The 71,301-nt window shown below is 44.9% G+C and overlaps 2 protein-coding genes and 1 pseudogene across 2 annotated transcripts in view; all 3 read right to left on the bottom strand.

Annotated features, from left to right (window-relative positions):
• Window positions 1-22,584: 22,584 nt before the first annotated feature.
• LOC130121453 (myosin heavy chain, fast skeletal muscle-like) lies at window positions 22,585-35,619 on the bottom strand. Its single transcript, XM_056290241.1, has 39 exons — window positions 35,413-35,619; window positions 35,178-35,321; window positions 34,931-35,087; window positions 34,808-34,835; window positions 34,601-34,712; window positions 34,412-34,504; window positions 34,256-34,319; window positions 33,227-33,325; window positions 33,027-33,130; window positions 32,764-32,902; window positions 32,344-32,462; window positions 32,072-32,221; window positions 31,788-31,958; window positions 31,378-31,678; window positions 31,107-31,177; window positions 28,771-28,858; window positions 28,547-28,664; window positions 28,331-28,454; window positions 28,095-28,231; window positions 27,745-28,000; window positions 27,390-27,632; window positions 27,087-27,263; window positions 26,847-26,992; window positions 26,647-26,737; window positions 26,159-26,548; window positions 25,929-26,055; window positions 25,661-25,779; window positions 25,371-25,567; window positions 25,085-25,268; window positions 24,833-24,998; window positions 24,585-24,709; window positions 24,121-24,429; window positions 23,825-24,028; window positions 23,606-23,731; window positions 23,333-23,503; window positions 23,125-23,229; window positions 22,932-23,027; window positions 22,708-22,839; window positions 22,585-22,605 (listed from the first exon to the last, which is right to left on the bottom strand). Exons 1-39 carry the CDS (start codon window positions 35,617-35,619, stop codon window positions 22,585-22,587), a joined length of 5,811 nt encoding a protein of 1,936 aa, XP_056146216.1.
• Window positions 35,620-38,995: 3,376 nt separating this feature from the next.
• Window positions 38,996-51,365, bottom strand: LOC130121592 (myosin heavy chain, fast skeletal muscle-like; annotated as a pseudogene).
• Window positions 51,366-66,238: 14,873 nt separating this feature from the next.
• The window catches only part of LOC130121448 (myosin heavy chain, fast skeletal muscle-like), a 12,559-nt gene continuing 7,496 nt past the window's right edge, over window positions 66,239-71,301 (bottom strand). The window contains exons 21-39 of the mRNA XM_056290232.1: window positions 71,103-71,301; window positions 70,800-70,976; window positions 70,563-70,708; window positions 70,361-70,451; window positions 69,877-70,266; window positions 69,647-69,773; window positions 69,379-69,497; window positions 69,085-69,281; window positions 68,788-68,971; window positions 68,536-68,701; window positions 68,287-68,411; window positions 67,823-68,131; window positions 67,528-67,731; window positions 67,265-67,390; window positions 66,992-67,162; window positions 66,786-66,890; window positions 66,593-66,688; window positions 66,362-66,493; window positions 66,239-66,259 (exon numbers count right to left, since the gene is read on the bottom strand). The exon at window positions 71,103-71,301 is cut by the window's right edge and continues 44 nt beyond it. Of these exons, the coding sequence (XP_056146207.1) occupies window positions 66,239-66,259; window positions 66,362-66,493; window positions 66,593-66,688; window positions 66,786-66,890; window positions 66,992-67,162; window positions 67,265-67,390; window positions 67,528-67,731; window positions 67,823-68,131; window positions 68,287-68,411; window positions 68,536-68,701; window positions 68,788-68,971; window positions 69,085-69,281; window positions 69,379-69,497; window positions 69,647-69,773; window positions 69,877-70,266; window positions 70,361-70,451; window positions 70,563-70,708; window positions 70,800-70,976; window positions 71,103-71,301 (3,085 nt within the window). The remainder of the gene's footprint in view (window positions 66,260-66,361; window positions 66,494-66,592; window positions 66,689-66,785; window positions 66,891-66,991; window positions 67,163-67,264; window positions 67,391-67,527; window positions 67,732-67,822; window positions 68,132-68,286; window positions 68,412-68,535; window positions 68,702-68,787; window positions 68,972-69,084; window positions 69,282-69,378; window positions 69,498-69,646; window positions 69,774-69,876; window positions 70,267-70,360; window positions 70,452-70,562; window positions 70,709-70,799; window positions 70,977-71,102) is intronic.

The following is a 71,301-nucleotide window of genomic DNA, read 5'->3' as shown; positions in this document are numbered from 1 at the left end:
TGCTGCCTTGTAGGTTGATGCCTGTTTAGGCAAAGGCTAGGAGAAGGTAACTCTGAATTCAAATCCACGGGCACAGTCCACCCAGCTGCCAGTACCCAAAAAGGGTAAACCAAGGGTAAACCATTCCCCGGGTGCTGCATGGCGGCTGCCCACTGCTCCTAGCTACACAGCTAGGATGGGTTAAACACAGAGAGTGAATTTCATTGTGTGTATGTACAAATGACAAATAAAGTGTATTCTATTATATTCTATTATAGAGGGTCAACAAATGTGAAATGTACGTGAGCAACACAGACTGGTTCTCCCTGTCTGTTGAAGGAAAAGGACAGAAATATGTTTTACACTGATGTAACAGAAATTCATTGTAATGTCAATTACTATAATTTTATGACCAGGATGTACCAGTAAGCATGTTCTGATAGGCATTGTCAGAGACAGAGAAGATATGGGGTGGAGCCTCCATATGTTTTTTGCCTCTGTAGGCAGAAACAACCTCAGATCATACACTTGGAGCCACTTGTAGGGGTTCACTGTGGCACAGAAGAGCCCAGAGTAGGTCTAAGAGAGATGAGGCAGATGAACATTTACCATATGCGGTCCATGGGTCCTATGAATATTGTTCTTTAGCCAGTACGCTTTCTCACATAAATCATCCATGTGGCATAACGCTCTTTGAGGTTATACATCACAGTGGCTTCATTGAGATGGGTCATCATGGCCATGTCCTCAATTTTGTCGAACTTGAGAGAGTTCATTGGGGTCACATCCTCCTCCTTAACTGTTCTCTCCTAAAGAATGCTTAGAGGTTGTCTTGAAAAAAGTCCTGCAAGTACTAATCTAATTATTTAATTAATTCATTCAAATGAACGTTCACCTACCTCCTGAGTGTCAAGCACTTTTAAAGCTGACTCTGCCACCTTCTTTCTTCAGGATACAGATACAGCTCCTTAGCATCAGCCAAATATGCAGCACTTTTGGCATCAAAAGGTTTGTTTTGAGCCTTAATCCTCCCTTTCTCAGGCTTGCGGAGATAAATGGCAGCCTTGCCATAAATGGCCATCCCCGCATCCATACTCATGGTGGTAGTTTTCTGTAGGCAGACCATTAAAAATAAATTCCTCTCCTGTTTCACAAATACGTATTTTTGCTTTTTATTCTAAACATGGCAAAGGGATTCAGTGAATTATGACATTGTTGTAACTCACATGTTTCTTCTACCCAATCACTGAGAAATGTTTCACAAGTTTTGACCCTAAATGTGAACAATCATTTGCGATCATTTAGATTTTAAATGATATAGTAAATTGCCCTACTTTTACTACATAAAAGTAAATTCATTTCAAAGAAAAAATTATTTATTAATTAAATTATTTCACAATTATTTATTTGAATTTGCTCTTTTTAACACTAGAATGACCGGGATATCACTCCTACGTAAAACGACCATGGGCGGTCAAAATAACCGTCAGTTTTTAAACTCTATATTCTATCAATACCCAGTTGAGTTATCAATACATTGCATATGTTAATGTGTATGTTAGGAAACGACTGAAACTAAAATTAACATTTAAACAACTACAATACTATTTTTAAACTATTTAAACTTCAGAGATGTGGTTGAATCTGAATAGCAAAATTGAAAAAGTGAAAAGATTACCTGAAAAACAAAACGGAAAACACATATTGCTAATCTAACAAACGTAACAAGGCCTATAAAACGTGGAATGTAAAAAAAAGAAAGAAAAAAATCGAAAATAACCATTGAAACACTCCCAATGGCCGGAACTGAAACGACCATGGCGTTCAAAATGACCGCCTACGGTTTTTAAACTCTATATTCTGTGTCAAGGTAAATTACCCAATTGAGACATTAATGCCTTGCATATGTTAGCATGTCTGTTAAGAAACGTCTGACACCAAAATCAATATTTTAAAAACTTAATAGTATTTTTCAATTTCAAATCGCAGCTGTCCAACCAGTAAATACTGCAATGCCTCGGTGGTAGTCATGGTGCGTCTGAAATGGCGTCTGTAATCACACATCACGTTTAGACTATTACTCTGCACTGGAGAACTCTCACTTTTTTCTAGGACAGAGCAGTGAACTTCGCGAAGGAAAGGACGAGACCAACATACGTCATAGTGACATTGGAGTGACCTATTTGCAGGTTCGATATTCACCATGCGAGCGAGACGGTCCCTTTAAGACAGTGGGCGGGGGTTAGCAAGGGGTATTGTGGGTAGACACGAGGCTGAGGTTTTAAGATGCTGAATTGTTCACTGAGTTGGTTGGAGGAAAAAAAAGGACCTCACGGCTGTGTGGTCAAAAGGAGAAGTGGTCTCATCTCCTTTCTTTCATCCTGCACAATGTGATGTTTTTTAAACATATATTTATTTATCTATTTTTTTGTATTTTTTTGGGGGGGGGGGTTCCCCTTTTCTCCCCAATTGTATCCGGCCAATTACCCCACTCTTCCGAGTCGTCCCTAGGGCTGTGTACCGAACTTCGGTACTTTTATGGCACCGGTCTTTTTTTAAATTTTTATTTTTTTAATTACCTCAGCCTGGGTAGACACGAAGCTGGAACTGTTCATTTTGAGTTGGTTGGAGGAAATAAACGACCCCACGGCTGTGTGGTCAAAAGGAGAAGCGGTCTCGTCTCCTTTCTTTCAACCTCCACAACATGACGCGCACGATCACGCGCAAATCACGTGTGGTCATTTTGACCGGTCATGGTCGTTTTTGCTAATCTTATAACTTTTTTTGTGTGCAATTGGTCTAAAACAGACCATTCAGGTCTGTATCTTTTCCCCCCCACAAACTTATTAAACTTTGAAAATCCAAAACAGTTAAAAGGACCGACTTGGTCGTTCTTAAATGATGTAATATCAAAGCATTAATTTGCAAATTGTATTATTTTGATCTTTTTTAAACACCCGTCACTGGATTATCTAAACCATGTATTTTATTAATGACTTCTTAATTCAAGCAATCAAACACCTCACATCAGACTTTGGTTATATCACTTTATAAACAGTCTGAATCAAAGTTCTTCTCTAATGCAACTGAAGCCATCAGTCTGACTTACCACAGGTTGGAAGAGTCTGAAATCCCCTGAAGCCTCTTCATCTCATGATGAGCCCTCTTATACTGAAGTCAATCTGCCAGGCAAGCAGAAACTAAATATGGACACGTATTTAAAAGGCTTTTGTGTATATCATTTTCTTTAAACTTTTCTCTGGTACATTCACATACATCCAGTGTGTGCTACAGTGAAATTATTTAACAATCATATATTTTAGACAAATACTTTATTATACTAGTTTTAGCCATGGTAAGCAATGAAAATGCTATCAGGACTTAAGATTTTATACACTATTATATGAATGTAAATATTGAGATTTAATAGTAAAATATGAAATGTATTATATTTTTAAAGTTTAAATTAATGCTTTTACATCAGATAATTTAATCTGACATGTCTAACAAATCAAAATGTATAAATAGATCAGCTCAATGTTAAATAGTAGTGCCTGCCACATTGCAACCATAATTGGCAGCCCTTTTTTGGCACGCTTAATGCTAATATAGCCTTTATGACTTCAGTCAGGGAAACATATCCATTCAGTAATATGTTTATAGTTGGGGTTGTGTTTCACATATTTATAAAAATTTTGGATTGCATTTCTGTCACTATTTGTTTCATGTTCATCAACCTGTTTTATTCTGTAATGAAAATGATTAATATTCCATCTTTATTAATTAGGAAGAGATAGCTTTACTTGATTCTGCTATGTGAATTATCATTCCGTGAACAAAATAAATTATATATATATATATATAGTGTTTTTTCTCCCGCAACCGTCAATGCTGTTATAAGTGCTCAACTAATGAGGAGCGGAATATCAACACAGATACGGGGGGGGGGGGGTTTAATACATTGTAGTACAGGCCTGTTTCGTGCGACGCGCACTCATCCTGTATCTGTGTTGATATATATATGTATATATATATATTGTGGTGACCCACATCTATATATCGAGATACATTCACCTAAGAGGACGGTGTACCTTTAAGGGAAGAGGCGAGGGGTCAGATAATGCACTTCCGCTTCCGGTTCACAGTCAGTTCAGTGTCGTTGTCGAACGTATGACATGCAAAGTTGGAGCTAGTAAACTACCTCGACTACGTCTACTCTCACGTCTCCTGTCTCGTTGTTTTCTAACTCCACATTGGTGACCCCGACGTGATCGAACTACTAATACGAGTATGTCTGACAACGAAGACACCGGTGCTAACAACATGGCTATTGCTAACGCTAGCATTTACACCGCTACTGTGAAGCTACCCGACTTTTGGCAGCATAATCCACGGCCGTGGTTTCAACATGTGGAAGCCCAGTTCCAGCTGAGAGGGATAACGCAGGATGCAACGCAGTACTTCCACGTAGTGGCGGCGTTAGACGCATCGACAACTGCGCGAGCAATGACGCTGTTGGAAGCTCCGCCAGCTGCTGGCAAGTACGATGCTATAAAGACATTCCTCCTGAAACTATTTGAACTGTCGGAGCTGGAGAAGGCAGACCGTTTACTGTCCCCGAATGGCCTCGGCGACGGCAAACCGTCTGAGTTAATGGAAAAAATGCTGTCTGTGCTGGGATCGGCTGATCCGGCCTTTCTTTTCACACACATTTTTCTGAGGCAGCTCCCCGCACCTGTACGCACAGCACTGGCCAGTTCTCCTCTCGCCACCTCCAAGGACTACCGTTCTCTGGCTGCTGAAGCAGACAGGGTTTTCCTGGCCAACCGGCAACAGTTTGTGCATGCCCTGCTACCCCACCAGACCGCCCCACCACCACCTGTGTACGACTGTATGGACACCGCGGCTGCGGTGACAGCCCGCCGCCAACCTGACGACGGGCTCTGTTATTACCATGCCAGGTTAGGGGCAAAAGCAAAACGGTGTCGCAAACCCTGCAATTACAGGGTTCAGGGAAACGCCAAGGCCGGCGCTCGTTAACGGCTATGGGCACCGGCCGTGACTGCAAGCTGTTGTTCATCAGAGACTCCTTGTCGGGCCGACGGCTGCTGGTTGACTCTGGCGCTCAACGCAGCATACTACCAGCACAAGCTGTGGACACGATGACCGACAGTCACGGCCCCCAGATGGACGCCGCCAACGGCACGTCCATTCGGACGTACGGTATCAGACATGTGGACGTGTGTTTTGGCGGCCGACGTTTCGGCTGGGACTTTGTGATGGCTGCTGTATCCACCCCGCTCCTAGGTGCGGATTTCCTCTGTGCTTTCAACCTGCTGGTGGATGTTAAAAACTGTCGCGTGATTGATGCCGTCTCTTTTGCGTCATACCCCTGCACGCTTGGGGGCGCTGGAGCGCTGTGCCTCGCTAACACACTCTCCACCGGGGATCCATACCAACGCCTGCTCGCCAATTTCCCCGAGCTCACCACACCCACCTTCTCCTCGGCGGTGGCCAAGCACGGCGTGGAACATCATATCACCACAGTGGGCCCCCCAGTTTACGCCCGGGCCCGACGCCTCGACTCGGCCAAGCTCGCAATAGCCAGGGAGGAGTTTTCGACTATGGAGCGCCTCGGCATTGTCCGCCGTTCTGACAGCCCGTGGGCTTCCCCTCTTCACATGGTTACTAAGGCCGACGGGGGTTGGCGCCCGTGCGGGGACTACCGTCGCCTAAACAATGCCACGACCCCCGACCGGTACCCCATACCGCACATACAAGATTTCTCTACCCACCTGGCGGGCGCTGCCATCTATTCCAAAATCGACTTAGTGCGGGGGTATCACCAAGTGCCGGTCCACCCACTGGATGTCCCAAAAACGGCTGTCATCACACCCTTTGGGCTCTTTGAGTTTTTACGTATGCCTTTCGGCCTTAAAGGGGCGGCGCAGACGTTTCAGCGCCTTATGGATTCTGTGCTCCGCGACATGCCATTTTTGTTTGTGTACTCAGACGACATCCTCGTGGCCAGCGCGTCGGCGGAGGAACACATGACGCACCTCACACAGCTGTTCGACAGGCTCAGCGAACACGGCCTCATCATCAACCCAGCTAAGTGTCAGTTCGGGGAGTCGTCCATCACCTTCCTCGGGCACCACATCACTCCACAGGGGGCCGTTCCCCTCCCTGCCAGGGTTGAGGCTGTCACCATGTTCCCCCGCCCCCGCACTGTACAGTCGCTGCAGGAATTCCTGGGCATGGTGAACTTTTATAACCGTTTCCTGCCCCGTGCCGCCCACATCATGCGTCCCCTGTATGAGGCCCTGCGGGGTAAGAAGTCTAAGGACGAGCTGGACTGGTCTTCGGGGATGGACGAGGCTTTTTTTTGGCCGCCAAGACCGCGCTGGCCAACGCTGCGCTGCTAGCTCACCCGTCGCCTGCTGCCCCCATAGCCCTTACAACGGATGCCTCCGACTACGCCGTGGGGGCCGTGTGTGAGCAGTGGGTGGAGGGGGGCTGGCAGCCGTTGGCGTTCTTCAGTAAACAACTCCGTGAGAGCGAGCGCAAATACAGCACCTTTGATAGGGAACTACTGGGTCTCTTCCTCGCAACCAGACACTTTAGGTTCCTATTGGAGGGCCGACAGTTCACCGCTTTCGTGGACCACAAACCGCTGACGTTCTGTATGGCCAAAACCTCAGAACCGTGGTCTCGGCGTCAGCAGCGCCATCTCGCGGCGGTTTCCGAGTTTACCACGGACATACAACACGTGTCGGGCAAGGATAACTTCGTCGCCGACTGCCTTTCACGGGCAGTTGTTAACGCCGTTCACTTGGGACTCGACTACGCCGCTATGGCAGCGGACCAAGCCAAGGACGCGACCGTTCAAGACTACCGGTCGACCCCTACGGCGCTACGGCTGGAGGAAGTGACGTTCGACGCGGCCAACACCACCCTCCTCTGTGACATCTCCACCGGTCAACCGCGCCCCCTGGTGCCTACTTCCTGGCGGCGCCGAGTTTTCGACACCGTCCATGGCCTTTCCCACCCGGGAGTGAAGGCCTCGACCAAGCTGGTGAGCGTCAAGTTCGTTTGGCCTGGGCTCCGTAAGGATGTTAGAGCCTGGGCCGGCTCGTGTGTGGCGTGCCAACGCGCCAAGGTGCACCGCCATACCAAGGCCCCTTTGGCGCCGTTTGTGGTTCCAGAGAGGCGGTTTGACCACGTCAATGTTGACCTGGTGGGTCCCCTGCCCTCCTCCCATGGTTATACGTTCCTCCTCACTATTGTGGACAGGGCCACCAGGTGGCCAGAGGCTATTCCCTTGTCCTCCACGACGGCAGCAGAGGTAGCGCGGGCGTTCATCGGCTGCTGGGTGGCCCGTTTCGGCACGCCTGGTGACATCACGAGCGACCGGGGCTCCCAGTTTACCTCGGAGCTCTGGACGGCGGTCGCTGAGCACCTGGGGATGAAGATTCACCGCACTACGGCGTACAACCCGCAGAGCAACGGACTTTGTGAGCGGTTCCATCGGGACATGAAAGCCGCTCTGCGGGCAAGCCTCACTGGCTGCGACTGGATGGACCGGCTCCCGTGGGTCATGCTCGGCCTGCGTTCGGCCCCGAAGGAAGACCTCCAGACCTCCTCCGCTGAGCTGGTGTATGGCCAGCCCCTGCGGGTTCCGGGGGAGTTTCTTCCGGATGCTACGACTCCCTGGTCGGCCGCCTCTCACCTCAGTGCGTCCCGGAGCGCTGCCGGTGCCTTCGCTCCCGTTCCGATGTCTCAACACTGCCTCCCCCGGTCCTACGTCCCCAAGGATCTGCCATCGGCGAGGTACGTCTTCATTAGGCACGACAGCCATCGGTCCCCGCTGCAGCCCCCATACGACGGGCCCTTCCGCGTCCTGGAGGCGGGGGATAAGAACTTTGTGGTGGACATGGGGGGCAGGCCGGAGCGGGTCGCTATAGACCGTCTCAAGCCCGCTCACTTGGACATTGGGGAGCCAATGCAATTGGCCCTACCCCCGCGGCGGGGGCGCCCTCCTAGGTCGGCCCCGGCACCTGCCTCTGTTCCTGCTTCGGCCCCGCCTATGGCCCGGGTTTCGGCCCCATCTGTTTCCCCTCCTGTGAAGCGCAGCCGTTATGGCCGCAGGGTCCGCCCTCCGACTCGTCACCTGTTTTCCCCGTGACTTTGCACTATGTCATTGACTGTTCTGTTGTAGAGTCTATTTTTATGTTCATGACTTGCACTTTTGCTGTTTTGCATTGTTTTGTTTAGGTGAATTCTGGGGGGGCCTGTGTGGTGACCCACATCTATATATCGAGAGACATTCACCTAAGAGGACGGTGTACCTTTAAGGGAAGAGGCGAGGGGTCAGATAATGCACTTCCGCTTCCGGTTCACAGTCAGTTCAGTGTCGTTGTCGAACGTATGACATGCAAAGTTGGAGCTAGTAAACTACCTCGACTACGTCTACTCTCACGTCTCCTGTCTCGTTGTTTTCTAACTCCACAATATATACATATATATATATATATACATAAAGTTTAAGATGCTGTTGATATCACAAAGGAGCATTTTGATTTTAATGTAAGACATTTTTAAAAGTGAAGCAACACAGTGGTATTGCCTTATTTGCGGCTCTTATTTGCCTTATCTTTCTGCTTGCTTACCAAAATATGTTTTGTGTCAGCCATATTTTCCAGAGATCAATATATTTGGAAGTTTCGTTATTTAAACACAAATGGCTTAAAACTGTTCCAGTGGTCACAGGAAGAGGGTCTTGGGTTTGATTAAATCCCATAAGTGTAACGTTTTAACGTTCTCCCCAGCTTGTCTCTGGTTTAGTCTCGCGATACCAGACAATCGGAGATCTCCGCCTACCATCGTCTGGGGATTTCTGAATGCAAGAGTTGCTAGAACGGCGGCGAGAACGGCCGCTAACAAGCCTACGCCTACTGCCACGCCCCTTATATTTTGTGAAGGACACGCCTTACCGGAAACTATGCTCCCCCCATCCTCCTCCGTAGTGAAACAAACTGGAGATATAGCGAATCAGGTTGTAACGCGGAGAGAGCTTTTTAAAACAATGAAAACGGATGTCCCGAGTAACGTTGGATCATTTGATTCAGTTTTATCGAACGTGTGCTCTGTCCACGAGACTGCAATTAAGCAATTAAGGATTTACAGCGGCTTTATTTAAAACTTTTAACCCAGTACAAAAAAGACGTGTTTGCTTGTTTACTAACTGGTTACGGGAAAAGCTTGGTCTGTCAAGCCTGGCCAACTGTCTGCGACTTGTCCGCACAGGGACAGAAATCTGTGGTGCTGGTCATGTGCCCTTTGCTGTCGATAATGGAGGAGCAGGTGCAGTTTTTCAAAGCAAAGGGCAGTTTTTCAAAGCCAGGACATCGATGACCAGATCGCCGCCGGTGATTTACCCTTGTTTGGCACACCAGAAACTCCTGTTGGCCAAGCAAAGTGGAGACGGCTTCTACAGACACCGTTATTTTGGGAGCGGCTGGTTGGAGTGGCTGTTGACGAAGTACACGCTGTAGTGCAATGGTGAGTTTGAAACCATAATTAATGTTAGCTCGCTGACTGTGTATTGTCTAGTTGATGTGTTGGGTAATGCTTGCTAGTCAGCTAGCGTTAGCCTACGTTAGCTTTGAAGGAGTTTTCTTCGGTTACTGCGCCTGAGCCATCCTATAACGCAAGTGTTGCTGATACGACAGTGTTTACAAGCACAAGACTTCTGCCTGTCACCGCCCCAATGTGAGGGCCCCGCCCTAAAGACTTTGGATTGGTTCTGCAATGAACGGTTTTTTAAACTCTTAATTGTTTTCACCCAGTTTTAGCAATGAAAGCTGGGAGAAAGTCCTCAGTCTCTAGTTGAGCGAAGCGTTTAGAGACTGACTTGTGAGTCTAGTGTCAGGTTAAACCCACAAGTCCAAAGACACAAATGTCAGGTATTTGGAGTCCCTAACAGGTTTACAGATAATATGTGTGTGTGTGTGTGTGTGTGTGTGTGTGTGTGTGTGTGTGTGTGTGTGTGTGTGTGTGTGTGTGTGTGTGTGTGTCATTTGTATCTTCTTAGTCTCTGTTACAACACTGTTATGAAGGAGGTTGGAGAAGCAGGCTGGAGTTATTATTGACTTCAGGCTTGATGGAAACCTATTCAACATCAGGAGGTTTCAGGCAACCACCAAGCTGACCTCTGAGAACATTATTGAGCTACAGTATGCCGACGATTGTGCCCTGGTAGTGTAATATCCCTGGAACAGGGGAAGAAATTAATACAGGACAGCTGCTGGCTCTTCATCAACTGTATTAATGACCCAAAATACAAATTCCAACCTAAAACAATACTATTTAGTTACCGCGCCTGCAAATATAACACATAAATTCAGACATGCACACAAGCATACATTCACACGCGTGCGCACAAGTGGCGAGAGCGAAGGCGCACACTGCGCATGTCTCGATCACGCGCCAACCTCATGCACACACCATGTATTCTGCACGACCAGCAGCCACGGTCACGCGCTCATATCATGCACACATCATGCACTCGGCGCCAGTAATATACACTTCCCAATACTGTGCTCAACAAAACACACCTGGACATAGTAATAACTACACACCGTCTTCTGAGAATATACGAAAGCGAACAAACAATCACCGCCGCTTCACATTGGTCACACACTCAACTCGCCTTGGCTCGCGGCCATGCCAGCTAGCTAACCCCTATGCTAGCGAGCCAGCACTGCACGCACTCGACTCCGTCCCAAACTAAACATCCTTATTTGCGGTAAGCTGATGAATCCATAGTGGTCCATAACGATTTATACATTGATAATGAACTGTAATCATATATATTTTTCATCCTAACCTGGAACAGGGGAAGAAATGAATACAGGACAGCTGCTGGCTCTTCATCAACTATATTAATGACGAGAGTCCCCAGCGTGCACCATAGTCACATCTCCTCAGACATGAGCAATTGAAAACTGATTCAGTCCTAACTAATCGATTTCACTGTGAACATTATTGTATTTTTAAATCACGTCAGGACACAGCGCTGTCGCTCGACACAACCTCTCCGTGGCATTCTTTATTTAGACTGACACAGCATCAAAGGCAGACCCGATCAAACAACCCAGAGCCCGCAGGCTTCACCAATCGATCCCAGCACAATAGAACAGCACCAAATCAAATGCAGCACTGTCGATGTGTGCATACATAACATTCCCCCCCCCCCCGGCAGGATTTCAAACATGAAAGGTTGACACAAAGTCCTCTAGGTGGCCAGGGCGTAAACGTGTGCGAACAGGTCGCGGGGTGGCCTGAGGCTGGGTAGGCCGAGGTGGGGAGGGAGATGGCAGGGGAAGCTGAGGCCCAGAAATGTCTGGGGCCCGTGTAGGAGCTGCATGAAGCCCCGGGGCGTCTCGCCATGCTGAGGGAATGGCTATGGTTGTGTCACCAGCTGTGTGTGGCGGAGCTGACACCTTCCGTAGACGACTGGAGTGCCACCGAGTGCCATCGCTGAGGAGGTAAGTGGCTGGGCCCAGCTGACGGGTGACTTGGAGAGGAGAGGACCAGTATGAAGCCATTTTCTTGTCCCTGTGGGGCCTGCGGACCCTGACCCAGTCTGACACATTGATGTCTGGCACCCTGGTTCGTTTTGACTGGTCAAACCGTTGCTTCATCCGCGTCTGCTGACGAGTGACTGAGGCTCTGACCCCAGAGGGAGGTGCCTGAGGTGTGGAGGGGCGGAGCCTGTCAAGGGGCATGCACAGTTCCCGGCCTAGCATGAGAGAGGCTGGGGAGACGCCTGTGGTCGAGTGCTGTGTGGCCCGATAGTGCAGCAGAGTGTGACGGATGGCCTGCGTGAAAGAGCACCCTTGGGCCATGTGTGCTCTGAGGCCGTTCTTCAGTGACTGGTGAAAACGTTCAACGCCGCCATTGGCCTGGGGGTGGTAGTACGCAGTGCGTATATGACGGATGCCCTTGCTTTCGAGATAAGCAGTGAACTCAGCAGAGACCAGCTGAGGGCCGTTGTCAGTGGTGATGGCCTTTGGGAGGCCCCAGCGAGAGAAAAGAGAGTCCAGGAAGTCGATGATGATCTGTGAGGTCACAGTGCCGGAAGTGGTGAGTTCAGGCCATTTTGAGTGTAGATCGTAGGCGACCACCATGAAGCGTTGGTGGTGGGGAACTCCATGGATCTCACCACAAATGTCCAACTGCAGGTGTTCCCAGGGCTGAGAGGGCCAGGCGAGAGGTTGCAGGGGTGGGGGAGCCTGGTGGCCAGTCTTGCCACTCACAAGGCAGGCAGAACAGTCCTTCACCAGAGCCTCAATATCTCTGTCTATCCCCGGCCACCACACCAGGTCTCGGCAGCGCTGTTTCAGTTTCACAATGCCCAGGTGGCCTTCATGCGCCGTATTCAAAACACGTGCACGGAGAACAGCTGGGACCACTGTGCAAAACCCACGTGCCACGCAGGTGTCGTTCCAGCAGGAGAGCTCCTGTCTGACTCGGGCGAACGCAGCCAGCTCCTCTGGGACCTTGTGAGGCCAGCCGTTCTGGATGTAGGTGCGGAGCTGGGAGAGGACAGGGTCCTGTTCGGAGGCTGCCCTCAGCTCCTGCAGAGAGACAGTGGCCTGGAGGGGTGTGTGTAGCATTTGGACAATGTCCTTTTCCACACAGTCAGTGTCCGTCTGTGGAGCTGGGGTGGAGACAGAGCGAGAGAGCAGGTCGGCGACAACATTGTGTCTGCCTGGGGTGAACTGCAGGCTGAAGTTGTACTGGCGGAGGCGGTCAGACCAGCGGTGCAGCCTCAGGGGTTTGTGGCTTGTCCCAGATGTGGACAGCAGCGCTGTCAGGGCCTGGTGATCTGTCCTGAGGGTGAAGGAGCGGCCATAGAGGTAGAGGTGCCACCTTTCACAAGCCCAGATACAGGCTAACGCCTCACGCTCACCCACGGAGTACCGCTGCTCGGTCAGGTTGAGGGCACGGGAGGCGAAGGCAATGGGCTTCTCCACACCGTTCTGGGTTTGAGACAGCACGGCCCCTATCGCTGTGGCTGATGCGTCACAGGTCACAAAGGTGGAGCTGGAGATGTCGAAGTGAGCCAACACTGGTGGTGAAGTCAGTTGAGTCTTGAGATCACGCACAGCGTCACTGCATGCCTTTGACCACACCCATGGCTCGTCCTTACGCAGCAGCTGGCGCAGGGGGGCTGTGGTCGCAGAGTACTGGGGAAGAAACCTCAGGTAGTAACTTGTCATACCCAGGAAGGAGGCGACCTGGGCGGCCGAGCTGGGCTCAGGGATGGTCTGAATGGCGTCCACGTTGGATTGTAGTGGAGTTACACCGCTCGCTGACAGCCGGAACCCCACGAAGTCGATGGCTGGCACAGAGAGGACACATTTCTCAGCATTGAGAGTTAGCTTGTGCTTGGACAGGGCTGCGAAGACCATGTCAAGGCGCTTGTCGTGGATTTCACTGGTGGGCCCGTGTACCACTATATCGTCCAGATAAATGGCCACGCCCAGTATGCCAGCCAGCACGGAGACCATGATTTTCTGGAAGCAGCTAGGGGCGGAGCTGAGACCGAAAGGCATCCTGGTGTAGCGAAACACTCCTGCATGTGTCACAAAGGCTGTGAGGTTTCGGCTGCTGGGGTGGAGGGGCACCTGTAAGTACCCCTGTCTGAGGTCGAGCTTGGAGAACACCTCAGAGCCATAGAACTGAGCAGTGAGTTCTTCTGAGGTGGGCAGTGGATACTTATCAGGGACCACTGCCTTATTTACTGCACGTAGATCGACACAGACACGCAGGCCCCCTGACTTCTTCTTAGCCACCACGAGGTTTGAGACCCAAGGTGACGCGTCCACCGGTTCAATGATGCCAGCTTCCAGCAGTTGTTGCAGCTCGGCGGAGACCCCATCACGGAGAGCCAACGGGATGCGGCGCAGTGGTTGGATGACAGATTTCACAGCAGGGTTGAGGAGAGGTTGATGGGTGAAGGCGGAGAGGCAGCCCAGCCCCATAAACAGCGATGGCCACTTCTGCTGCCAAGGTGTGGCGACAGTCAGGATTGCTGCCCCCCTTGTGTCTAAGAGGGAGAACCCCAGAGCGGAGAACAGGTCCAGGCCCATCAGGTTGGCCCCACGGCGTGCCACATGAAAAACTGCATTGGGCACCAGCTTGGTTCCATAGCGGACAGTCACTTGGAGAGAGCCAACCAGATCGATTTTGGAGTCACCATACCCACAGAGGACAGCTGAGGGTGCGGACAGTGGCAGTGAACCGAAAAATTGACTGTAGGTATCAACATTCAGGAGAGACACACTTGCACCGGTGTCCAACAGCAGGGGGATGCACACATCATTAATGTTGACTGTGCATGATTTGAATGACACTGGCGCAGAGCTCACCTTGTGAATGACGGCGGTTGAAGACTGGGGGGTGTGGCCCTCTGACCCAGCCGGGGAAGATCGACAGACGTTGGCAAAGTGATTGTGCTTACCGCAGCTACGGCATGTCTGGCCACGGGCAGGGCAGTTCTGAGCCCTTGAAACATGAGACCGAGACCCACAGTTACCACAGGACTGTTGAGGGCGGGGCCGAGAACGCCGTCGTTGCAGTTGCAAGACGTCCCCAGTGGAGTCGGCGCCCGCCTCGCTCTGGTTGGGTTGCGTCCCGAGGGGCAGCCGTGAGTAGAGGGAGGAGTCGTTGGCAGCTTGACTGGAGGTGGCCACTTGCTGTGTATTTAGCATAGCAGCACACTCAGCTGCTCCCTCAACCTGTAGTGCGATGGTAATTCTCTGGACAGCAGCAGATCGTCTTTTTCCAGCAGGAGAGTCTCACGCACCTTTGCGTTGTTGGTGTGTTCGATTAGCTGGTCGCGAACCATCCCATCCTCGTCGCCAATATTGTATTTTTAAATCACGTCAGGACACAGCGCTGTCGCTCGACACAACCTCTCCGTGGCATTCTTTATTTAGACTGACACAGCATCAAAGGCAGACCCGATCAATAGTCTGGTCAGTTAAGGGCAAATATGGGGTCAAGGCTGCAAAAAGTCATTCACATTTGAGCCAATGTTTTTCTGTTAATTTAGGGTCCAATAAAGAAAAAAATGCAAGGAGCCCAAAATTTTAGGTGGGGGAAGTCTCTGAAATGGCCACGCCCACTTTTTAGGCCTGGAAATCAGTATCTCGGCTCCTGAATGTCGCAGAGAGCTGATCATGGGCTCAAAAGAAGCAGAAGCACCACATTTATATAAGCATTATGAACAAACATATACCCCAAAACCTTTACTTTTTCAGGTATTTACAAAAAACTAATTTTCACTGGTCACATACATGGCCACGCCCACTTTTTAGCCCTGGGACTATATCTCAGGCTCAGCTCTCGGAGGTTGCCCCGAGTTGATATTGGGCTCAAAAGATGTGGAAATAACTATTTATATTAGTGCTCTGAACAAATATACTGTATGCCCTAAAACCTTCACGTTTTGAGCTATTCATGAACATGTTCTTTTTTCCATTGATTTGATCAGCAGCATGCAATCAACTTTAGCCAAATCTGTGCAAGAAGGCTATACAGTTTGTTTGAGTAAAAGTGTTACATCTACTCATGGAGTGCTAGTATTCAAGTTGACTCTTTGTTATAAGAGGAGGAACCCAGTAACCACCAAAGAAACAAAGCAAACCATGTGAGGTCCAAAAAAATCTTTATTTTAACCTCACACATCCCATCAGACTGGATTCAAACACTTGCTGAGGCACTTGCAATAAATGAGACATTTCATCCCTCTGCCAGCACAAGAACATGAGGTACACTTATTAGATCTGCAACTACACACCCCTGTTACTTGAGACAATGTATCTCTTGTGGAAACTGTGCTCCACTTGACGAAGAGTTCCTCTCCTTCGGTAGTCCAACCCCATTCAATGACAGGGGGACAAGGGAGTTGTAGCAGGCTGTTTCCCCACAGCCATCCTGCCTGGAATGTAGCTCTCAACAGATGCTGTAGAAGCGCATCCTGACTTGGGGGTAGGTCTCTCAGCTCATCATTAACTGAGTGCTTGAACAGCTGGAATCTGAGCTCATCTATACTGACACAGTTGTACAGTCCAGTCTTGTTGTACCAGCTCATTACCCAGGGCTCAATAACTTCCATGCTTTCCTTAACTGTCTCGATACTAGGGCAGCAACTTAGTCCTCTCAAAGCAGCAGTGAGTTCTGTGGACTTACTGTGGTTTATCCAGGCTTTGTATTGAGCAGTCTTTGAGTGGCCAAAGAAGGCGCTCACAGAATCACAGCCACTAAAAGAATGGAACACAGGCATGGCCTCGGCCACATCTCCACCAAGCTTCTTGTGTGCTTCTGTGATTGAGTAGAATTGGCGTTTGCCAGGAACTGCAAAGTCAACTATAAGTTGCAAGTCATTACATACTGATAGGAACTGTGTAGTGAACCCTAGTAGGATGACTACCACATCGGAGTCGACTGTTCTAACTGTAACTGACTTGATCCCCTTGTTTAGCATGTGCATCACATGGCAAACGATGCGGTTGTCAGCCTCCTCAAGCATATCTATGCTGTCATAAAGCTGGATCTCGAAGCTTTCGCCGAAGTTTGCAAGCACCTTTCTGCCGTAGGTGATGCTGAACTCCTTGTCCCAGTTCCACGCTTGTGCCTTAGCAATCCTGGCGAACATTAGATTCAGGGCTACTTTGTTGTCTACATTAGACAGAAAAGCTTCAAAGAATTGCTTAGATTCTGGCATGGTGTCATTCTCACTGAAAGCCATCTGTGAACTACCTGCTGATCCCCGGTTCTTCCTAGTCGCAGTCTTGATACTCATATTCTGGTAGAGGTCAGCCACAATGTCAATACGATTGGCTTTCTTCTCATGACCGATCCTGGCAATGCTGTTCAACACTTTGATTACAAAGTCTTGGAATGTCATGCCTTTGGTGAGAGACTTTGCCATGATTCGTACTTGCACAGACAAATCTATCACAAGTCCTTCTGAGGATGTAGATTGAACTTGTACACCGATGTCCTTAAGAATTTGAGACTTTTGGCTATGATAAATATCTCCATCCTTTGTTGACAAGGCGTCGGGTAAACCTGAAATTGAAATGAATAGTTAAGCTAAGTGTAACTCTTGGGCTTACTGTCAAATCAATTAACTTGAATGTGAAATTGAATCAATGAATATCACTGTATTAAAAATCTGGTAAGACTTAAGTAACATCTAAAATATTTGAATAACTGACTTTATATCAATTAGTTTCACCTGTGAATTCACCACCAAATAACTTCCTTGTCTCTTCTTCTCTTGATCTGCAGGCCTCCTTCAGCTTTGCAAAGGTTCCTTTGAGTGGCTTGATTGCAGGGCTAGCGAGTTGGACTTTTGCACATGAACTTGGGAGTTTCAGGGCATTTCGTGAGATGGTTGCATTGACATCCTTCTTACTTAATACAATTCGCTCCTGCACAAACTGGTCATGCTGAGTTTTGCCGACTGTAAAGACAAAACTGGAGTCTTTACTTATGACATCTGGGAAGGGAATGGATGAGTTCAACCTCATGAACTGAGCTTCATCGAACGGGTTGGTAAGGATACCCTGGTACACCTTGAGTGTGTGGCTTGAAAATGTTTCCTTGAAGGAATCCAGCATTTCTTTGTGCCCGTGTGATGGATCTTGACCTTCGACCTCATCTAGGTAGCGCTGGATTTCGGGTAGCGCAAGTTCGAGTTTCCTGAAGAACTCTTGATCTTCCCGATTGATGATATCGACATATCCAGTGTCAGACTTGATGACCTTTATGTTATGTTCCTGCTTTTGATCACATGCAATCTTTGAGAATGGGTTGTCTCTGGTGTTTACTGTGAAAGAGCCTGAAAGAAATTCCTTGAACAAGTATGGGTGTCTCCATTTGAGCTCTTTGAGATCCTGAAGAAACACTGATGCCCATCTGGCATAGTGTGTATGATCAAGTGCAAAGAAAAGAGGAATGAGCTGCTCAAGTGCACTGATCATCATGATGAAGTTTGCCTCTCGAAAGGATCTTATGAAGATAAGAACCTTCTTGATTGTGTCAACAACATTGTTCCAGTAGTGAAACATGGGGCTGTTTTCATTGGCCACCCAGTTACTCCAAGTCAAACTGTTGTCCTCTAGACGTTTTGCCTGAAATGCTTCATCTCTCTTCTTGGCCAGCACCACAGCCAGGAGTTGAATACAGTATCTAGCCTTCTTTATGGAATTCACATCGCAGACAGCAGTTGTCAGACCTGTGATATTCAGATTAGCTGAGGTTAAGATGGTATCAAGGCCAGTTCCTTTTATCAACTGCCCAACACAGACAAGAGAAACCTTCTCAAGGTGCAGCCCACCCATGAACGCGAAGTATGAATGAGAAAACTCTTCCCCCATGGCCCACTGTATCATCTTCTTGATGGCATAAAGGGGCTGATCGGATCCACCCACTGCAACCTGGCCTGGGTTAAGATATCTTGTGTATGATACTGCTATTCTCATGACATGGAGCTGAAGACAACTAAGATATTTTCTAAACTCATGATTCGTGTGTGTATTGTGCTTCATGCTTTATAACATAGGCAGCGAATGAGATTCATGTCAAATATAGCTTTTTACAACCTTCAGGAGCTGATACGTGAAACGTGACCAGTAAAAATTAGTTTTCTTAAAATATCTGAAAAAGTAAAGGTTTTGGGGTATATGTTTGTTCATAATGCTTAAATAAATGTGGTGCTTCTGCTTCTTTTGAGCCCATGATCAGCTCTCTGCGACATTCAGGAGCCGAGATACTGATTTCCAGGCCTAAAAAGTGGGCGTGGCCATTTCAGAGACTTCCCCCACCTAAAATTTTGGGCTCCTTGCATTTTTTTCTTTATTGGACTCTAAATTAACAGAAAAACATAGGCTCAAATGTGAATGACTTTTTGCAGCCATTTTGCCTTAACTGACTAGACTACAAACAACCCAGAGCCCGCAGGCATCACCAATCGATCCCAGCACAATAGAACAGCACCAAATCAAATGCAGCACTGTCGATGTGTGCATACATAACAAACATATTTCACCCGATTACACAGGCACATGAGTATTTCATTGTATTTGCTGCATTTTGTGGCTGTAAAAGGTTTGTTTACATTGTAACTGGAGTAAAACAATTTCTAACCTGACATTTCGATTTACAATGGGTTAATACATCTAAAAGTAGCATATTTTCTATCCAGCAAATATGAATATAGTTACCCCACAAGGATGAGGTCAAAAGAAAAATCCCGGATCTTACCTTTAAGGAGTTTTGTTGACTTTGGAGAACAAAGTCAAATGGAAATGGTCATGTTAGGTACAGGAAAATAACTAGTTTCTGGTGACCATCCCACTTGTGTCGAAAATCCATTATCTGCATACCGACTAAGCTCTGTCACTGGTCTGCTAAATGTCAGTAGTCTCAAACGGCCCATGTCAAATCTTTTCGTAATACACGTGTGAATAAATTAATCGTTGTAAATCACATTTCGGTGGCCTTATGCATACGAAATAGGTAGCGATTGTACAGAAAACGGCTTGTGTTCTATTGTAACAGGTGTCTGAAATTCAGATTTGACCAGAAATGTAAAGCGCTTTGAGTGGCTGTTGCAGCTAGAAAAGCGCTATATAAAATTCAACTTGATTGATTGATTGATTGACTGAGGAGTATTTCCGAGCTATTGCTGAGTCAGGAAACATGTCGGCAACACTTTTGCCGAACTCGTCACAAAATGCAAAAGGAATATTGTTTTTGGCGACTAGCATGGCCATTTTCACCTCTGCCTTAGTGACTTGATCAGCCTCCGACATACCTCTCACGATGAACGTGCCATTACTGGCGATTCCCCTCTGTGCCTCCACGGCTTGTTTGTGTTTTGCGCCGTTGGCATGTTTGCTAACGTCTTATTTCCCACCATGCTCTATGCTATGCCCGACATAGGTTACAAGACGTATGGTGCTTGTTGATACGGCTCGCTGTTAGAAAGGGGAAGGTCTCTGTCCAAGTGGACTGAAATTTAGAAGCATATTTCTTCCTAGCTTTAGACATTCTCAGCGGCAAACTGAGGACTTAAACGTCAGGCAGGCTCATTTGCGCATGCTCACCTCTGCCCCTGTGTTGGGTTGCCAGGTACCACGACACGCATCCCCCACAGAAACTGAGAAACACCCATTTGATTTGTATCACAATGAAATCGGGAGATTAGCAGGAGATATTGCCAATTGGGAGCACAGCGGGAGAAAGGGTTAAAAATCGGGAGACTCCCGCTAGAATTGGGAGTGTTGGCAGGTTTGCTTCATAGACCATATGAGGGCCTGCAAAAGAAACCTGAGTCCTTTGAACTCATCAGTCCTGAACTTGATGTCGACGTGCAGCCTGAGGTGTCCTGCTTCCGCACACAAGTTCAAAGGAAAAACTTCGCCACAGACCGGTTCAAGCTCTTCTCTACGTGGGACTCACTATTGAGAGCTGTTACCTTCCTAATCCATATAGCTCGATCCTACAAGTCTACAGACAATGCCAAAGGATGTAGAGGGTGGCATTGGTGCAAACAGCCCCGCACTCCTGACGAGCTTTCTCAAGCTATGGACATCATCATAAATGCAGTCCAAAAAGAAGCTTTCCCAGTGGAATTTTCTACCCTTGCTGATGGCAAAACCCTGCCCAAGAGCAGCCCACTCTTCAAACTCAGTCCTGTGCTCCAAGGAGGCCTCATGAGAATTGGAGGCAGACTCAAACACGAACCACTGGAACATGTTGAGAAGAACCCCCTAGTTCTACCTAAACACAGCCACTTTTCTACCCTACTAGTATGCCACCATCACATGCAGGTGAATCATCAAGGTCGCCATTTCACTGAAGGGGCCATCAGATCTGGTCTATGGATCATCGGATGCAAAAGGCTTATCAGCTCAGTTGTGCACAAGTGCATCACCTGGCGGAAGCTCCGTGGCAAGATGGAGGTGCAACCCATGGCAGACGTAAACGCACATCTCCTCCATTCATCTACATGGGATTGGATGTCTTTGGGCCTTGGAAAGTCACCGCAAGGTGCACAAGAGGTGGGCACGCAGAAAACAAGCGTTGGGCGACACTGTTTACCTGCGTGAGCACTAGAGCAGTGCATATTGAGAAAATCGAGTCCATGGACACCTCCAGTTGCATCAACGCTCTGAGGCGTTTTTTTTTAAATCCGTGGACCTGCAAAGCAACTGAGGTCAGATCATGGGACGAACTGTGTTGGCGCTAGCAACGAGCTTTGACTGACCAAGCAGCAACAAGGATCCAGTATCCAGAGATACCTGAGTGAGCAGGGCTGCTCCGGGGAGTACAACCCCCCCCCCATTCTTCAAACATGGGAGGCTCCTGGAAGCGAATGATTGGAGCTCGTTGAATACATGACTAATTTCTGCTATAATCAATGCCAGACCCCTCGTTCCAGTCTCTTCTGATCCAGACGCCCCCTTCATCCTAACACCTGCAATGTTGCTTATGCAAAAGATCTGTGCTCCCCCTCCACCTGGAGATTTCTTAGACAGGGAGCTCCACTGAAGCCAATCGAGGCAGGTGCAAGCTCTTGCCAGCACATTTTGGACCCAATGGAGACACGAGTATCTCCCGACACTGCAGAGTCACTGCAAGTAGGTCGAGGATCGTCGTAATCTACAGGAAGGTGATGTGGTGCTGCTGAAGGACAGCCAAGCTGAAAAGAACAAGTAGCCTATGGCACTGGTAACATCCACCTTTCCAAGCCAGGATGGAGAGGTGCGCAAGGTCGAAGTAAAGACCACAACTCAAGGAAGTCAGAAGAAATTCCTGAGACCTGTCTCAGAAGTCCTTCTTTTTTTGCCTAAAGGTGAAGTTTTACATTTACGATTTCTGTATAAGTAACTCGATGTATATTTCTGTTGTTTCAGTTTTACTCCTTTGCTATATCAACATGCTCAACAAGAGTCTGCATTAAATCTGAGTTAGAAAGCTAAGTCCTGACTCCCGTGTTGCGTATTGAGGGACTTTGGCTGGCTGTCTAATTTTGGTTAGAAAACACCATTAGGAGGCCAGTACAATGTCTATGATCACACACGCCATTGTTTTCTCAGTTTTGTTTCTTAATAGCATGGTCTAAAGTATGGTGGTTTTTGGTCAGGTTTAGACTTACAGTGGATTTTCACTTTATATTGATTGTCCTTCACATAAGATAAACATTTCAACTAACTCCAAAGGAGTTGAATCAAGTGCAACTGGACTTGGTATATATCAGTGAAGACGTTTCGCCTGATATATACCAAGTCCAACTGCACTTGATTCAACTCCTTTGGATAACCATGACCTGGATGAATGAGAACATTCACAGACATTTTAACTAACTGGAGACTCTAATACAGCAAATAGCATAAAACCTGCTTCGTCACTCAAATTAAATAATGGGTCAACAAGAGAATTATTTTTAGCAAGATTTATTGATAACAGAGAATCATATTTTATGACTTCTTAATAAGAAAATGGAAACATTGAGCAAATCTATTCAGCAGCTTCCTTTCCCTGTAAAGAATAAAGAAATAAAATGTATTACAAATTTATATTAATAAAATGGACGTCATATCACACCGACTGATTATCAATTATGCTCTTACACACATTTACCTTGCCAGAGTCCCGGCTTTTAGCTCTCAGTTTGTTGACTTGAGACTCAGCGATGTCAGCACGTTCCTCAGCCTCCTCCAGTTCATGCTGAATCTTCCTGCACTTGGACAGGTGAGCATTGGCCTGTTCCTCCTGTAAAACCATCACAGATGATATCGGTTATGAATTACATGGCTGATTTGAATTAAAACACCGCTAGAACAATTACTGAAATTATAACTTACCGCTTCCTCAGCCTGCCTCTTGTAGGCTTTCACCTTCAGCTGAAGTTTGTCTACTAGATCCTGCAGCCTAGTGACATTCTTTTTGTCCTCTTCAGTCTAAAGTAAATAGGGAATTTGAGTTTTGAGCAAGAGTTCATTTGATTGTGGCAATGCAGTTAATTGATAGGTTGAATCTGAGATGAAGATAATATACCTGGTAAGTAAGTTCCTTCACCCTCCTCTCATATTTGCGAACACCCTTAACAGCATCTCCTCCACGTCTCTGTTCAGCCTCAACTTCTGTTTCCAGCTCACGCACCTTGAGAACAATTACACATTAACAACACAGTTTATTCTTTATTGACTGTTCATCAGTTCAACTATGTATATCTTACCATGTGGTATTTCTTGTTTTATCTTACCCTAGATTCCAGTTTCTGGAGTTGCTTCTTGCCACCCTTCATGGCCAAGTTCTCAGCTTCATCCAGACGATGCTGCAGGTCCTTAACAGTGACCTCCAGGTTCTTCTTCATCCTCTCTAGGTGAGAACTTGTATCCTGCTCTTTCTTCAGCTCCTCAGCCATCATAGCAGCCTAAAAATGAATCATGTTATTCAATTGCAATTTTATAAGTGAAGTGTGCGCCTCAAGATTTGTGGATTAACAAAAACTTTGTCAAATAGAATTTAAACCTACATCAGTGATGGCCTTCTTGGCCTTCTCTTCTGCATTTCTGGCTTCCTGAACAGTGTCATCCACTTCACTTTGGACTTGAACGAGGTCAGCCTCAAGCTTCTTCTTTGTGTTCAGAAGGCTTGTATTCTGAAAGAATAGTTTCATTTTACTGATGAATGTAAAATCACATGCACACACACACCCACACTTATTCTCAATGAGATGCAGGTAATCACATACCTGAGAGTGCAACAGTCCAACACGTTCACTAGCATCCACCAGCTCTTGTTCAGCCACTTTGCGGCCTCTCTCTGTCTGTTCCAGAGCAGCCCTCAGCTCCTCAATTTCAGCCACCATGAGACCATTTCTACGGTCCACCATGGCAGCCTGCTCCTTCAGATCCTCCTGTGCTCTGAGAGCATCATCAAGGTGCAATTGGGCATCCTTGTGTGAAGATTTTCATATAGAAATATTAAAAAAAATTGTCACATTGAATGATATACAGTGGTTGTTTGTACAATGGTTATGTCATTTACCTTAAGTTGTCCCTGAACATTCCTCAGCTGCTTCTGGGCCTCAGCAGCCTGGCGGTTAGCATGGCTCAGCTGAATCTCCATCTCATTCAGGTCTCCCTCCATCTTCTTCTTAATTCTCAGGGCATCATTCCTGCTCCTGACCTCAGAGTCCAGAGTGCTCTGCATGGAGTCAGCCACCCTCTGGCTGTTCCTCTTGATTTGCTCCATCTCCTCATCTTTCTCTGCCAGCTTCCTGTCAACCTCACCCTTAATTTGGTTGAGTTCCAGCTGGACACGCAGAATCTTGGACTCTTCATGTTCCAGTGTTCCCTAAAAATCAGAATTGTTAATGTAGGGCCCTTCGTAACTTTTGAATGTTTTGTAGTATTTGCCTCCTTGCTCTATTGCATTTGTAGATTTCGCTCACAAAAAAGCACACAGTCTGTTGCAAATGTTGAACACTTTCCATTCAATTATTATTTTACCTCAGCCTCCTCAAGAGCTGTCTGGATCTCAGCCTTCTCTGTCTCCACCTGCTTCTTGGATTTCTCCAGCTCATGGATGCTCTTTCCAGTCTCACCAATCTGCTCAGTCAGATCTGAGATCTCCTCTGTAGTGGGTTACATACGTTTAGTAATTTAAGCATTTAAGTGTAGGTTATGTTATTCACCCAGGCTAATGTACAATAATGTTATATCAAATATGATGGATGTTTATAATAGTGAATACTCACGTTGCAGGTTCTTGTTCTCGCGCTTCATGGTCTCCAGCTGGTCCAGAGCCTCCTCATAGGAGTTCTTCATCTTGAACAGCTCAGTGCTGAGTGAACGAGCCTCTTTCTGAGCTCCTTCAAGTTCTGCCTGACCCTCCTCATATTTCTGTTTCCATTCTGCCAAGACCTGTTTGATAATTGTGAGAAAATTAGTAAGGTAAAAAGTTCCCATTTCAGTGGCTATAGCATGTATAGGGATACACATGATCACACCTTATCAAAGTTTCTCTGCTTTTTGTCAAGGTTTGCAGCAAGACCATTTGCTCTCTCCACATCAATCATGAGGTCCTCCACTTCACCCTGGAGTCTTTGTTTGGTCTTCTCCAGAGAGGCACACTTGGAATTCACAGCCTCAATCTGCTCCTCAGCCTCCTGGAGACGCTGGGCAAGCTTTTTCCTGTTAAATATTTGTCAAAATAATCACATATATAATGGAAAAAGTCAAAAGAAAAACAAAATGAAATAGAGATGAATAAAAGAAAATGAACAACTGACTCACTTGGACTCCTCAAGCTCCTCAGTGCGCTGGATAGCATCAGTTTCATACTTGGTTCGCCACTGGGCCACTTCACTGTTGGCCTTAGACATTCCACGCTGCAGCTCAGCCTTGGCCTCCTGCTCCTCTTCAAACTGCTCCCTCAGAAGATCACAGTCATGGCGAGCGGATTGCACGCCATGGGCAAGAGCATTCTTGGCCTAGGTAAGGTTTTTTTTTTTAGTAAACAATTTAATGAACATAATATTCCCGTTGAAATTCATATGAGATATAAGGCGTAAATCATTACTCACCTTAACCTCCTCCTCTATCTGTCTCTTCAGCTCTTCAATCTGCTGTGTGAAGGCCTGTTTGCCTCTGGTCAGCTGGGAGACCAGAGCCTCCTTCTCTTCAAGCTGACGACCAAACTCACCTGGTTAGAAATTAAATTCATGTTTTTCTCCAGATTGTATTTGTTACGGCCCAGTATAGTTGTTTTTCAAACAAATACCATCCCTCTAAGTATGTATAGTAATTCACATTTTTAGGAATACAACAATATATTTTGAAGGCAGTATGTACCATTCTCTGTCATCAGCCTTGCCCTCTGACCGCTTATATCATTTATCTGGCGAACATTCTCATCATTCTTAGATTTGAGTTCGCTAAGCTGGTCTTCAAAGGTGCGGCACATCTTTTCAAGATTTCCCTGTTAATTAAAATCGCAATAGTCAAGGAAAGGTATTCCAGTTTTTCAGACTTTTTTCAACAATTTGCATTTACAGAATTTGCATATAAGAACAGCATTATACCTTGGCCTTTGCAACAGCCTCCATGTTGCTGGAGAGGTCATCAATCTCCATCTTGAATTCACTCTTCTCCTTCTCAAGCTTCTGCTTGACACGCTGCAGGTTGTCGATCTGCTCTCCCAGCTCTGCAACACTGTCAGCCTGCTTCTTGCGGAGTGCAGCAGCAGTTGCTTCGTGTTGCAAAGTAGACTCCTCAAGGTCACGACGCAGCTTCTGGAACTCAGCTTCACGCTTCTTGTTCATCTCAATCTGAGCGGCAGTGGCTCCTCCAGCCTCCTCAAGTCTCTCACTGATCTCTTCAAGTTCCCTGGAGAGGTCAGCTCTCTGCTTCTCAACCTTGGCACGAGCAGCACGCTCAGCCTCAGTTTCTTCCTCCAGTTCCTCAATACGAGCCTTTAAAAGAATAGTTTATTAAAATATATTCTTTTACAGATAAATAACAGTGTATGCTTCAAGAAGAGAAACAAGATTTTTTTTTTAAATGAAAAAACCTGGAGCTCCTTGATCTTCTTTTGTAGCTGAGCACCCAAAGATTGTTCATCCTCAATCTTACTCAGAAGCTGGGTTGTCTCAAACTCCTTCCTGATGAATAAATTCTAGTTAGCTCATTTGTAAGATAATCCCAAAATGTATGCTTTGAATGTACTATAAAATCTTAGCCAGAATTGACAATTGTTATTGAAACAATTACTTCTTCAGTTTTTCGTCAGATTGCTGTTTGTCATTCTCAAGGTCCATGATGGATTCCTGAGCAAGTTTCAGATCACCCTCGAGCTTCCTCTTGGCTCTCTCAAGGTCCATGCGGAGTTTCTTTTCTTGCTCCAGAGAACCTTCAAGCTGCAAATTATCATGTTTGTTATTAACGTTCAAGAGTAGACATAGTATCTCTTATAAAAATCTTAGTACGTAATTAAACTTTCAAAAGCCTCACGTCATCCACTTGCTGCTCAAGCTTGGTTTTGGATTTGGTCAAAGTATTGACTTTATCTTCTTCTGCCTGCAGATCATCAAGAGTCTGTTGATGTGCTTCTTGAAGGGCTTTTTTCTCCTTTGTCAGCTTAGCAATGCTTTCATCCTGAGAGGCCATCTCCTCAGTCAGGTTCTTCACCTACATATGCAAATAAAATGAAATAAAAGATATGTACAGATCAAGATATATAACATAAATAGCATATAATTCTATTCATATTCATGCTGGCCGATATATTAGCAGAATAAATAAACATTCATGAACCTTGTTCTCGGTGGCATGTTTCTCCTTCTCCACTTTGGCCAAGGTAAGCTCCAGGTCATCAATATCTTTCTTAAGCTCAGAGCATTCATCCTCCAACTTCCTCTTCTTGGCAGTCAGCTCAGCATTAATTTCCTCCTCATCCTCCAGTCTCTCAGTTGTCTCTTTGAGTTTAGCCTCCAGTTGGATCTTACTCTTGATAAGTCCTTCACATCTCTCTTCAGCATCTGACAGATTCTCTGATTCCTAGATAACAAATTAATGATGAAAAACAGCAACAACAACATAAGATGGAGGATATGTCAATATCATCTATGTTTAAAGTCAGACTTAAAACTGTGTTTTGTAGTCTACTAACAGATGCCACTTGCAGCTGCAGGTCATTCTTCTCTTGCATAAGAGAAACCATCTTCTCCTCCAGTTCCTTCTTCTTGGCCAGAGCAGCAGCCAGGTCTGATGTCATTTTCTCATAGTTCTCCTTCATATTGGCAAGCTCCTTCTCAGTTTCAGCACTCTTCAAAAGAGGCTTGATCTTGTAGTACACCTTCATCCATGGCCAGTGTTTGACATTCATGAAAGAGCGGACGTTGTACTGGATGGTGTAAATGGCTTCCCTAAGGCATGAATATATTAGTGTTATCGAAAAAACAATTCTGAGACTGCATATTTCATGAATTTGTATTTTCGAATTTATTTCTTGGAGCATACCTGCGTTCCATCATTTTAACAAACTCCTTTCTCATTAGGTAAGCACGACAGAGGGCCTGAGTCATGGTGACCAGTTTAGCAAGCTTCTCATCTCGCATCTCCTCAAGAGTACCCAGCAGACCAGCTTTGAAGAACACCTGTGGAGGGTAAAACAAATAGCAGAATCAGCTGTCATTCAGCTATGAAATAGAATTCAATTTTATTGTTTCATCATGATATAAGACCGAAATGTTTACCTTGGTGTGTCCAAACTTGTACTGTTCGTGATCAACATCAATTGACCCAAGAAGCTTCTCAGAAGCCTTTTTGTTGTCAATGAACTGGCCCTCAGGGATAACACTGGCATTCAGCACTTTGTACCTTTTGTAAGAGAGTTAATGACAATGTCTTGGTCATGCTTTGTACTGTTTTTGCTTAACAAACCTCTTTACCACTGAAACTTCAATGATTACCTCTGCTTGAAGTCACCATAGAGGATTCTGCTGGGGAAACCTTTTCTGCAAATTCTGATACCCTCCAGTACACCGTTACACCTCAGCTGGTGGATAACCAAGAAGTTCTCCATCAGACCTGTGAAAAAATATAAAAACATAATTACATCCTTCCCTTAAGTTTCATTGAAACATTAAGCTAATGTACTCTACAGTGAACAGATCATTTTTCATAGTCAAGGTACCTGGAGTTTTTGACTCATTGGGAATCAGGCAACGCACAAAGTGAGGATGGGTGCTTCTCAAGTTAGTCATCAGCTTTCCCAAGTTTTCCTGTATATAGAAAATAAAAAAATTATCAATTTTCTATGTGTATGACTATACATACATACATACATACATACATACATACATACATACATACATACATACATACATACATACATACATACATACATACATACATACATATATAAATATATAAACGTATGTATATATGTATATGTGTGTATGTGTGTGTATGTATATGATGTATGTATGTATGTATGTATGTGTATACATAAAGCGTTTTTTTCCAAAACCGTCAATGGTGTTATAAGTGCTCAACTAATGAGGAGCGGAATATCAATACTGATACAGTAAAAAACGTTTAATACATTGCAGTACAGGCCTGTTTCATGCGTCGCGCACTCATGAGCTGCCATTATTGATATATATATATAAATTTATATATATATATATATATATATATATATATATATATATATATATATATATATATATATATATATATGAAACCGTCAATGGTGTTGTGAGTGCTCGAATAATGAGGAGCGGAATATCAACACAGATACAGGAAAAAAGATTATAAAAAAGATTATATTTACAGTGCATCCGGAAAGTATTCACACCCCTTCACTTTCCCCACATTTTGTTATGTTACAGCCTTATTCTAAAATGGATTACATTCCTTTTTTTTCTCATCAATCTACACACAATATCTCATAATGGCAAAGTGAAAAAGGTTTTGTTGAAATTTTTGCAAATTTATTAAAAATAATAAACTGAAATATTGCATGTACATAAGTATTCACACCCTTTCCTATGACACTCAAAATTGAGCTCAGGTTCATCCTGTTTCAACTGATCATCCTTGAGATGTTTCTACATCTTGATTGGAGTCCACCTGTAGTAAATTCAATGGATTGGACATGATTTGGACAGGCACACACCTGTCTATATAAGGTCCCACTGTTGACAGTGCATGTCAGAGCAGAAACCAAGCCATGAAGTCAAAGGAATTGTCTGTGGACTTCTGAGACAGGATTGTATCGAGGCACAGATCTGGGGAAGGGTACAAAACATTTCTACAGCTTTCAAGGTCCCGAAGAGCACAGTGGTCTCCATCATTCGTAAAAGGAAGAAGTTTGGATCCACCAGGACTCTTCCTAGAGCTGGCTGCCCAGCCAAACTGAGCAATCGGGGGAGAAGGGCCTTCGTCAGGGAGGTGACCAAGAACCCGATGGTCACTCTGACAGAGCTCCAGCATTCCTCTGTGGAGATGGGAGAACCTTCCAGAAGGACAACCATCTCTGCAGCACTCTACCAATCAGGCCTTTATGGTAGAGTGGCCAGACGGAAGCCTCTGCTCAGTAAAAGGCACATGACAGCCCGCTTGGAGTTCGCCAGAAAGCACCTAAAGGACGCTCAGACCATGAGAAACAAGATTCTCTGGTCTGATGAAACCAAGATTGAACTCTTTGGCCTGAATGCCAAACGTCACGTCTGGAGGAAACCAGGCACCTCTCATCACCTTGCTAATACCATCCATACAGTGAAGCGTGGTGGTGGCAGCATCATGCTGTGGGGATGTTCTTCAGCGGCAGGAACTGGGAGACTAGTCAGGATCGAGGCAAAGATGAATGGAGCAAAGTACAGAGAGATCCTTGATGAAAACCTGCTCCAGAGCGCTCAGGACCTTAGACTGGGGCGAAGGTTTACCTTTCAACACGACAACGACCCTAAGCACACAGCCAAGACAACGAAGGAGTGGCTTCGGGACAAGTCTGTGAATGTCCTTGAGTGGCCCAGCCAGAGCCCAGACTTGAACCCCATTGCACATCTCTGGAAAGACCTGAAAATAGCTGTGCAGCTACACTCCCCATCTAACTTTACAGAGCTCGAGAGGATCTGCAGAGAAGAATGGGAATAATACCCCAAATATAGGTGTGCCAAGCTTGTAGCTTCATACCCAAGAAGACTTGAGGCTGTAATCGCTGCCAAGGGTGCCTCAACCAAGTACTGAGTAAAGGGTGTGAATACTTATGTACATGCAATATGTCAGTTTTTTATTTTTAATAAATTTGCAAAAATTTCTACAAAACCTTTTTCGCTTTGTCATTATGGGGTATTGTGTGTAGATTGATGAGAAAAAAATGAATTTAATCCATTTTGGAAAAAGGCTGTAACATAACAAAATGTGGGGGAAGTGAAGGGGTGTGAATACTTTCCAGATGCACTGTATATATAATAGCATAGTAAATTATTAACCATATAGTGTTTATCTTATCTTAAACCTTACCCTGAACTGTGAAGACACAGTCTGCATAGAACCACCCTTCTTCTTGCCTCCCTTCTTGCCACCTCCAGCCTCTGTTATTTAATATGACAAGATTCAATGATGAAATTTTTTTTTTTAATTTCAGATTTGGTAAAAACATATTAAGCACATATATAAAAACGGAGTATTACTAACAAAATATATTACTATGAGGAGTCTTAGTAATCAAAACATAAAAAGGAAAACATCTGTTGAAAATTTAAAATTTAAAATCCGTTTGCTATTATTGTACCTTCAACAACAGGGGGATACAGAACAGGCAGCAATTTAACTCCAGACTTCTGATACAGCTGCACAACGGAATCGTTCAGAGGATCCTTGTTCTTGTCCAGCCACCCAGCGATATTGTAGTCCACAGTTCCAGCATAGTGCACCAGAGAGAAGTGGGCCTCAGCTTTGCCCTTAGCAGGTTTTGGCTTCTCAAAAGCTTTGGTCTTTCCAAGATGCTGGTCATACAGCTTGTTTTTGAAGGTCGTGTCTGAAGCCTTGGGGAACATGCACTCCTCTTCAAGGATGGAGAAGATACCCATGGGCTATGGTAAATGAAAGAAGAAAAGTACATGATTCTTGACACTATGCATACTATGATTAATTACAATATTGAAATATCCATTACATGATATTCAAGCTTGATTTTTTTACCTTCTCAATAAGCTCAATACAGGCAGCCAAGTCCATGCCAAAGTCAATAAACTCCCAGATGATACCCTCCTTCTTGTACTCTTCTTGCTCCAGAACAAACATGTGGTGATTGAAGAACTGCTGCAGCTTCTCATTGGTGAAGTTGATGCACAGCTGCTCCATGCTGTTGAACTGAAAATGAGAAATGGTTATTTGTTATAAGTTAATAGTTAAAGAGTGAAAAAATTATATCATGAAATTAATCAACCTCTTAAAGATGAGTTTAAAGATGAATGTAAACTTACATCAAAGATCTCAAAACCAGCAATGTCCAGGACACCAATGAAGAACTGCCTTGGCTGCTTGGTGTCCAGCATCTGGTTGATACGGATGACCATCCACAAGAACATCCTCTCATAGATAGACTTAGCCAAGGCACTCACTGAGTTATGAACCTACAGAAACCAGTGATATGATTAAACATAATTGAAATCTTTAAATAAGTAGAGAGAGAATTATTGAAATCAGTTTAACAACACGAGAGTGTTCTGGGCAAATATAAAGGCCCAGTGCTCACCTGAGGCACAGTCTGTCCTTTTGTGACGAACTCATTTCCGACCTTCACTCTGGGGTAGCACAGAGCCTTCAGCATGTCAGCAGAGTTCAGGCCCAATAGATAGGCTACCTTGTCGGCATCTGAAGAGTCATATAAAATACATTTACAAAATCAAGATATATGAAGGTAACTTTATTAATCCCCGTGCAGAAATGAGTCCTCTGCATTTGACCCATCCTAACTACATAGGAACAGTAAATACGCACAGTGCAGCACACGGGGACAGATTCTCTTTCTATGGCCAATGCCTTGGTCAAAGGCACTGGCAGGAGTATTAACCCAACAATAATTGTTGTGACAATAATTGTTACGTTTCATCAAAGAAAATAAAACCTTCAACATGAATGAAACAGCACCATTTTAAATAAATGTAATACTCACCCTCTGTGCCATCTGGCTCAGCCTGCTCCTCACGCTGCTTCTGCTTGAACTTCATGTTACCATGGTGAAGCACAGCACCTGTCAGCTTATAGATGTACATCTTCTCTTCATTGGTGAAGCCCAGGATATCAATGGCTGTCTGCATTTACAACAGGTAAGTGACATTTTGTACAGAAATCATTTTAGAGATAATAATTTACAGTGAACTGTGGTCACAAAAGATGAGAAAGTTTATTTTGGATATTAAAGGGAAGATCGCTAACATCAGTAGCAACCAACTCTTCAACGTCATTAATGCTAGCCACAGTGATCTGACCCTGGCTGCACATGGGGAAATCATATGGGTTGGTGGTGATGAGCGTCATTTCTGTGAATTTAAAAAGGTTGAAGGGGTTAAGTGACACATGAAAACATTTAACAACTTAGTTTTTATTTATTTTCCACGTGCTATTTTTCAGCTCACCAATCAGCTCAGGTTTGTGGTTGGTCATCATCTGGTAGAAGATGTGGTAGCCTCTCTCATCTGGAAGCTGGAATGTCACTCTGGACTTCTCCAGCAGATCTGTAAGTGTTATCCATGGTTAAATATATAGGCAATCTAGCCAACCAGTATTGTAATAATTTATGCAACAGTAGTTTGTGATTATGCAATCTGATTGGCTGAGAGATCTGCATTATTTATGATAACGTCACGGGTGCTGTATCACTTCACTTCTATTCTGCTTGTAACAGCTGATTTCATCAACAGCTGATTTCAGCGGTTGTCATCAAGTGACCTTGTCAACAATGGACACGTATCAAATTATACAATTTGGTTTAGTGTTTATTTATCCATATATTTTGGTAGATTAACTGGAGCTGGAGGAGAACAATGAAGGAAACTATAATGTAATATTAATCGTAAAGCACACACCTTCTGTAACTGCACAATGAACGGCAGTGTAAAGATCAACATTTACCTGCAAAAATAATTGTTTTTCCCTAAAAAGCAGCAAGCTAGCTTACTGTTATTCATTTTAATAATGTTCTCGTTTGCTGTGTTACAAAGTGTTTATTTACAAATATGCTAGTGACATATGTTTCCTCTTTATTCTGTAGTCTAAGTTTCATATCAGCGAACCACTTGTGGTGGAACCACATTCTTTGGTGGAAAAAACTGCTCACAATAAGAACAATACTAAATAGTATTTCTGGGTTTATTTTCTTTAGTTTATTAAAATGTTGTCAAATCTTATAAATTGTTTAAGCACACTGAGTGACTGTTGCAGCTAGAAAAGCGCTATATAAAATGCAACTTGATTGATTTATTGTGTAAAAAGCATAGAACACATGCGGTTGTGTGCTATTGCAATAAGAGCATGGCTGTCTTAATGTGTGCCACTTTCCTTTCGTTTCTGCCTGCAAAAAAATCACAGCCCATGATGTTATTCACGATAACAAACTCCTTCTTTTATTCTATTGTTTAACTTTAGCACATATGATTGATACTTACAAGTCTCAATATCGGCACTAGACAGTTTACCAGAAGTGCCAAAATGGATTCTGATGAATTTACCCTGTCAGGGAAAGGATAATTTTTAGCATCCCACTACAGAAGCATTATACAATCCAGAACATTCAATACACATCTATAGCTATCCACACTTACAAAGCGAGAGGAGTTGTCATTCCTCACAGTCTTGGCATTACCGTAGGCTTCCAGCAAGGGATTGGCTGCAATAATCTGATCCTCCAGTGAGCCCTACAAGTGGAGTTTTTCATATAATGTTGATGTCAGCACATTTTTTGACGCCAAGAACATTTCCAATTTGTTTGAAAACTACTTGAATAAATATACCTGCATCTTCCCAGGAGTTTGGTCCTTCTTCTTGTCTCCACCCACAGAGATTGTGGCAAAGTACTGAATGACACGCTTAGTGTTCACAGTCTTTCCAGCACCAGATTCTCCACTGGGGAAAGATTTATAAATACGCAGTTAAATAGAATTTACTCAATGTCTTTGATCATGTTGGTATTATAGAGGGTCAACAAATGTGAAACATACGTGATCAAGACAGACTGATTCTCCCTGTCTGTTAAAGGAAAAGGAAAGAAATGTCTTTTGTACATTGATGCAACAGAAATTCATTGCAATGTCAATTAATATAACTTCATAACTAGGACGTACCAGTAAGCATGTTCTGATAGGCATTGTCAGAGACAGAGAAGATATGGGGTGGAGCCTCCATACGCTTTTTGCCTCTGTAGGCAGTAACAACCTCAGAATCGTACACTGGGAGCCACTTGTAGGGGTTTACGGTGGCACAGAAGAGCCCAGAGTAGGTCTAAGAGAGATGAGAGACAGATGACCATTTACCATATGCTGTCCATGGGTCCTAGATGAATATTGTTCTTTAGCCAGTACGCTTTCTCACGTAAATCATCCATGCGGCATAACGCTCTTTGAGGTTATACAGCACAGAGGCTTCATTGAGATGGGTCATCATGGCCATGTCCTCAATTTTGTCATATTTGGGAGGGTTCATTGGGGTCACATCATCTTCCTTAACTGTTCTCTCCTAATAAATGAAAAGACAATTTCTGTTTGTCTCAAATTATTTTTCTGCAAATTTGACTTTACTGAATTGCATTGAATAAACGTTCACCTACGTCCTGGGTGTCAAGCACTTTAACGGTGACTTTGCCACCTTCTTTCTTCAGGATTGTACATTTGAGGTACAGCTCCTTAGCATCAGCCACATATGCAGCACTTTTGGCATCAAAAGGTTTGCTTTGAGCCTCAATCCTCTCTTTCTCAGGCTTACGGAGATAAATGGCAGCCTTGCCATAAATGGCCATCTCCGCGTCCGTACTCATGGTGGTAGTTTTCTGTAGACAGACCATTAAAAATGCATTCCTCTCCTGTTTCACAAATATAAGCTTTACTTTTGAATCTGAACATGGCAGAGAGGTTCTATGAATTATGACATTTAAATAATTCTCACCTTTTTCTTCTACCCAGTCACAGAGAAATTTTCCACAGGTGTCGACCCTTAATGAAAACATATTTGTGATGACTGGAGTAGGTTGTGAATTCCACTTTGATTTTAAGTAATATAGTAAATGTCCACATTACATAAAATTAGTCATATTCAAATGTCATAATTAGTTGTTGATTAGATTATTTCACGACTGAAGTGAATTTGCTCTAATTCATTGTATCTCAAAGCATTCATTTGCAAAATTGTGTTATTGTGAGTTATTCTTTTTCCCCAACTCTGTCATTGGATTATCTAAATTTTGTCTTTTTTAATAACTTTAATTCATGCAATCAAACACCTCACATCAGACTTTGGTTACATCACTTTAAGAAACAGTCTGAATCAAAGTTCTTCTCTAATGCATGAAGCCATCAGTCTGACTTACCACAGGTTGGAAGAGTCTGAAATCCCCTGCAGCCTCTTCATCTCATGATGAGCCCCCTTATATTGATGTCAAACTGCCAGGCAAGCAGAAACTAAATATGGGCATGTCTTTAAAAGGCTCTTGTGTATTTGATTTTCATTTAACTTCCCACTGCTACACATCTTCAAGAGTTGAAAAATGTACCATCTGCATACATCCAGTTTGTGCTGCAGTGATATATTATTTATCAGACATATATTTTAGCTAATACATACTAACAATTTAACCACATTAATTAATGAATTTGCTGTCATATTTTAAGATTTTATACACAGTGATGGGGATGTAAATATTGAGATTTGATAATAAAATATCAAAAGTATTACTTTTCTGAAGTTTTTATGAATGCTTTGAAACCAGATAATTTATTTTGACATGTGTAACAAATGATTATCTATAAATAGATCAGGTCAATGTTAACTACTGCCTGACACATTGCAACCATAATTGGGTGCCCTTTTTTGGCACGCTTAATGCTTATAAACCTTTATGACTTCAGCCATGGAAACATATCCATTGGGGGACATGTTTATAGTTGGTGTTGTGTTGCTTGTATTTATAAATAGTTTTGATTGCATTTCTGTCACTGTAGTTTAGTGCACATTCTTCTGCCATGAAACAGTTCATGTGGTGAGACTGCAGTGGTGGTGTGTGGAGTGGCCCTGTAGACTTGTAGCCAATCCAACACAGCCTCTTTCCATGGCCGAGACTGCTGGATTGCGGTCTGGATGCAGCTCTTCAGAACACGGTGGTAACGTTCAATGGCCCTGTTGGCCGCCGGATAGTAGACTGATACCTGATGTGGAGGATGCCCCCTTTCCTCAAGAAACTCAGCGAAGGCTGCCGACGTGAATTGAGCTCCATTGTCTGTAACGATGCTTTCTGGGTCACCGTGTCTGCTTAAAAACAGTGGTAAGAAACTGTATTATGTCAGCAGTTGTTGCAGTGTGGAAAAGGGCCAACTCAGGCCACTTGGAGTAGTAGTCCGTCAGTGTAATAGCATAATGGCAGGTGGGCACAGCTGTCTCAAAAGGCCCTACTATGTCTAGCTTTTTCCATGGGCCATCTGGCAGAGGTACTGGTTGTAGGGGTGCAGAACAAGGCCTAACTCGGTGCACAAAGTCCTTTGCACAGCCGATGGCAGGGGCAGTAGGAGCGGTGAGAGCAGCGGTCATCACCAGAGCAGATGTAGCTGGAGTAGAAGAGGGAAGGACGGTATTTCCACTAACACAGAGGTGTAGAGCATACTGGGATAAGGATGCTGAATATGGAGCTGCCAAGAAAGAGGAAAAGAGGAAGGCCAAAGAGGAGGTTTATGGATGTGGTGAGGGAGGATATGCAGGTGCCTGGTGTGACAGAGGAAGACGCAGAAGACAGAAAGAAATGGAAACGGATGATCCGCTGTGGCGACCCCTCACGGGAGCAGCCGAAAGTAGTAGTAATAGACAGAGATGTAGAGCAGTCATCAGGTCCATCCCAAGCAGTGGGGTTCCATTATCCACTACAAAGAACGTGGCAGGGGCAGTGATGTCATCTCTACTCACTTGAGCCTGTAGGCACCCCAGAATAGGTATGCAAGACCAGTTGTATGACACAAGGCGAACAGCAGGTGCAGACAGTGGTGTGGTACTGAAGTACTTGTCGTAGGTAGAGTGTGGCATTATGGATACTGCTGAATCTATATCCACAACTAGTTCAATTTCCTGGGCATGAGTAGTTGGTGTGTGTACATGTACATTGCACATGATTTTCTTTGGAGCATAGTCAGCATCATTTAAATAGAGCACTGTCAGTTCAGGGAGTTCAACCTCATGCACAGGCTGGGTTTGAGCAGATCTGCAGACACGAGCAAAGTGTCCTACTTTGTGGCATGCATTGCAAGTGGCATTTGCAGCTGGGCATTGTGCAGAGTTAGCCAAGTGACTGTCAGACCCACATCTGAAGCAGGAGCGGGGTGATGCAGGCTGTGAAGTAGTAGGTGGCTCAGCTGAGTGGGAGGACTGTCTGTCCCGCGTCCTAAAGCCACGTGACCTTGACTGTACAGCATGTATTGGGACACTGACCTGATGCCATTGCTTTAGCTTGTTCAGTAGCAGATTCAATCTGTGTTGCTATAGTGATAGCCTTATCTAGCGTTATATCAGGTTCAAGTAGCAGTCTCTCTCTTATACACTGGCTAACTACATATTCAATTAACTGGTCGCAGACCATCTCATCCATTTTATCATCAAAGTCACATTTAGTAGCCAGTTCACGCAAAGCAGCAACATATTGCTGAATAGTCTCATATGGTGCCTGTGTCCGCTTCCTGAAAATATGCCGTTCAACACCGACGTTGGTCTTAAGTGTAAAGTAAGCCTGTAAGGCAGTAACAGCAGAAGAAAATGTTTCATCCGTAACTGGTAATGTGTAAAAAATCCGTTGTCCTTCAGTGCCCAGACAATGTAACAGAACAGCTCTCTCGCGAGCCTCAGGCCAAGCATTTCCAGTTGCATTGATCACCTGTAAGTAATTGATGAATATCCATAGCCATGTATTGAATGGCATTGCAGGTTTACCCGGGCAAGGCAGGAACATCGCAGGAGAAGGCACATTCACAGCCATTTTCAGAGAATATCAGCCAAAAGCATAAAAAACAATCTTTGGGTTCACTCGTCGCCAGTTTGTAGTTTTGGATGGTGCACAATCACGAGGAGGCAGGTCGGATTAGAACGGACGTTTACTTAACTCACATCATTACATTCTCTTCTTCGTCAAAACAGGAAACAGCATATTAACATAGCATCAGCTAGTCCTGCAAGAGGGTAACATGAATATCAATATAAACAGAACACAACAAAAGAGATGAAGGATCTTCCAAAATGTGTTTGCCCCTCATCTGGCTATAAATTGAACTGATACGGCCATGTAAATAAGAGAGGAGTGAAGGGTTCCAGGGTCAACGCCATGATGTAAGTAGGACTACCTACCAAGGCAATAATATAATCAGGCCTCTAATATAAGGCACAATTCTAAAACCCATTTACCTGCCTGCCACATGTACTCACTCTACATTCTAATGTAACGACAACGTTGATTACCTTCCATGACAATAAACTGGCTTCCTTGCTTAACACTGCATGTGAAACCTATCAAACACAAACTTTACAGAAATATGTCCTACAGCTCTCTGCATGCACATTCACAGAAATGTTTATTAAGGTTGCACGTTTTAGGTAAATTAAGACAATTTTCGAATAAATTTAAAATAATTACCTGACTCCAGCAATGCATGCGAGACCCCCCCCTTTTTTTTTCTCCGCAATTGTACCTGGCCAATTATTCCATTCTTTGCAGCCATCCCCAGTTGCTGCTCCAGCCCCTCTGCCGAGCCGGGGAGGGCTGCAGATGACCACATGCCTCCTCCGATACATGTGGAGTCACCAGCCACTTCTTTTCACCTGACACTAAGGAGTTTTGCCAGGGGGAGGTAGCGCGTGGAAGGATCACGCTATTCCCCCCAGTTCCCCCTCCCTCCCACGAACAGGCACCCTGACTGACCAGAAGAGGCGCTAGTGCAGCAACCAGGACACAAACCCATATCAGGCCTCACACCCGCAGACACGGCCAATTGTGTCTGTAGGGATGCCCGACCAATCCGGAGGTAACACAGGGATTCGAACCGGCGATCCCCGTGTTGGTAGGCAACAGAATAGTCTGCCACGCAACACCCCTCAATTCATGTAGGTTAACCGTAAGAAAACAGTGTCCAGTCCATCAAATGAAAGGATATCAACAAGCAGAAATGGCTTCTTCAGCTGAACGTATAATTACAGTGGTACTGCATAAAACAAAGTAAACAAAACAAAAAAACAAAAAAGTAAACTAACATAATTCTGAATCTGTGTTGATCTGTAGGGTGCTACGCAGGACACTGCAGTTAAAATTTACTAAATATCATTATATTCTCAGCAGTGTGCAATGGGACCCTGACGTGCTCAGAAGCAGGCAGATAAGGTCTGACAGGAGTGGCTCCGTCTGGCAGGTGACAGGCTGCACCCAAGGAGGTACTCATTACTCAGTTTCTTTGTTCATAGTTGATCATTTTTCCTGTTGGCCACTATCAGTTTAATAAATTTATTTGTGCTATTTATTTATTTATCGTTGATTGATTGATTTTATTAAAACACAACAGGTTGATTTATTTGGCTATGTGTTTCATTGATTTTGGAAGGTCACAAATTTTAAGAACTGATTTACTTGTTTGTCAACTGTCAAACTCAATTTAAGTCCATTAGGCATAATATAATATAGTTGGGAGTTAGAATGTATTTCTAAAAACATTATATTGAGTTAACTTTCCTCTTTTAAACTGATGTGAAAGCATGTAATTTACAGCACCAATGTTAAGTGTCCAATCAGCATGTTGTATAGGTAATCTGTAACGTTAGCCACTCAGCTGAAAATGCAAAGTCAAGACAAGGTGTAATACTAGTTACAAAGTTAAGACAATGATCTACTATTGTTTTGTTTACAAAAGTTACAAAAGAGTTGTTGTGTTTCACTTTTGTAACACCAAGTGTCCTTGTAAACAAAGCAACTTGTCACAAAGTGCTTGAAAGAAGCCAAGATATGAAATAAAAGTATGAATGAACGCAAGTTAACAATGAATAAATTGATCAATAAGCAATAAGCAGTTAAACACTAAACCTAAAGAAACAGTGCGTTGGAATAATCTGTACTGTAAACTGTGATCACAGATATGTGTAATATAGCTCTGCAACCGACTCCTTCACATTTGTTTGCTAAGTGAATAAAGAGATGAGTTCTAAATGCAATCAGAGAGCAATATAAGGAAACATGGACAATTAATGTAATACTTATTTACCATTCATTCATCCACTATCCAAAACGGTTATCCTCACTCAGGGTCGCGAGGATGCTGCAGCCTATCCCAGCAGTCATTGGGCGGCAGGCGGGGAGATACCCTGGACAAGCCGCCAGACCATCACAGGGCTGACTTAGTTACTTATTTACCATATTGTTCTTTATCCATTTGTGGATCATGCTATATGAAACCCTAAAATAAGGTAACTCAACAAATCTAAGCATGAACTGTTAGTCTATGTTTAAGTGAATCTTAAAACCTAATTCAAAGAATATTATAAAAAGTGTCTATGATATCAAAGGCCATTTCTTTCTCACTTTTACGTATATTGTTTTTTTGCTGGGGTTACACTTACAGCAAGTGGATGGCCATTTAAACTGACTGTCATTCATATGAGAAAAACATCTAATTACAACTAACTGGGGACTTCAATACAGCCGATAACATAAAACTGCTTGGTTACTTAAATGAAATGAGAATTATTTGCAGCAATATTTATTGACAAGAAAAGATTCATATTTTATGAATTCTGAATATGAAAATGTATAAGATAGAGAAAATCAGCAAATCTATTCAGCACCTTCTTTCCCTGTAAAGAATAAATAAATAGAATATATTAAGATATTTAGGCTTTATGTAAAATAAATTTCATGTCATATCACACAGGCTGATTATCAGTTATGTCATGGGTGTGTGATTTGGGTCATCCGGGCTCGCCCATCCCGATTGGTGTTTCAGTTCACCTGCACCCGTTTGCCTGAGTGACCCTGTTTGCCCAGCTTCACGTACCTGTTCCCTTCTCCCATTGGCTGTGCAGTTCCTGCGCACCTGCGCCTAATCTCCCTCCCCTTTCTCTGATTGGCTGTCCGGTTTCTGCCCCGTCTTGCGCACCTGTGCCCAATATCCCTCCCCTTTCTCCGACTGGCTGTATGCGTCCTCACACACTCACAGAGACACTCACTGAGACTCTTGGTCACCGGATGCACCATGTCCTTTTGTGAGCTTTCCCCGCTGTCTTTTCCTGCCGTTTGTAAGTTTTGCCACATCCTGTTGTGACCTATCCCCGCTGTCTGTACCTGCCGTCTGTATGTTTTCGTGTAATTAAAGAGTTGTTCTGAACCGGTTTGTCTCTGCTGTCTGCATTTGGGTCCTCCTCTCCCTGCTCTCTCTGTGACAAGTTATGCTCTTACACACATTTACCTTGCCAGAGTCCCGGCTCTTAGCTCTCAGTTTGTTGACTTGAGACTCAGCGATGTCAGCACGTTCCTCAGCCTCCTCCAGTTCATGCTGAACCTTCCTGCACTTGGACAGGTAAGAGTTGGCCTATTCTTCCTGTAAAACCATCATATATGGCATCGGTTATGAATTACATGGATGTCACTTAAAGTGATTTAAATTAAAACATGGCGAGAACAATTTCACGTTGCTGGAATTAAACCTTACCGCTTCCTCAGCCTGCCTCTTGTAGGCTTTCACCTTCAGCTGAAGTTTGTCTACTAGATCCTGCAGCCTAGTGACATTCTTTTTGTCCTCTTCAGTCTAAAGAAAATAGGAAATGTATATTGAGCAAGACTTTATTTGATTCTGGCAATTCAGTTAATTGATAGATTGAATCTGAGATGAAGATAAGTAAGTTCCTTCACCCTCCTCTCATATTTGCGAACAGCATCTGCTCCACATCTCTGTTCAGCCTCAACTTCTGTTTCTAGCTCATGCACCTTTAGAGAACAATTAGATATTAACAACAGTTTATTCTTGAATGTTTTTTCATCAGTTCAACTGTGTATTTCTTACCATGATGTGTTTCTTGTTTCATCTTACCCTAGATTTTAGTATCTGGAGTTGCTTCTTGCCACCCTTCATGGCCAGGTTCTCAGCCTCATCTAGACGATACTGTAGATCCTTGACAGTGACCTCCAGGTTCTTCTTCATCCTCTCTAGGTGAGAACTTGTATCCTGCTCTTTCTTCAGCTCCTCAGCCATCATATCAGCCTAAAAAATAAATCATGTTATTAATTTACAGTTTTATAAGTGATGTGTGCTCCTCCAGATTTGTGGACTAACAAGGGCTCTGACAAAAATAATGTAAACCTACATCAGTGATGGCCATCTTGGGCTTCTCTTCTGCATTTCTGGCTTCCTGAACAGTGTCATCCACTTCACTTTGGACCTGAACGAGATCAACCTCAAGCTTCTTCTTTGTGTTAAGAGGGCTTGTTTTCTGAAAGAATGATTTCATTTTACTGATGACTGTGAACACACACATTGTCAATAAGATGCAGATAATGAAATACATAAAGTATCAACCCAAATCAGTATTGGAATAGAAAGTTTAATCAGTTCAACTGAACACAACATTAATTGAGAGAAAAACATTTCATCACTCATCTGCTTCAGTTTCCAGTGATGAAACTTTTCTCTCTCTATAAACGTCCAGATGAACTGATTCTTTTGTGATTTCTTAGTTGGATTAATAAGCATGCATGAATACAGTTTGTTTGTTTGCTCGCTCACCTGAGAGTGCAACAGTCCAACATGATCACTAGCATCTACCAGCTCTTGTTCAGCCACTTTACGGCCTCTGTCTGTCTGTTCCAGAGCAGCCCTCAGTTCCTCAATTTCAGCCACCATGCGACCATTTCTCGCTCCACCCTGGCAGCCTGCTCCTTCAGATCGTCCTGTGCTCTGAAGGCATTATCAAGGTGAAACTGGGCATCCTTGTGTGAAGATTTTGATATAGAAATAGTTAAAAAAAACATTGAATGATATACAGTAGTTGTTTGTACAGTTGTTATGTCATTTACCTTAAGTTGTCCCTGAACATTCCTCAGCTGCTTCTGGGCCTCAGCAGCCTGGCGGTTAGCATGGCTCAGCTGAATCTCCATCTCATTCAGGTCTCCCTCCATCTTCTTAATTCTCAGGACATCATTCCTGCCCCTGACCTCAGAGTCCAGAGTGCTCTGCAAGGAATCAACCACCCTCTGGCTGTACCTCTTGATTTGCTCCATCTCCTCATCCTTCTCTGCCAGTTTCCTGTCAATCTCACCCTTAATTTGATTGAGTTCCAGCTGGACATGCAAAATCTTGGACTCTTCAAGTTCCAGAGTTCCCTAAAACCAGAATTGTTAATGTAGGGCCCTTCTTAACTTTTGAATGTTTTGTTGTATTTGCCTCCTTGTTCTATTGTATTTGTAGATTTTGCTCACAAAAAAAGCACACTGTCCATTGCAAAGGTTGAACTCTTTCCATTCAATTATTATTTTACCATCGCTTCCTCAAGAGCTGTCTGGATCTCAGCCTTCTCCGTCTCCACCTGCTTCTTGGATTTCTCTAGCTGGATGCTCATTCCAGTCTCACCAATCTGCTCAGTCAGATCTGAGATCTCCTCTGCAGTGGGTTACATATGTTTAGTATTTTTAAGCATTGAAGTGTAGGTTACGTTATTCATCCAGGCTAATATACACTAATGTTATATCAAATATGATGGATGATTATAATAGTGAATACTCACGTTGCAGGTTCTTGTTCTCACGCTTCATGGTCTCCAGCTGGTCAAGAGCCTCCTCATAAGAGTTTTTCATCATGAACAGCTCAGTGCTGAGAGAACGAGCCTCTTTCTGAGCTCCTTCAAGGTCTGCCTGACCCTCCTCATATCTCTGCTTCCATTCTGCCAAGGCCTGTTTGATAATTGTGAGAAATTTAGTAAGGTAAAAAGTTCTCATTTCAGTGGCTATAGCATGTATAGGGATACACATGATCACACCTTATCAAAGTTTCTCTGCTTTTTGTCAAAGTTTGCAGCAAGACCATTTGCTCTCTCCACATCAGCCATGAGGTCCTCCACTTCACCCTGAAGTCTCTGTTTGGTCCTCTCCAGAGAAGCACACTTGGAATTCACAGACTCAATCTGCTCCTCAGCCTCCTGGAGGTGCTGGGCAAGCTTTTTCCTGTTATATATTTGTCAAAATAATCACGTATATAATGGAAAAAGTCAAAAGAAAAAACAAAATGAAATCATAGATGAATAAAAGAAAATGAATAATTGACTCACTTAGACTCCTCTGGCTCCTCAGTGCGCTGGATAGCATCTGTTTCATACTTGGTTCTCCATTGGGCCACTTCGCTGTTGGTCTCAGACATTCCATGCTGCAGCTCAGCCTTGGCCTCCTGCTCCTCTTCAAACTGCTCCCTCAGAAGATCAGTCATGGCGAGCAGATTGCACGCCATGGGCAAGGGCATTCTTGGCCTAGATATATATATATATTTTTTATTTAAGTAAACAATTTAATGAACATAAAATTCCCTTGGAAATTCATATGAAATATAAAGTCTAAATCATTACTCACCTTAACCTCCTCCTCGACCTGTCTCTTAAGCTCTTCAATCTGCTGTGTGAAGGCCTCTTCCTTTGGTCAGCTGGGAGACCGGAGCCTCTTTCTCTTCAAGCTGTCGACCAAACTCACCTGGTTGGAAATTGAATTCATCTTTTTAAAATTTACACATTTTAAAAACTTCCATTTTGTACGACCCAGAATAATTGTTTTATTTTGAAGAAATACGTCCATAGAGTTAGTGGTTGTGTCAGGAAGGGCATCCGACGTAAAATTTTGCCAGATCATTATGCGGATTGACAAGACCGCCATCGGTGTTGTACCCTCACAGGGTACCGATGGAAACTGTCGATTTTGCTGTGGCGACCCCTGGGAAACAGGGAACAAGCTGAAAGGAGAAGACCATCCTTAAACTTACATACAAAAACAAAGCCTGTTGTTGGCACTTTTTATGATTACAAAAATACATTTTGAAGGCAATACGTACCATTCTCTGTCTTCAGCCTTGCCTTCTGACCTCTTATATCATTTATCTGGTGACCATTCTCATAATTCTTAAGAGTTGAGTTCACTAAGCTGGTCTTCATGGGTGCGACACATAGTATTTTCAAGATTTCCCTTTCAATCAAAATTGAAATAGTCAAGAAAAGGTATTAACACTTTTTAAGCTTTTTCTAAAATACAAAGATTTGCATTTACAAAATTTGCATGTAAAAACAGCATTATGCCTTGCCCTTTGCAACAGCCTTCATGTTGCTTGAGAAGCCATTGATCTCCTTCTTGTATTCACTCTTCTTTTAAAGCTTCTGCTTGACACGCTGCAGGTTGTCAATCTGCTCTCCCAGTTCTGCAACACTGTCAGCCTGCTTCTTGCGGAGTGCAGCAGCAGTTGCTTCATGTTGCAAAGTGGACTCCTCAAGGTCATGACACAGCTTCTGGAACTCAGCTTCACGCTTCTTGTTCATCTCAATCTGAGTGTCAGTGGCTCCTTCAGCCTCCTCAAGTCTCTCACTGTTCTCTTCTAGTTCCCTGGAGAGGTCAGCTCTCTGCTTCTCAACCTTGGCATGAGCAGCACACTTAGCCTCCATTTCGTCCACCAGTTTTTTAATACAAGCCTTTAAAATTCATGTATACAGTAATATATACTGCCTGATGCTCATCCACAGTTGTTGTGTCAAGCCGGAATGAGGAGAATAAAAGCAAACATGAAGTAGAAAAACACGGGAAAAAGGTTTGCAAATGCTGGCGGGCAAAAATAATCACCATCAAAATGTTGGAGGTCTCGCGAAAGAGTGTATTTAATTTTGTTTAGCACCTGGCTGGTAGGGGCACAAGGTTAACGGATTTGTGTTTGATTTTGGCTGGTTTGAGCGAAGTGTATGTTTCATATTTTGAACTACGATACCGATAAATTGTTTTGTGTATTCAGCGTTTCCCGGTAAAAACAAACAGTGTAGTTTATTTTGAATTACTGTTCTAAACAATTTAGCGAACTCCGTGTTTGACCATAGTTTATTATGTCTTCTATACATTCTTTATTTGTACAATATGTAGTAAGATAGGTAGCTTTCTGCTATATTTTCTTGTTGTGCTATTGTAAATGTTAAAACGATTTTTTTTCTTCCTTTCGCTCTTACAGTGTATTTGTGAACACTATATGTGAATAAAGCGAATCTTTATAAACCATCAGTTTAAGACTATGACCATCATTCAGCTGGGGATGCTACAGAGGCTGTAACATTCTGAAATACTATTCAGCATAACCTTTGTACCTTACAGCTTGCCATAGAATAGTGACATTGGCAAGTCCCACGAGATTGGAGCAGTCAGGTATGTGATCCATGATGATGGAAGGAATCAACACGCAGCGCATTTATTATTTTATTAAGTTTATAATTGTGCCACAGGGCAAACACTACATGGTGTCAGAGTAGAGGGTTGACTACCCACACGTCGCTGAGAAAATTGAATATTACGGCGTTCCAGCTCCACAGATGATGACCCACCAAGGTTGAGTTACCCCGGGGCTCGAAACCCAGGACTTTCTTGCTGTGAGGCGACCGCGCTAACCACTGCGCCACCGTGCCAATGTAAGACTGTTGTAGCGAATTCGGGGGTGTAGTCCAGGAACCGCCGCAGCCAAGATGCAAACCAGATCTCCCACACCACAGGCGACAATGTTAGTCAGTCGACTAAAGAGTGCAGCCCAAATGATACATGATGCTGTAAAATGAGAACAGGATTAAACATTGTGGGATACACAAGGCAAGTTGGCATGGTGGCAACAAGAAGTTGAAATCAGTGAACTTTTACTCCGCTATGGGAGAAATTCAAAAGTATATGATATTATAAAACGTAAAAGACTATTTTTTTAAAATTAGCACTATAATAAGAATATTGGCAATACTGGTGAAGCTGATAGCACAACACAAAATAACTACATCATCAGGCCAGGCCTCTGCTGTCTACACCCACCTACAGCCCTGTGGTTGCAGGCCATTATTTCAAGGATGAGGATGTGCACATCTTTGATAGGGTGGGCTGCTGGTTTGAATAGGAAGTCTGAGAGGCCATTTATGTGAAGAGGGAACGACCTTCCCTGAACGAACTGAAGAGAGGGGCTAAGAGACATCTATCACCCTTAGTATGCTATGACTGTAACGATTTACCGATTCTCTGAATAGTACCATTGCAAGTCTAACTGTTGGTCACAATATTTTTATATGAAATTGATCGCCGAAATACCACATTGAACCTTCTGGTTCAATGTGGTATTGCAATAGTATTAACAGGAAACAGGACGTAAGACCGCATTTTTAGTTGCAAGGAAGATCCCAGCAGATCAACCTGGCGTTTCATCATCTGTTGTAATCCTTTGATTTGGCCCATTGTAAGCATTGCTTGTAAGTCATGAGTTTTTGCAAGGTTATTTTTCAGTATTGAAGAATATTTGTCGTTGATGGGATATTTTTATGTTTGTATTAGATTAATGCTGTATACTGACTGATGGGTGCTCATACTATATGACATGTTTAGTACATCATACCTCAGTAGTATATAGTTTAACCTGAATATATTTTGAGTAGTTTGTGTAATTCTGGCTTCATATGCAGTGCTTCAGCAAATATCTGTCTATACATTTACTATTTCTGTATAATAACTCGATGTATATTTCTGTTGTTTCAGTTTTACTCCTTTGCTATATCAACATGCTCAACAAGAGCCTGCATTAAATCTGGAGCTAGAAAGCTAAATCCTGACTCGTGTTGCTTATTGAGGGAGTTTGGCTGGCTGTCTAATTTTGGTTAGAAAACACCATTAGGACAGTACAGTAAAAAAGCAAGTGACGAGCTGGTGCAACGTCAATCACTACAACAGATCAAACACAGCATGTAAAACTGCATCATGGACCCAGCCGAAGAGAACAATAAAACCTCTCAAGTCAGCAAAAGCAGCAGTCGCACCATCTGCATCTTCAGCCAGTGCAGCAGCAAGGGCCCGTGCAAGGGCAGAGGCAGCATGTGTAAGTGCATTATTCGCAGAGACAGAAGCTCAACTGAAATTGCAGCAGGCTGAGAGAAGCTAAGTTGACATTGGAGCAGGCTGAGAGAGAGGCCAAATTAAAACGCGAGTTGGCTGAGAGAGAGGCAAGACAGCAAACAGGACGCACAGGCGCTTCTGGAGAAGGTGAGACTGGATGCTGAATTGGGAGCTTTGGCTCTCCAAAGAGAGGCAAAGGTCTTGGATTTGCATATGGGCCCTCAACCCAGAAGCCCAACAAATTTGAGCACCACCCGGCTTTCGACTTGCCACCCTCCAAAACACTTTCTCATGCCAACAAGACATATCGGGATGAAGACACGCCATACACTAAGCCACTTATCCAAAATACGAACCCTTCAGCTCAACCCTATACTCCTCATTACCACACCACATCAGCTGACCCAGTTAAGACCCCTGTGATGACAGACTTTGTTAAGTACTTGGCACGTCGGGAGCTAGTGACTACAGGGCTCGACCAATTTGATGACCAACCTGAGAGCTTTAGGGCATGGCAGTCTTCCTTCCTCAACGCCATCAGAGGTCTCGACCTTTCAGCTAGTGAGGAATTGGACCTCTTGACCAAATGGCTAGGTGAGGAATCATCCCACCATGTCAGGAGAATTCGTGAGGTGCATGTCAATAATCCTGAGGCAGCACTGAGGAAAGCATGGGATAGACTGAGTCAGTGTCATGCTTCACCCAAGGTAATTGAAAATGCTCTTTTCAAGAAACTGGATATGTTTCCTAGGATCTCCAGTAAGGACCATATTAAACTTAGGGAGCTTGGAGACCTCCTTATGGAATTTCAGTCTGCAAAGGAGGATGGATAACTACCTGGGTTGGCCTTCTTGGACACCGCTCGGGGCATCAGTTCCATAGTAGAGAAACTTCCACATGCTCTACAGGAGAAATGGATATCTTAAGGCTCCAGGTTCAAGAATGAACATAACAGCCTCTTTCCCCCATTCTCCTTCTTTGCCGGATTCATCTGCTATGAAGCACACGCCAGAAATGACCCAAGCACCACCCTCCTCAGCAACAATAATCCTCCCGTGAGAGATAAACCAGTGTATCGGACAGTAGGAATCCCAGTATCAGTCCACCCGATAGACATCTCCTTGGACGTTGAACATGACAGAAACATCTCTCCGAAGCAAGTTAAGAATTCAGGAAAGAACTGTCCAATCCATCACAAACTACATCCATTAAGGAAGTGCCGTGGATTCAGAGTGAAACCACCCGATGAGAGAAAGACCTTCCTCCACGAAAATGGGATATGCTACAGGTGTTGTGCATCAGTCTCCTATTTAGCCAAGGACAGTAAAGTCTCTGTTAAATGTAGCGAGTGTGAAAGTGATCACCATATCATGGCTATGCATCCCGGTTCAGCACCTCAGGTACCTAAAGTTCCAACTCCAGCACCAGAGCACAGAAGATCCCAAGTCTGCACCTACTATCACCTCACACTGCATTGATATTTGTGGTGAGGGGCAGCCAGCAATGTAAAAACCAACAGATTTATTAACAAATATTAACCCTAAGTCAATATATACAATAAAAAGGGCAACTAAAGAAGCTGGCTCTTAACTACCCAGGCTTAGATAACAAAACAAACTCAGATCAAACAGAAAGAAGAAACAAACAAGAACACTACAGGTTTCACCCTCCTTCTCAAGGAGTATAGAGTACTGACACAAGAGCTTGCTCTCTGGTTGACAACAATGGCCCACTGGCCGTCTCTCTCTCACTCTGGCTGACAACAATGGCCCACTGGCCATCCCTCTCACACACTCTGGCTGCCAACAATGGCCCACTGGCCGTCTCTCTCACTGGTTGCCAACAATGCTGGCCCACTGGCACTGTTGGGTGTCTCTCCAAGGTATATACCCAGCTGATGAGGAATTGGTATCACCTGGGCTCAACCAGCAGCTCCCCAGGAGGCGGGGCATTACCTGGAGAGGGAAAATTACAGACACATGGCACTAGGGCCATAACAGCCCCTCCCATAAAAACAAACCCTAGGTTTGTATTCACGAGGGTAATTATACACAACACATGGCACTAGGGCTGTAACACCCCCTCCCATAAATACAAACCCTAGGTTTGTATTCACGAGGGTAATTGCACACATAACACATGGCACTGGGGCCGTAACACCCCCTCCTGTAAATACAAACCCTAGGTTGGTATTCAAGAGGGTAGTCCTCTTCACTCAGTTTGACGTTGGCATCGTCCTTCTCCCTGAGCTGCTGCATCAGTCGGATGTTTTGCTCTTGCATGTCCTTAAGTGTCTGGCCTGTCACATCCATCTCGCTGAGCAAGGCATCCTCCTGTTTCACTATTGAAAGTGTCTTGTTGAGGATGTTGATCTGCTTCTCTACAGAGCGAATCTTCCTCAGGGCCTCTTTGTCAGCCATTTTCTTGGCTTCCCTTCACTCCCTCTTCAAGGTCCTTCAGCTCTGCCTCAGCTCCTCTGCCTCGGTCTTCTCACCCGCCACGAGCTGGACTTTGTCCCTCTGCTCCTTGGGTGCTGAGCGGTACATGTCAAGCAGCAGCTTCATCTCCCGATGGGACTTGTGGGCTTCTTTGAGTTCTGCACGGACAAACTTCAGCTGCTCTATCTCTTTCCTTTTTTGATTCGCCAGCTCCAAATGAAGCTTCTCTGCCTCAACCTGCGTTGCATAGCACTGGCGTGTGAGGTAAGCGACAGCAGACTCGAGGTATGCAACTCTCACCTCTTGCTTCTGGGGCTGGTTTAGGTCCTCCCTATTCTCGCTCATCTGGGACATGAACGCCCACCGACTGCCATTCTGCCGCTTATGTTTTATGGCCTCACAATTGGCAACCAAATGTCCAGACCTATGGCAGAAAAAACACAGTTTCTCCACTTTAGGTTTTGGAGGGGTACCGACATGTGAAGTTTGAGTAACATGCAGCTTAGTATTTTGTGAGGAGTCGCCGCAGGGGGAGCAACTATTATGCGACACAAAAACGCTTTTGTGTGTGAGCGCGAATTCGTCCGCTATCACTGCAGCCTGATGCGTGGACACTTCATGCTCATACTGCACCTCTAGCTGTCGCATTTTAATAGCCGTCTCTGCATCCAATTTCTTCAATTCCAACTCCCTGCGAAGCTGGAACTCTCGTTCCCTTTCCTCTTTTTCCAACTGGAGGTGAGCAAGACGGACTTTTAACTGCACATCCAGTTTAGAACCAGGAGTTGACTCTACGGAAAAAGGTTCAAAGGGCGGTAGGGTAACCAGTTTGTCCTCTGCCACACCACAGGAGCCCAGAGTAAAACTAACCGGCATTTGCTCAGCCAGCTCTTCCACCAGAGAACCAGAGCGGCCCTCAGCCGAAAAGAGTGCGGCTTCACCAGCTGCTTGACTATGAGGCACCGGTAAGCTAAGAACTCCTCCAACAATTAGCGCCTCTATAAGCACTGCTTTCAGGTCCCTTTTGGAAAGAGAGCCTGAGACAGAGACGCCATAATGTACTGCAATGTCACACAGCTCTTTTTTCCTACAGTCTTCCAGCTGAGCTGGTGTAGGATTAGCTGTAAATGCATGCAAATCAAACGTAGCCATAGTTGAGAACAAATAACAAAACACCACACATGGGCTGAATGTTAATTAGCCTCCGCTACAGCCACTGGACTTCACACTTTCAAAGTCACGTCCACCGGTGGCAATTAGGGTAAGCTGGAAATAAAACAATTAGTCTAACAATCAAACTTCCCCGGTTCCTACCTGGTTGAAACTTCACCTATCTGTCTTCTTGGAGCGTGCCGGGCTCAAGGTGGCTTTAAAGGCTGAACTTTGGTGGCCTGAGCCCCAAAAAGCATGCCCCCGCCAGGGAACGTTGTCCCCGCCCAGGATTACTCCTAAAACAAGAAAGGCAAAACAACAAAAGAGTGTCTGATGGAAAGACTGATTCTAACCAGGGAAGCTGTCTGAAACACCAAACGAATTACAATACTCACCGCGCCCGCCACCGGAGACAAGCTGCACACAGCAATGACTAACACACACAAGGAATCCACCTCCGAACTGCCATAAAAAAAAAATGTAAAAAAAAAAACAAACAAAAAAAATATCCCGGACGAGCCCCTAATTGTTACGTTCCCCGTTAAAGCTCCAGGGGATGAGGGGAAGTAACAAAGAAAATAAAAGTGTCCCGGCGGAATAAGAAAGGTGAGAGGCGCAACCAGGTGTAAAAACAAAGAGATTCATTAACAAAAATTAACCCAAAGTCAATATATACAATAAATAGGGCAACTAAAGAAGCTGGCGCTTAGCTAACCAGGCTTAGATAACAAAACAAACTCAGATCAAAAAGAAAGAAGAAACAAACAAGAACACTACAGGTTTCACCCTCCTTCTCAAGGAGTATAGAGTACTGACACAAGAGCTCGCTCTCTGGTTGACAACAATGGCCCACTGGCTGTCTCTCTCACACACTCTGGCTGCCAACATTGGCCCACTGACCGTCTCTCTCACTGGTTGGCAACAATGCTGGCCCACTGGCACTGTTGGGTGTCTCTCTCCAAGGTATATACCCAGCTGATGAGGAATTGGTATCACCTGGGCTCAACCAGCAGCTCCCCAGGAGGCGGGGCATTACCTGGAGAGGGAAAATTACAGACACACAGCACTAGGGCCGTAACAGAGGTGTTCAGAAATGAGAAAAACAACTCGGCTGCTCCATTGCCCTTCAAGACACCTCGAAGACGACTCCCAAACAACCGCAAGCAGGCACTCACCCGCCTTACCTCACTGTGTCAAACCCTCAACAGGAAACCTGCGATGAAACAACAGTTCATAGCCTTTATGGCAAAGATTTTTGAGGACGATCATGCAGAGCCAGTCCCTCCTCTGATGGAAGACGAGGAGTGTTGGTACCTGCCAATATTTGGGGTCTACCACCCTCAAAAACCTGACCAAATTAGGGTGCTGTTCGATTCCAGTGCGCAGGAAGGTGGCGTCTCCCTCCACAATGTGCTGTTGACCGGCCCTGACCTCAATAACAGCCTGTTGGGAGTCCTTATCCGTTTCACGAAGGAGCAAGTAGCAATCATGGCAGACATCCAAAAAATGTTCCACTGCTGTCTTGTCAGAGAGGACCACCGCAACTTCCTGCGGTTCTTATGGTTCAGGGATAATGATCCAACAAAAGACATAATCAAGTACAGGATGAAAGTCCATGTTTTTGGCAATAGCCCTTCACGTTCCATCGCCATCCATGAGCGTAGGCTTGTCACCAAAGAGCGGGAACATGAACATGGTGGGTGAACATAAACATGGTACAGACACACGACAGTTCGTAGAAAGACACTTCTATGTGGATGACGGGCTTGTGTCCCTGCCCACTTACACAGAGGCTATCAGCCTTCTCCAGAGGACCCAAGTATCTCTCACTGAGTCAAACCTCCATCGCCACAAGATCGTTTCCAACAGCCCAGCTGTAATGAAGGCTTTCCCACCAGAGGATCATGCTCAAGGCATAAAGAATTTGGACCTCAGTGGAGAGACCACGCCTATACAGCGGAGTCTTGGGTTGTGCTAGGAGATAGTCAATGACTCATTCATCTTCGGAATGCCAGTGGGCGACAAGCCGTTCTGTCCACCGTAAACAGCGTCTTCGATCCTCTTGGTCTGGCTTCTCCCGTCACTGTACAAGGAAGAGCTCTACTGCGGGAACTCACCAGTGACAAATCTGATTGGGATGCTCCACTCCCGGAGGAGAAATGGAGTGAATGGGCACTCTAGCGAGATTCACTCCAGGAGTTGAAGTGGCTGCATATCCCATGCACCTACACATGGGATTCCCTCTCCAAGGCAAGAAGCACTGAATTGTGTGTGTTTTCCGATGCCTCCACTAAGGATATTGGCGCGGTGGCTTACCTGAGGGCCATCGAAAAAGATGGAAACAGCAATGTCGGCTTCATCCTAGGGAAAGCCAAGCTAGCTCCTCAGTCAGAGCCAACCATCCCTAGGCTCGACTTCTGTGCTGCAGTCCTAGCAGTAGAAATGGCAGAGCCCATCTTTGACGAGATCAACCTCAAGATGGACGCAGTAAAGTTTTACTTTAATAGGAAGGTAGTGCTTGGGTACATACATAATGAGGTAAAGCGCTTCTATGTGTATGTACACAATAGGGTCCAGCGGATACATCAGTCAACCAAGCCAGATCAGTGGCTCTACTTACCAACAGAGCACAAGCCGGCTGATCATGCATCCAGGGCTGTCCCCACATCCCACCTTGCAAAAACAACATGGCTCAGCGGACCAGCTTTCCTTCATCATACCTGGCAACATTAGGCTGTGAAAAAGAGGGAGATTTTCTGGGGTATCAACAAATGGCCCACCCTCAATGCCCCGGCCCCCATATAACCCTACACCACAGATCAATGGACTCAATACAAGGATGTGAAAGTAAAATTACTTTTAATCAGTCTTAAATTCATATGTAGCGCCTCCAGTGCAAACTAGGGGTAGCAGTAAAGGCGCTAACATCTAACTAGGTTCGGTGAGGGGTTTGCCTTGACTAACTCACGAGAGGAGTTGATGTATAGTTGAACAGTTGACAATCTTATTGCCTCACAACAGCAAAATATACACAACGCTGACTTTTACATAAAAGAATTGAAACAAAACAAAATAGAGCTCTTTAAAGTAAATAAAAATATAAACCAAATAAAGCCTCATTCAAATCACAACCTTCAATGAGTGTTAGCAGTTTGAGATGAAAGAAAAATTCAGTTCCTTGTCCTTGAGTGTATGTGTTGGTCCAAGAGTTCAGTTCCTGATCTGTGAGTGTATTGAATATACTTCAACGATGACTATTTCTACCCTGGTAGATGAAATAGGCTAGTGTGTATGAGTTCTTATCTGGTGTCTGGATGAATGATTCAGGCTTGTCAGACGTTTCCTGGGACAGATCCTATGGTAGGCCACCGCTTCTATGATCATCCACAGTCTCACTGGGCTGGGCTCGCCATCACAATCTTCCAACTTCTATCTCGTAGTTAAAAAAATCTACATAAATAGTGCAGAATAGTAAGTATTTCATTCTATATCTGTTTCTAACATGAGATCTCATTAATTTATTTTCATTCAGAACATCTTACAATATGCTTTCCATTAACATGTATATGAATTGCAATATCATTACTTAATCACTACAAATATATATATAATTCTGTTACACAAAATCAGTGCAATCACAGTGTAGCCTCAATACAAACCATTTAAGTGCGCTAACCACTTAAACCGAATGGCTTTAACGTCAACAGGATAAGTGCCACGCATCTTTAACGCTACACAATTCCCCAATGCTTCACTGACTAAGCTAGCACTTAGCACTAGCTAACTATCGGCGTGAGCTATCTTCTGACACATAGACCTACTGTAGATAAATGCTCACTGTATATACACAGCCTGCTTTGCACATATACATATTCTTTAGCTATAGCTTATTCTATAGTTTTAATTGTATAGCTTAATGTACCCACTTTATTTGTACATACTTTTTATATTTTTACTTTTATTCTTATTTTATTTTACACCTGCTTTGGCAATGTAAACATGTTTCCCATGCCAGTAAAGCCCTTTAAATTGAAATTGAAATTGAATTGAATTGAGAGGAGGGGGGGGGGAGGTAGAGTGAGGTGGGAGAACTTTACTTTTGGTTTGCTCAGTCACCCAAGGACCTGTTGTACATGTAGGCGGCAGACGTGGTAGTGCTTAGCACCTTCTTAGAGGGAGCATACTTGTGGCCAGGGCTGGTATGGTTGATCTCGCAAGAAAGAAGTGCACAAAGAGTAGCGTTATCCATGCTCATTCAATTTTCTGTTAGAATCTTTTTCACCATGCTGAATGACCTCTCTGAGCTTGCATTACTGTGAGGGATGCAGATCATTGCTTTCATCAGTGATGCCAGATTGCGGAACCTCTCCTCTTTCCCTAGAAAGCCCCAGAACCTGTCAACTCTCCTTTCCTGTGGTAGATCCTCGCTGTCTGTGACTTGATACTCCACCAACTTTTCCCTCAGCTTATCTGTCTGTAAGCCCAGTTTTGGAAACAGGGCCCCTAGTCTTGCCACTGAAAATGAACAGCAAGAACAGTATTGATGGCTGATTTATCTATGCCTATCTTCATGATTTATATATGCCTGCCTTCACTTAACTCACAAAATAAAGCATAATCCTACCTGTCTCTGGAGGAATCTCAAATCGATGGGCTGGGTCCAGCACCTTCAGGTCCCTCAGCATTTGGGAGTCGATGGGGAATGATTTCAGCGTTTTCCCATCAGCTGCTGCATAGAAAGCTCTCACCGTTCTAAAGACAGTTGAAACAAGACAATGTGTAATACTGCATTTGATGAGGATAATTTTAGGCACATCTCCAGTGTCTTTCATAATAATCTACACACAAAAGGAATGCGATCATAATATCATATGACAACCAGTAGTGTACTCACTGAAAGATTCTCCCCTTGGTTGTGCGGGGAAGGTCTTCATTTCTGATGAACTCCTGGGTGTCTGCCCCAATGAAGAGGTCTTCATCTGCCAGCTGATTTTCATGCCTATAGTCCACCTCTTTGAGTGGGATATCCATGATGGACCTTGCTGGAACAAAGGATCTCAGGAATCTCCTGATCAGTCTGGACATCTCTCTCTCAAGTTTATGGATCATCACCCCCTCTGACTGTGGGTAAATAGAAGGAACGTCAAATAAATAAAAAGTGGGAAGTACATATATCCTTTCAAATAGCCATTACTCAGCCACTCATTATGCACCTGAAAAGGCAGTGTTGAATTCAGCTAAGGGCTTGAAGGGCGACTATCAGGAACACAAAGTGAACTTTCATCTCTGGGTCACGGAGATGATCTGCCAGGGCATGGACTTTGGCGTTCTTCTCTACATCATCATGGCTTTCAAAGTATGCTTGTAGATTTGCCCACTGGTTCAGCACTCTCTGGATGCACATGAGGAGGCTGAGCCACCTGGTGGAGCAGTACCTCAGGAGCTTCAGGGTGTCAGAGTCTGTGAAGTCTACAAATCCTTTGTACACCTCACATCTCTTTGCGGTGAAAGGGAAAATACAATATTGATTAGATTGGAGTTCTGTAATGTGTTATGTTCATAGAAAGAGACAAGACAGTATATGCAAATGAGCAGTGGTGGAAGAAGTATTCAGAGCCTCTATTTAAGTAAAAGTACCAAAACAGCAATGTAAAAATACTCCATTACAAGTAAAAGTCCTGCATGAAAAATCCTACTTCAGTAAAAGTACATACATATTATCTGCTTGATGTAGTTAAAGTATTGCAGTAAAGGTAGTGGTTTGGACCCTCTGACTGATATATTATATGTGACATCATTAGATTATTGCAAATGAGCGAATGTTCAGTTTACTTTCCAACTTATTTACCTTTTGTCAATGTGGTAGTATATACCAACTAAAAAGTCCTCCACCGGCAGTTTTATGGCCTTGACACCACAACCAGTGGCAAGCTGCATGAGGTGGCATATGCAACCCAAGTTCTGGATATGCGGCTGGCTGCTCCGAAGTCTGGTTGAGTTTCCCCTTCATAACGCTGGCAATCAACCCCTCCCACAGAATGCTTCTTTTCCTTTCACAAACATAAAAAACATAAACAGCATGTATGCAGTTAGAGGATAATGATAATAATAATAATAATGACATCAGAATCCTATGGGACATGCCAATACAGACAGATCATGAGATAAAGGCCAACAGACCAGACATCATCATCAAGAACAAAAAAGAAAAAAGCTGCCTACTCATCGACATGTCCATCCAGACTGAAAGGAACACCTCAGTAAAAATAACTGAAAAACTGTCGAAATATAAAGACCTTGAAATAGAGATTGAACGAATGTGGGGAATGAAAACCACAACAATACCAGTAGTAATAGGAGCCCTGGGACTTGTAAAAAAGGGATGGAGAAATACAAGAACTAAAGAAGACCGCACTACTTGGAACATCTCATATCCTAAGAAAGGCACAATCCATCAAATAGACTTCTACCTCATTCTAACCCTAGGCCCAAGGAATGGGCCCGGTTATTGTGTTGTTATTATGTTACTATATTATATTTCCGAGCTATTGCTGAGTCAGGAAACATGTCGGCAACACTTTTGCTGAACTCGTCACAAAATGCAAAAGGAATATTGTTCTTGGCGACTAGCATGGCCATTTTCACCTCTGCCTTAGTGACTTGATCAGCCTCCGACATACCTCTCACGATGAACGTGCCAATACTGGCGATTCCCCTCTGTGCCTCCACGCCTTGTTTGTGTTTTGCGCCGTTAGCATGTTTGCTAACGTCTTGTTTCTCACCGTGCTCTATGCTAAATGCTCTATGCTATGCCCGACATAGTAGGTTACAAAACGTATGGTGTTTGTTGACACGGCTCGCTGTTAGAAAGGGGACGGTCTCTGTCCAAGTGGACTGAAATTTAGAAGCACATTTCTTCCTAGCTTCAGACATTTTCAGCGGCAATTTCAGCTCGTCGGGAAACGCCAAGGCCGGCGCTCACTAGTGGCCATGGGCGTCGGCGTGGAGGACAACAGGCTACTTTTCCTGCCAGACTCCATCTCGGGGCGGCGTTTCCTATGCGACACTGGGGCGAAGAGGAGTGTCTACCTGCATCGAGTGTGGACGCCCTGTCGGGCGCTCACGGCCCTCCCATGGAAGCTGCTAACGGCAGCTCTATCCGTACGTACGGCACGAGGCACATTGACATGTGTTTTAATGGACAGCGGTTCAGCTGGGATTTTGTCACCGCCGACGTGGCATTTCCCCTCCTCGGTGCAGATTTCCTTTGTGTTCATGGGCTGCTGGTGGACGTCAGGAATCGACGCCTGATTGACGCCGTCACCTTCGCTTCACACGCGTGTGCACTCAGCGATACAGGCTCCGTCAGGCTGTCCAGCATGCTTTCCAACGAGGACGTGTTTCTCCATCTTCTCTGTGAGTTCCCTGACCTCACTCAGCCCACATTCTCGTCATCTACGACCAAACATGGGGTTGAGCACCACATCGTCACCACCGGCCCGCCGGTGCACGCCCGAGCTCGGCGCCTCGACCCGACCAAGCTCTCTGTCGCCAACGCGGAGTTTGAGAACATGGAGCGCCTCGGCATCATCCGTCGCTCCAGCAGCCCGTGGGCTTCACCCCTCCACATGGTGCCTAAGCCTGGCGGTGGGTGGCGTCCATGTGGTGACTACCGTCGGCTCAATGACGCAACAACACCGGACCGCTACCCGGTCCCTCACATCCAAGATTTCTCCGCCCACCTGGCTGGGAAAGTTATCTTTTCCAAGGTGGACCTCGTCCGTGGATACCACCAGGTGCCCGTCCATCCCGCTGATGTCCCCAAAACGGCTGTGACATCTCCGTTCGGACTGTTCGAGTTCCTGCGCATGCCGTTTGGGCTTAAGAACGCCGCGCAGTCCTTCCAACGCCTCATGGACTCAGTGTTGCGGGACCTGCCTTTCCTCTTTGTGTACCTGGATGACATCCTGGTCGCTAGCACCTCCGTGTCCGAGCACTTGTCCCACCTCAGAGCCCTTTTCGAGAGGCTCAGCCTGCACGGGTTAATAGTTAACATGGCCAAATGCCAGTTTGGTCTGAGCACCATCGACTTCCTGGGCCACCGGGTCACCAAGGACGGGGCGGCCCCCCTTCCATCTAAGGTGGAGGCCGTCGCAGACTTTCCACGCCCACACACGGCCCAGTCCGTCCGGGAGTTCATTGGCACGGTGTCCTTCTACCACCGGTTCATCCCCCGGGCTGCCGATCTCCTCCGCCCCCTATATGAAGCTCTGAAGGGCACAGCCCCCAAACACGCCGTGGACTGGTCTGCAGAGAGGGACAAGGCTTTTAAGGATGTGAAGGCCGCCCTGGCTGACGCAGCGATGCTGGCACACCCTGTGTCTGGAGCGTCCATCGCCATCACGATGGATGCTTCGGACTACGCTGTCGGCGCGGTTTACGAGCAGTGGGTGAGCGGTGCGTGGCAGCCGCTTGCCTTCTTCAGCCGGCAGTTGAACCTGAGAGAGCGCAAATACAGCACCTTTGATCGTGAGCTGCTTGGCCTTTTCCTCGCTGTTAGGCACTTTCGTTTCCTACTGGAGGGCCGTCAGTTCACGGCTTTCGTCGATCACAAACCGCTGGTGTTCGCGATGGCCAAGGTGGCAGAGCCGTGGTCAGCCCGCCAGCAGCGACAGTTGGCCTACATCTCAGAGTTTACCACCGACGTGAGGCATGTCGCTGGGAAGTCCAACCCGGTCGCCGACTGTCTCTCCCGGGCCATCGCTGGTGCCGCCCATTTGAGACTCGACTACAGCCAGATGGCGGCTGACCAGGCCACCGACCCAGGAGTGCAGGCATGCAGGACCGCCGTCACAGGGCTGCAGTTGGAGGATGTGGCTTTCGACGACGCCGGCGCCACGCTCCTGTGCGACGTCTCTACGGGTCAGCCCCGACCCGTCGTTCCGACTGCTTGGAGGCGGCGGGTCTTCGACGCAGTCCATGGGCTGTCTCACCCTGGCATAAAGCCTTCACAGAGGTTGGTGGCGGCAAAGTTTGTCTGGCATGGACTCAAAAAGGATGTGAGGGACTGGGCTGACACCTGTGTGGAGTGCCAACGCTCCAAAGTGCTCCGGCACGTCAAAGCACCCCTGATACCTTTCATGGTACCTGAGAGGAGGTACCAGGTCCACGTGAATTTGGACCTGGTAGCCCCCCCCCCCCCTCCCGTGGTTTCACATACCTGCTCACCATGGTCGACAGGACCACGCGATGGCCAGAGGCCGTCCCGCTTTCGTCCACGACAGCGCCTGAGGTTGCCCGAGCGTTCATCGGAACCTGGGTCGTCCGCTTTGGCACCCCATCTGACCTCTCCTCGGACAGAGGGCCGCAATTCACGTCAGCACTCTGGGAGGAGATCGCCGCGGGTATGGGGGGGGGGCTCCATCGCACCACAGCATATCACCCTCAAGCGAATGGATTGGTTGAGAGGTTCCATCGCTCGATGAAGGCCGCATTGCGGGCTACCCTCAAGGACGACCGCTGGGTCGACAAACTGCCTTGGGTCATGCTTTGGCTCAGGACGGCCCCCAAGGAGGACCTCCAGTCCTCATCCGCCGAACTGGTCTACGGACAGCCACTTTGGGGTCCCAGGTGATTTCCTTCCCACCGCCACAGCTCCCTCGTCCGCCAGCTGCCAACGGACTGCGCCTCAGGAGGAAGCCAGGGCTTTTGCACCGGTCCCCAGTTCTCAGCATGGCGGCTATCAGTTTTATGTCCCCACGGAGCTGCGGTCGGCGGAACATGTTTTCATCCGTCACGACGCGCACCGCGGTCCCCTGCAGCCACCCTACGACGGCCCATTTCGGGTACGGGACACTGGAGATAAGCACTTTGTGGTGGAGGTTGGCAGCAGGCTGGAGCGGGTTTCTGTGGACCGCCTCAAGCCTGCTCACCTGGACTTAGACCGCCCTGTTGGTCTTGCCCTGCCCCCACGGCGGGGGCGCCCCCCAGCCCTACCCCCTCCCCCGGCGAGCCACCCCCTGCTTCCCCAGCCCCTCCCTTTCCCCGGTCCAGCTGTGAGGACTCTGCTGCTTAGCCTGCGGTTAACCAACCCCCAGCTCCTGTTCAGCGGAGCCGTTGGGGCAGAGAGATCCGCCCCCCTCGCCACACTGACTTTTCGTATTAAGGCGAATTCTGGGGGGACGTGTGTAGTGGTTATGGGGATACATTATCCCCCTTATTGAGCTAGTAGGAACGTTAGTTTACAGCTGCTGTTTTCTCGGTTTGGGTTTACAGTGGTGCACTTCCGCTGCGCGGGTTTTTGTTGTTGTAATGGTGGAACGAATAAATGGTGCACGTTGTGTAGTCGAAAGAGAAAGTTGTCACGACTCCTGCTTGAGCTCCTCTACAATTTAAGCATTAATTAGTACACTTTAGAATTAAATTAAAATGTCTAGAATTACTTGTAACCCTTAAACACTCTTCCACTTTTAAACAGAAAATACTCTTTTCCTTAATTAACTTAAAATATCAAAAGTAGTCATTCACCACAACTGTGTTATAAAAAAGTATAAAATATTTACTTAGAAAATATTGTTCAGTGTTTAAATGCTTCGTTTTCAAATATCGTTTGAAATCTCCCAGTCATATGCATTCACATACTCATTGAAAACACAAGGGCCCAAGAAAAGAAAATAGCCGGCAATAACCTAACCTAATTTCAAATACCCAGTTCAAATGATGCCGGCCTGAGTGTAGTTTGTGAACGTTGTAGCCTTAATAAAATGGCTGCTTCACCACGCAGGCAAAAAACAAAAGAACGGTACATTTACTCAATGTAACGTAGCCTCAAATACACAAGGTCCAAGGCGGCGGCAGCAGGAGGAGATATGACAAGAAGATTCACGATGAAGAGAAGACTCACGCAGCTGACTATCTCGGCAAAGTCCACCACTCGGCAACGCTATCCGGCTCCGTCGGGGTCTTTGTTCGTCGTCCGTTTCGCAGTTCCACACAGGCTTTACTAGTCGAGGTCGCTGGTCGCTGGTCGCTAGCTTGTTAGCAAAGTCCATGCAAAAGCACTAGCCACTAAGTCAGCAGCTAACTTAAACTTCTTTCTGTCATCTTGTGCTGAGTAGTTCACTCAAAACGGACAGAACTATCACCATCAAAATTTAGTATAAGAGTCCTGGTTGAACACTTTCACTAAAAATGGTGTACACATTAACAGAACATTTCATTTTTCCCTTTTCAGCAGACAACACGCTTCTCACATCTTACTTGTTCGTCGCTCTCTCTCAACTCCCTCGTCTCATACACTGTCTTCCCGTTTCTCTCCTCCACTCACCTCCTTGTCCTTTGACCTCCAATGTGATTGGCTCATTCACCAGCGTTTCAGAAATAAACTAAATTCACAAAACATTTGTGTACCTCTTTCTTCCTATTCTTACAGGCATTTTGAAAGCATTTTCACATATATTATTACATAACAAATATTTAACATTTTTAAATGCTGTATTCAGTAAAACATGAACATTACCCAATATGCATCTCTCTGATTGAGCAAAATCATAACTTCATTGCTGGTCAATGAATCTTAACATTTTAACTGTAAGTTCTATTTATTAAACTTTGAAATTATTTATTTAAAATGATATCTTATAATAATGAATAAATTTCAACAGGGTTACACCTCATAGACCATATGAGGGCCTGCAAAAGAAACCTGAGTCCTTTGAAATCACCAGTCCTGAACTTGACGTTGAAGTGCAGCCTGAGGTGTCCTGCTTCTGCACACAAGTTCAAAGGAAAATCTTCGCCACAGACCGGTTCAAGCGCTTCTCTATGTGGGACTCTATTGAGAGCTGTTACCTTCCTAATCCATATAGCTTGATCCTACAAGTCTACAGACAATGCCAAAGGATGTAGAGGGTGGCATTGGTGCAAACAACCCTGCACTCCTGACGAGCTTTCTCAAGCTATGGACATCATCATCAATGCAGTCCAAAAAGAAGCTTTCCCAGTGGAATTTTCTACCCTTGCTGATGGCAAAACCCTGCCCAAGAGAAGCCCACTCTTCAAACTCAGTCCTGTGCTCCAAGGAGGCCTCATGAGAATTGGAGGCAGACTCAAACACGAACCACTAGAACATGTTGAGAAGAACCCCCTAGTTCTACCTAAACACAGCCATGTCTCTACTCTGCTAGTATGCCACCATCAAACGCATGTGAATCATCAAGGTCGCCATTTCACTGAAGGGGCCATCAGATCTGGTCTATGGCTCATCGGATGCAAAAGGCTTATCAGCTCAGTTGTACACAAGTGCATCACCTGGCGGAAGCTTCGTGGCAAGATGGAGGTGCAAACCATGGCAGACGTATCTCCCCCATTCACCTACATGGGATTGGATGTCTTTGGGCCTTGGAAAGTCACCGCAAGGTGCACAAGAGGTGGGCATGCAGAAAACAAGCGTTGGGCGACACTGTTTACCTGCGTGAGCACTAGAGCAGTGCATATTGAGATAATTGTGTCCATGGACACCTCCAGCTGCATCAACGCTCTGAGGCGGGGGGTTTTTTTGCAATCCGTGGACCTGCAAAGCAACTGAGGTCAGATCATGGGACGAATTGTGTTGGCGCTAGCAACGAGCTTGGACTGACCAAGCAGCAACAGGGATCCACTATCCAGAGATACCTGAGTGAGCAGGGCTGCTCCGGGGAGTACAACTCCCCTCATTCTTCACACATGGGAGGCTCCTGGGAGCGAATGATTGGAGTAGCTCATTGAATACTTGACTAGTTTCTGCTATAATCAATGCCAGACCCCTCGTTCCAATCTCTTCTGATCCAGACGCCCCCTTCATCCTAACACCTGCAATGTTGCTTATGCAAAAGGTCTGTGCTCCCCCTCCACCTGGAGATTTTTTAGACAGGGACCTCCACTGAAGCCAATGGAGGCAGGTGCAAGCTCTTGCCAGCACATTTTGGACTCAATGGAGACACGAGTATCTCCCGACACTGCAGAGTCGCCGCAAGTGGGTCGAGGATCGTCGTAACCTACGGGAAGGTGATGTGGTGCTGTTGAAGGACAGCCAAGCTGCAAGGAACAAGTAGCCTATGGCACTGGTAACATCCACCTTTCCAAGCCAGGATGGAAAGGTGTGAAACCACAACTCAAGGAATTAGAAGAAATTCCTGAGACCTGTCTCAGAAGTCACTCTTTTTTTGCCTAAAAGTTAAGTTAATGTGTAAATATATTTAATAGTGGCATCACAGATGCTAGGCGGGGAGTATTCTGCACTCCTTGCAGTTGGTTTAATGTGTGTTGCTTTATCGCCACCTACTGGTTAAATGTGGTATTGCAGTAGTATGAACAGGAAACAGGAAGTAAGACCGCATTTTCAGTTGCAAGGAAGCTCTCAGCAGACGATCATGGTGTTTCATCATCTGTTGTAATTATTTGATTTGGCCCATCGTAAGCATTGCTTGTAAGTAATGATTTATTGTTGGCAAGGTTATCTTTCAGTATTGAAGAATATTGTCGTCGATGGGTTATTTAAAAATTTCAACTAACTGGAGACTCTAATACAGCATATAGCATAAAATCTGCTTGGTCAGTCAAATTAAATAATGGGTCAACAAGAGAATTATTTTTAGCAAGATTTATTGATAACAGAGAATCATATTTTATGACTTCTTATAAGAAAATGGAAAAATTGAGCAAATCTATTCAGCAGCTTCCTTTCCCTGTAAAGAATAAAGAAATAAAATGTATTACGAATTTATATTAATAAAATGGACGTCATATCACACCGACTGATTATCAATTATGCTCTTACACACATTTACCTTGCCAGAGTCCCGGCTCTTAGCTCTCAGTTTGTTGACTTGAGACTCAGCGATGTCAGCACGTTCCTCAGCCTCCTCCAGTTCATGCTGAATCTTCCTGCACTTGGACAGGTGAGAATTGGCCTGTTCCTCCTGTAAAACCATCACAGACGATATCGGTTAGGAGTTACATGGCTGATTTAAATTAAAACACCACTAGAACAAGTACATGTTACTGAAATTAAAACTTACCGCTTCCTCAGCCTGCCTCTTGTAGGCTTTCACCTTCAGCTGAAGTTTGTCTACTAGATCCTGCAGCCTAGTGACATTCTTTTTGTCCTCTTCAGTCTAAAGTAAATAAGAAATTTGAGTTTTGAGCAAGTATTCATTTGATTGTGGCAATGCAGTTAATTGATAGGTTGAATCTGAGATGAAGATAATATACCTGGTAAGTAAGTTCCTTCACCCTCCTCTCATATTTGCGAACACCCTTAACAGCATCTCCTCCACGTCTCTGTTCAGCCTCAACTTCTGTTTCCAGCTCACGCACCTTGAGAACAATTAGACATTAACAACACAGTTTATTCTTTAGTGGTTGTTCATCAGTTCAATTGGATATCTTACCATGTGGTATTTCTTGTTTTATCTTACCCTAGATTCCAGTTTCTGGAGTTGCTTCTTGCCACCCTTCATGGCCAAGTTCTCAGCTTCATCCAGACGATGCTGAAGGTCCTTAACAGTGACCTCCAGGTTCTTCTTCATCCTCTCTAGGTGAGAACTTGTATCCTGCTCTTTCTTCAGCTCCTCAGCCATCATAGCAGCCTAAAAATGAATCATGTTATTCAATTGTAGTTTTATAAGTGAAGTGTGCCCCTCAAGATTTGTGGATTAACAAAAACTTTGTCAAATAGAATTTAAACCTACATCAGTGATGGCCTTCTTGGCCTTCTCTTCTGCATTTCTGGCTTCCTGAACAGTGTCATCCACTTCACTTTGGACTTGAACGAGGTCAGTCTCAAGCTTCTTCTTTGTGTTCAGAAGGCTTGTATTCTGAAAGAATAGTTTCATTTTACTGATGACTGTAAAATCACATGCACACACACACCCGCACTTATTCTCAATGAGATGCAGGTAATCACATGGATGAAGTATCATTCAAATCAGTATTGAGATATATATTTGCTTACCTGAGAGTGCAACAGTCCAACACGTTCACTAGCATCCACCAGCTCTTGTTCAGCCACTTTTCGGCCTCTCTCTGTCTGTTCCAGAGCAGCCCTCAGCTCCTCGATTTCAGCCACCATGAGACCATTTCTACGGTCCACCATGGCAGCCTGCTCCTTCAGATCCTCCTGGGCTCTGAGAGCATCATCAAGGTGCAACTGGGCATCCTTGTGTGAAAATTTTGATGTGGAAATTGTTAAAAATATATCAGATTGGGTAATATACAGTGGTTGTTTGTACAGTTGTTGTGTTATGTACCTTAAGTTGTCCTTGAACATTCCTCAGCTGCTTCTGGGCCTCAGCAGCCTGGCGGTTTGCATGGCTCAGCTGAATCTCCATCTCATTCAGGTCTCCCTCCATCTTCTTCTTAATTCTCAGGGCATCATTCCTGCTCCTGACCTCAGAGTCCAGAGTGCTCTGCATGGAGTCAGCCACCCTCTGGCTGTTCCTCTTGATTTGCTCCATCTCCTCGTCTTTCTCTGCCAGCTTCCTGTCAACCTCACCCTTAATTTGGTTGAGTTCCAGCTGGACACGCAGAATCTTGGACTCTTCATGTTCCAGAGTTCCCTAAAAATCAGAATTGTTAATGTAGGGCCCTTCTTAACTTTGAATATTTTGTAGTATTTGCCTCCTTGTTCTATTGTATTTGTAGATTTCGCTCACAAAAAAAGCACACTGTCTGTTGCAAATGTTGAACACTTTCCATTCAATGATTATTTTACCTCAGCCTCCTCAAGAGCTGTCTGTATCTCAGCCTTCTCTGTCTCCACCTGCTTCTTGGATTTCTCCAGCTCATGGATGCTCTTTCCAGTCTCACCAATCTGCTCAGTCAGATCTGAGATCTCCTCTGCAGTGGGTTACATATGTTTAGTATTTTTAAGCATCGAAATGTAGGTTATGTTATTCACCCAGGCTAATATACACTAATGTTATATCAAATATGATGGGTGATTATAATAGTGAATACTCACGTTGCAGGTTCTTGTTCTCCCGCTTCATGGTCTCCAGCTGGTCCAGAGCCTCCTCATACGAGTTCTTCATCTTGAACAGCTCAGTGCTGAGTGAACGAGCCTCTTTCTGAGCTCCTTCAAGTTCTGCCTGACCCTCCTCATATTTCTGCTTCCATTCTGCCAAGACCTGTTTGATAATAGTGAGAAAATTAGTAAGGTAAAAAGTTCCCATTTCAGTGGCTATAGCATGTATAAGGATACACATGATCACACCTTATCAAAGTTTCTCTGCTTTTTGTCAAGGTTTGCAGCAAGACCATTTGCTCTCTCCACATCAATCATGAGGTCCTCCACTTCACCCTGGAGTCTCTGTTTGGTCTTCTCCAGAGAGGCACACTTGGAATTCACAGCCTCAATCTGCTCCTCAGCCTCCTGGAGACGCTGGGCAAGCTTTTTCCTGTTAAATATTTGTCAAAATAATCATGTATATAAGGGAAAAATTCAAATGAAAAAAAAAACCCAAACAAAATGAAATAGAGATGAATAAAAGAAAATGAACAACTGACTCACTTGGACTCCTCAAGCTCCTCAGTGCGCTGGATAGCATCAGTTTCATACTTGGTTCGCCACTGGGCCACTTCACTGTTGGCCTTAGACATTCCACGCTGCAGCTCAGCCTTGGCCTCCTGCTCCTCTTCAAACTGCTCCCTCAGAAGATCACAGTCATGGCGAGCGGATTGCACGCCATGGGCAAGAGCATTCTTGGCCTAGGTAAGGTTTTTGTTTTTGTTTAGTAAACAATTTAATGAACATAATACTCCCATTGAAATTCATATGAAATATAAGGTGTACATCATTACTCACCTTAACTTCCTCCTCTATCTGTCTCTTCAGCTCCTCAATCTGTTGTGTGAAGGCCTGTTTGCCTCTGGTCAGCTGGGAGACCAGAGCCTCCTTCTCTTCAAGCTGACGACCAAACTCACCTGGTTAGAAATTACATTCATGTTTTTCTCAAGATTTTATTTGTTATGGCCAAGAATAGTTGTTTTTCAAAGAAATATCATCCCTCTAAGTATGTATAGTAATTCACATTTTTAGGAATACAACAATATATTTTGAAGGCAGTATGTACCATTCTCTGTCATCAGCCTTGCCCTCTGACCGCTTATATCATTTATCTGGCGAACATTCTCATCATTCTTAGATTTGAGTTCGCTAAGCTGGTCTTCAAGGGTGCGGCACATCTTTTCAAGATTTCCCTGTTAATTAAAATTGCAATAGTCAAGGAAAGGTATTCCAGTTTTTCAGACTTTTTTCAACAATTTGCATTTACAGAATTTGCATGTAAGAACAGCATTATACCTTAGCCTTTGCAACAGCCTCCATGTTGCTGGAGAGGTCATCGATCTCCATCTTGAATTCACTCTTCTCCTTCTCAAGCTTCTGCTTGACACGCTGCAGGTTGTCGATCTGCTCTCCCAGCTCTGCAACACTGTCAGCCTGCTTCTTGCGGAGTGCAGCAGCAGTTGCTTCGTGTTGCAAAGTAGACTCCTCCAGGTCACGACGCAGCTTCTGGAACTCAGCTTCACGCTTCTTGTTCATCTCAATCTGAGCGGCAGTGGCTCCTCCAGCCTCCTCAAGTCTCTCACTGATCTCTTCAAGTTCCCTGGAGAGGTCAGCTCTCTGCTTCTCAACCTTGGCACGAGCAGCGCGCTCAGCCTCAATTTCTTCCTCCAGTTCCTCAATACGAGCCTTTAAAAGAATGTTTATTAAAAAATATTCTTTTACAGATAAATAACAGTGTATGCTTCAAGAAGAGAAACAAGTTTTTTTTCATTGAAAAAACCTGGAGCTCCTTGATCTTCTTTTGTAACTGAGCGCCCAAAGATTGTTCATCCTCAATCTTGCTCAGAAGCTGGCTTGTCTCAAACTCCTTCCTGATGAATAAATTGTACAGTTAGCTCATTTGTAAGATAATCCCAAAATGTATGCTTTGAATGTATTATAAAATCTTAGCCAGAATTGACAATTGTTATTGAAACAATTACTTCTTCAGTTTTTCGTCAGACTGCTGTTTGTCATTCTCAAGGTCCATGATGGATTCCTGAGCCAGTTTCAGATCACCCTCGAGCTTCCTCTTGGCTCTCTCAAGGTCCATGCGGAGCTTCTTCTCTTGCTCCAGCGAACCTTCAAGCTGCAAATTATCATGTTTGTTATTAAAGTTCAAGAGTAGACATATCTCTTATAAAAATCTTAGTACGTAATTAAACTTTCAAAAGCCTCACATCATCCACTTGCTGCTCAAGCTTGGTTTTGGATTTGGTCAAAGTATTGACTTTATCTTCTTCTGCCTGGAGATCATCAAGAGTCTGTTGATGTGCTTCTTGAAGGGCTTTTTTCTCCTTTGTCAGCTTAGCAATGCTTTCATCCTGAGAGGCCATCTCCTCAGTCAGGTTCTTCACCTACATATGAAAATAAAATGAAATAAAAGACATGTACAGATCAAGATAGATAACATAAATAGCATATAATTCTATTCATATTCATGCTGGTCGATATATTAGCAGAATAAATAAACATTCATGAACCTTGTTCTCGGTGGCATGTTTCTCCTTCTCCACTTTGGCCAAGGTAAGCTCCAGGTCATCAATATCTTTCTTAAGCTCAGAGCATTCATCCTCCAACTTCCTCTTCTTGGCAGTCAGCTCAGCATTAATTTCCTCCTCATCCTCCAGTCTCTCAGTTGTCTCTTTGAGTTTAGCCTCCAGTTGGATCTTACTCTTGATA

This window comes from Lampris incognitus, chromosome 12, assembly GCF_029633865.1.
Source record: "Lampris incognitus isolate fLamInc1 chromosome 12, fLamInc1.hap2, whole genome shotgun sequence".
In the NCBI taxonomy this organism is placed as follows: domain Eukaryota; kingdom Metazoa; phylum Chordata; class Actinopteri; order Lampriformes; family Lampridae; genus Lampris; species Lampris incognitus.
The sequence above is the reverse complement of the archived record's forward strand: the minus strand, read 5'-3'. Positions and strand labels throughout refer to the sequence as shown.

Excerpts from the sequence above, each read along its gene's own strand:
- LOC130121453 (XM_056290241.1), bottom strand. The coding sequence starts at position 35,619 with ATGAGTACGGACGCGGAGATGGCCATTTATGGCAAGGCTGCCATTTAT. Across the intron at positions 31,959-32,071 it reads CTGGTTTTGAGATCTTTGAT|TTCAACAGCATGGAGCAGCT; the intron begins GTAAGTTTACAT and ends TCTCATTTTCAG. Across the intron at positions 22,840-22,931 it reads AGAGGCAGGCTGAGGAAGCG|GAGGAACAGGCCAATGCTCA; the intron begins GTAAGTTATAAT and ends ATGGTTTTACAG.